Source organism: Tyto alba, unplaced genomic scaffold, assembly GCF_018691265.1.
Source record: "Tyto alba isolate M040663 unplaced genomic scaffold, T.alba_DEE_v4.0 Super-Scaffold_38, whole genome shotgun sequence".
NCBI classification, from domain to species: Eukaryota; Metazoa; Chordata; class Aves; order Strigiformes; family Tytonidae; genus Tyto; species Tyto alba.
In genome coordinates, this window is record NW_024881313.1 from 25,642,448 (window position 1) to 25,714,536 (window position 72,089).

General features: G+C 37.9%; 1 protein-coding gene across 1 annotated transcript; it reads right to left on the bottom strand.

Moving 5' to 3' along the window:
• Positions 1 to 5,712: 5,712 nt before the first annotated feature.
• On the bottom strand, positions 5,713 to 44,644 carry KIF5B (kinesin family member 5B). The gene is made up of 26 exons (XM_042801887.1): positions 44,259 to 44,644; positions 35,420 to 35,507; positions 33,710 to 33,783; positions 33,119 to 33,223; positions 32,663 to 32,711; positions 32,279 to 32,334; positions 32,092 to 32,179; positions 30,474 to 30,598; positions 28,802 to 28,906; positions 28,226 to 28,371; positions 24,432 to 24,580; positions 22,983 to 23,176; positions 22,125 to 22,193; positions 20,816 to 21,022; positions 18,740 to 18,883; positions 17,909 to 18,097; positions 16,924 to 17,041; positions 16,520 to 16,581; positions 16,300 to 16,409; positions 16,015 to 16,116; positions 13,896 to 13,956; positions 13,715 to 13,786; positions 13,436 to 13,540; positions 12,705 to 12,921; positions 10,702 to 10,834; positions 5,713 to 8,315 (listed from the first exon to the last, which is right to left on the bottom strand). The coding sequence occupies exons 1-26, from the start codon at positions 44,382 to 44,384 to the stop codon at positions 8,309 to 8,311; spliced, it is 2,901 nt and encodes a 966-aa protein (XP_042657821.1). The 5' UTR covers positions 44,385 to 44,644; the 3' UTR covers positions 5,713 to 8,308.
• Between the last annotated feature and the right edge of the window lie 27,445 nt (positions 44,645 to 72,089).

Genomic DNA, 72,089 nt, shown 5'->3' on the forward strand with positions numbered 1-72,089 from the left:
GCTGGAGCAAGCCCTGCTGCTGCCAGCAGTGTTTGAGGCCCCTGCCTGGCTGGGTAGTGGAGGCAGGACTGCTCCTCTGGGTCCATGCCCTCAGCCTGCCCATGATACCTGCAGCCCAGCAGAGAATGGGAGCAATGCATGACCAGCAAAAAGGACTCTTGAGACACCATGTGCATCCATATTATTCTCTTTCATGAGCTTCCACAGCAGATGTAGCTGTCAAAAGATTTTATTCCTATCCATTATTTACTGTATCAAATTAGAAAACTCAGAATTGGTTGCAGAAAAAAGAGTTATTAGCTGCTCAGTAATTTAAATGATCTGCTCCCCCCTACTCCACTTTTTGTGGAGTTATGTTGACATTTAAAAAAAAAAAAAGAACATTCTGTTGCTATAGCTACCAAAATGAGCTTCCAGCCATGAGATTATGATCAATAAAACATGCCAGATGTGGCTCCAAGAGCTTTCATTAATAAAAAAAACAAGCGTGATGAGAATCTTTAGAATAATTCTAGGGGCCATGAATGAGATGCTTTTAAATAACTAATCTGATGAAAAGAAAAAAGCAACTCGCACCCATAAGATTCTATCCCAAGCACTAACTGAAGCATCGCTCTCACTGAGAACACATGCAGCAAAATAGCCTTTCAGAAACATGCAGCATGTACAGCTGAGTGCAAGTGAAAGGGGAACCCTCTGTTCTAAGAAGCTGCTGCTGGTCCCTTCCCTCCTGCAGAACTGCTGATGTGCAGAACAAAACCCTGGGGCAAGTCATAATTATGTAGGCTGAATTCCCTGTCCTTGCAAAATCTCTCCTTTGCAAGTTTGTCTCAAGAGCTCAGTATCTTGTTCCCTCCAGAGTATCTACCCATATGTATTATAAATTCAAAAGAAAGATGCATTCACTGTTAGGCCCACCAGCTATGCACCCAGCCGGAGGGGACAAAAGCAGCAGAGGAGAAGCAGAGAGAGAAGCCTCAGAGCCAGGTCTTGCCTGAGGCTCAGCAGCTCCCTTCCCAGCAGTGTGGCACAGTGCTGAAGGCCTCTGGTTACCCTTCAGGCTTCAACAGCCATTACAGTTGCTCTGCTGTGGATATCTGCTCTTGTCTTATGGAGCTCTTTCATGCAACAGTTTCCAAACACCTCTGGGTCTGGTTCTTTACAGCCTTGCCTTACCCTAGGTTGCCAAACTATGACCAAAGAATATGCCCAAGCCAAACTCCACCGTTCATGAGGCTGGCAGCCCAATCTGAACCAGCTTCATCAACCAAGCATAGCAACCAAGGATCCTCTTCTTCATCTCTATGCATACAGTCTTGCACTCAGGTGTGGATACAGTTCTCTCCTGACAGCTCCTGCACAAATTCCAGTTAGAGCTGGTTGAAGAGCAGAAGGAAAATTTTTATTAAAATTTGACTCATGTTTTTATGCTTATTTTAATACACTTTGGCTATTTTTTTTTACACATATTCTCTCCTTTCCTGGTTTCCAGCTAATTTTCACCATTGTGTCTCCAAGTTAATAAACTCACTCCAAGCTACGTGAATTCTTTGAGTCCAATTTGAACACTGCATCTCTGATTAGCCCATAGCAGGCAAGGTACTTGTTTGCTGCCATATTGTCATTGAATTATCCTGTGCTGGAACTGGATGCCACTGTTTGTCACCATGGGAATGAAACATTAATTTAATGCTATCTGCATTTATTAGAGAGCAAGCCCATTGTACAGCCTGCCAAGAGAAACTGACAGTCCTCTACAATAATGAGCGTGGGGGGAAAAAATCCATTTCTCATCAGGAATGACTCTTCCTGCCTCTCTCGTGCTGCTCATGTGTCTGTGGATCAATACAGAGAAGTCAGCTGAAAATGAGAGAAAAATACAAAAATGTCTCAACACCTCACCTATGAGTGGGTTTGATAATGATTCACCCACTGCACAGGTCTGACTTTCTGCATCTTATATTATTATTTTGCAGTTCAAATTTTGTGACATTTCGAAGTATCTTCCCCCCCCCAAAATAAAATGGTTTAGAGTGGAAAATGCCTAAGAGAATATTCTGGTACTTATTCAGAAACATAATATGCAGCTTTTCACAATATTTTAATGTCAAGATTCAAATCTATGCAGCTCTGTGGGGTAGAAGAGTTTTACAGTCACCACTTTACATACCATGAGACAGAAAGCCACACAGAGGATCTGCTCCAGGTTCATTTCTTTGTGATGAATGGCACTTGTTCTGCATCATAGCAGTAGAGCTAGTTGGGTATTTAGCATAAGTGTGAACTCTACAGGTTTTATTTATGTGACTTTATAAAGGTCACCCACCAGGGGAACCCGCAGTGATACTACACCTGAGCAAAGTCCGTGGGGTTTCTCCCCACAGGTGGGTGGGTGCGTCCGGACAGGCTGGGAAGCGAGGTGCTGAGCAGCAGCCCTGCAGCAAAGGGTGCCGGGGTTCAGGGGGGACGTGAGGCTCCCTATGAGCCAACAACACACGGAAAAGGGCAGAGGCCAGCTGCCTGCTGGGCTACCTCAGCAAAGCGGGGGCCAGCAGGCCCTGAGGCGTCAGTATTCTTACACACCGAGCGCCGAGGAGGCCAAACTCACTTTTTCTGTTACCTGGCGAAGCGTCCCCTCCAAAATCAGGGATGAGGGAGAGGTCTGTGGGATGCGATGGTCCTGTACAAAAGCTAAACACGTTTAAAGGAAGAAAAACACCAAGTAACTCCAAGAAAGCTAATAAAGCTTCAGCCCTCTGCCAAGTCGGCTGCACTGTGGCCGGGCTGCGGCCTGCCCGCTGGCCGGTGAATGGGAGAAAACGCAGCTTTTTCGGCGGGGGGAGAGGGGCACAGCAATACAGGCGGGCAGGCCGCAAGGCCCACGAGCCCCAGGCTGCTGAACGCAACCGGGCGGCGCGGTGAGCACGGCCTGGGCCGCCCCCACCAGCCCCCCGCCAGGGCGGCACCCCGCGCCCGGCCCCATGGCGCCCCCTAGCGGAGCCGCCGGCGCCACGGGCGGCGCAGGGCCCAGCGCCAGTCGCCGCTTCCAGGCGGGCGCGGGGCCTGGCCGCCCGGTTAGGGTTTCAGGGGAAAGGCAGAAAAGAGGCACAAACCAGGCGAGCAGGGATTTGATAATCAGTCAGCGTCAGCAACTGGATCCCTGGACCAGCGGTTCCCAGTGCACAAGATCCCATCTCCCCTGGGGCAGCCCTCTCCTTTCTCTCTCACATCCCTGAGGTCTCCGGTTCATGAAGCACCCACAGAAGGGGCTCGCATGGGGTAGGTTAGTTTCTGGTTGTTAATAACTAGCTCTGCATGGCTGAAATTTTAACCCCAGATGGGAAATTCTGTTTTTACTGCCTCAGGTAGTAACATGACAAGAGTGGCTCGCACTTCATCATGACCTTGTAGGCTCATCAACAAAATAGACCTTTCCCAGGCAGTAGAAAGACCTCAGCAATGACAGAGGAAGAATTCTTCATATTTTATTGCAAGATGATCTTCAGACCTAGCAATTGTCTCACACCAAACTTGAAACTTTTATTACTCCACAGCCTGGCCTGTATTTCTTCCACTCGAGGACCTGCATTTCAGCTCCTCTTTTGAGCATCCCTTATTCTCTATCTGCAATTATAAGGGTTTGAGTTGGTTGCCCCCTAGTAGAGACACAGATCTATTCAAAAGCAAGCACTTCACTGGTTTGACGCAGCCATCCTCCAATAATAGATACACTCTGAAATATCTTACAGTATTGGATTAGCTCAAGACTGAGCAGTTTCACAGATGCAATTTTTTCTTCCTGAGATCTTTTATTTTACATAACTGTACCGGCAGACTTAAATGTAGACCTCCTTTATGCTTTTAGATATATATATATATGAATATATATTTATATATCAAAGCTCTATAAATTCAGCTACATCTTTTTCTGAGAAAATTACCCAGAAGATGTTTGCAGCCTCACATAACTAGATTGCTCCATAAAAACCATCAGTTCAATAGTACTCAGAAAAATTAGAATCAACTGTTACAGATTACTGGGAAAGGAAATAAGTCATGAGAAAGAAAAAGAGAGAGTAGAGGCCTACAAAAGTCTAGGTGGCACAGAAATGTTGGAAAGGGATTAATCTCTCTCAAACAAGAATGAGGGGGTCACCAAATAAGCAGAATCCAAGTTCAAAAGGAGAGGTTCATGAAGCAAGTGGTAACTCAAGGGAATTCCTTTCCAACCAAAACCAAGAGTTTACATGCATTCCAAAGACTGTCCAAGCATGTGGATAAAAGGAGAATTTTGAGCATTATACTCAGGAAAGCCCTTGAAGTGACACATCTAGAGAAAACTACTAAGAGGAATCACGTTTGACTGATTTTCTGGGCAATCCACAGACCTGGCACCTCTAGAGACAGGTTTAGCTAGACGAGCTCATGGTCTGAACCAAACCAGCCATTTGTTCTGTCAGACCGGCAGAACAGATCTCCGTTCCACTTCCCTCCTTCACTGGCTAACTGGGAGCGAAGCACAGGCAGCTACAGCTCAAGCTGAAAATGCAGTAGGCATCAGGTGTTAGACAAATTGGCAGTTTTCAGAATTTGTAACCTGCAGGCTACACCGCTGCAAGCAGGCACCCATTCTTCATGCGTTCCAAAACAGATAAATGCATTGTCAACTTCTAAGGTCTTTATAATTGGACTTTTAAAGTTGCTCAGGAACTAAATCAAATACACATCACGTGCCCAAATCCTTCATCAACTTTTATGCCATTTCATCTCAAAGTTTCATTTCAAAGAACAAGTGCGGAATATAAGTGGATCTATGATTCCTCAATTGCCAGTAGACCTGAATTAAGGCAATCTCCTCTAGTTCTTAAATTTCCTTATGTTCTTGGAAAGAAGAAAGTAGAGCTGTCTTTAATCTGTCTTCAGCTCATTCTAGAATACAACCATTTAAAAAAAATACATACTTTGGTGAATGGGATGTAGCAATAACCTCATATCTCTAACTCCCAATTACAGCTAAGAAATAACTCCATGTAGATACATCTTAAGGAGAAGAGGGTTGGGTTCATTGGGAAGGGTTACTGGGTTTGTTTTTCAGGACCTTTTTTTGAAAAGCAGCAGAATAATAAAAGAGAGATCAGTGGTCTGGAAACAAAACAGCTGCTTTGAGCAGAATAGGAAATCTCTCCTTTAAGAGAAAGAATGCCTGTGTCTACAGCTTACCCCAAGGGAGAACTTTTTCAAGTGTCACTTGTATCCAAGAGATAGGGTGGAAGTTGATGTTTAAAAAAAAAACAAACCAAAACATACCTAACCAAGAAAAGCCATTAAAAATGGCTATTAAGTTGGAATATTTATGAACTACATAGAGTGTATGCCTCTGGGAGAGGTCAAAGTAATCCCCCATTGACAGGGTTTGAATTTTGATATACTATGGCTGTAATCAATTTCTGAACATTTCCACAGTCATCAACTGTTGCTTTTTTTTGTTTGTGTGTGGGGGGTTTTAGTTGGTTTTTTTGTTGGTTTGTTTTGGGGTTTTTTTGGGGAATCTTTTGAAGACTAAGACTTAAATATTCATATTTGTGTGTGGGAAAGCTTACTAGTATTAACAAACACTGGAATATTTACAGAGATAACTGGTGATGAAACCTATCAAGTAAAAAGTGATATATGGAGACAACAAACATGTAGAGACTGAATAAATGCACAAAGTTCAAAGATTTTTCTTCTCTTTATTTAAACACAAATACATTTACAGCATGCAGGTAAGTTAAAACTACATGGCGTCTTCCCCAAACCAATTGTTTTAATGCATCTTAAGTGTACTGAAGTTAAATCATATTCCACAGGTAGACTTGTCCTCATGTCAAATTTAGAGTTACACACAGTAGTGAGTCAGCATTTAAGTTATGTAAATAATTTAGTTGTTCACCAGAAATAAATATTTCACCAAGTTCCTATCCTAAACCATCTTTTAAAAAATATGATCTAGAGGAACATAAAAATAAGAACCATTCAAAGACTGCAAGTTGAAACAGCAGTGTTGAACATTCCCCATATAGACTGAGTATTTTAATTTACAAAACCCAGTAATTATCCTGTCTGGCTGACCTATGACAGCCAAACAAAAAAAAAAAAAGTTGGTTGTGTTGTTTGTTTTTTGTGTTTTTTTTTTTTTTTCTCTTTTTTTTTTTTTCTTTTTTACTTTTTAAGAGGCAGTTCTTGGTAAACTTCATAGGTTTAAAATAAAAAAAAAGTTTAAATATAAAAAGGTGATGTACACTAAGCTATAGGCTACTTTTTTTTTTTTTTTAAACACAGCAATTTTCAGCACCAAACCTCATGATAATTACCTACAGGAATGAAACCCTCATTCACAGGCATGAGAAAAAAAAATCCTGCTTCATTTGCACGTATTTTAAAGAAAGGGTTTTTTTTTGTTTTTATGATTACATATCAATAAATGAAGGTCCAAAAACCTGTAGTTAATGTTGAAAAAGATAACAGGACAGTGCCATTTCCATTATGAGAAATTTTATTCAAAATAGTTTGCTATTCCTTTATTTTTCTTTCCTCAGTATGCTGTCTTTAATCGTGCTCTAAAACAACTGTAAGTTTGGAGTGTTTGGCAGCCTTAGTTAACAAACCAGTTTTAACAACTGAAAACTCCAAAATAGTGAGATTTCCGGCCGATACATTCAACCTTTAAAAATCAAACTATTAAAAATTCAGACTACTGTAGATATAGAAAAAAGTGGTTCAAGGCCTAAAATCTGACTACACTCCATCATAATATAAATATTTTCTCTATTTATAATATAAAAGTTGAAAGTGATTTGCTGTCTGAACAGTCATAGGGTCTCTACTGTTTCCACAATAATCGATGAATACCCAGCAAAAAATTCAAGCCAGCACATGAAGTGGTACCGAGTCTGGAAAGTTCACCAAATTCTTTCAGTAATATTAAGTTCCTTCTTTCTCAAAGACCTGGTAACTAACTTCTATCCAGAAGGAGGCTGTTGTAAAAATTATAGTGGCTAAACCCTATGAATAAGTTAGGAAAATTATGCTATAAAATTTTAAAAACCAGATTCAGCTCAGTGAGATTATTGGAGCTCAAAACAAAACAAAAAAAAACCCATGTTTCATTTCGTTAGCCACTTTACAGGACTTTATTGAAAAGAGAAGAAAAATATTCAACAACTACTACTTTGGACATTTCATATACCTACTTACAAATGGATTACAAATACAATTCAGGGTAGCACTTTATTTGTTTTATTATTTTTTTAAACATGTCTCTGGGATTTCCAGATACATCAGTTTTTAAAAGTTGTATCCTTTATTAGTGTATCTGAATTCATCAGCCAATTGCTGAAAAGTTTTTTAAATGGAAAATTAAAATTTTAGCCAAAAATTCCAGTACTGTATATGTAGTGGCATAGCAAGTTGATTTTTAGATTGCGCTCATTTCACTATTATAAAATAGCAAGAGTGAACCATCACAGATACAGACAAATGGATAGACAGGCTCATCACAATGAAGCAGAATGTTTTCACTCCACCAGACTGTACTGTGTGTAGCATCAGGAACAGAACAGATGGGATAATCCATTGCCAAAGTCTTTTTTTTTGTAAACTTAGGTTTACTCTTATTACTGTACAATATTTAATTCTAAATTACCCAATAAATGGGCATTTAATCAGATAACAGTTAAACAGCCTTGTTCATATTGAACTCTTTAGTTCTGTGGTGTAGCGATCGCAGTGCCTTACAGCAGTTTTCATAAGCACACTTCAGTATTCTTACACTGTACAAATAAATTTAGTTCCAATGCTCTATGTAGCATTCCAAAAGGAAACTGTATCGTAGAGTGCCATTCTAATTCAGTGGGACATGTAGTGTTACGCAAAGTGATAAAAATGAAAGTATACTTCAACACTGTTGCACATTCCCTAAGACAGTAAGATGTACACAAATTAAGCTAGAAAAATTTGAACTAAGATTTTCTCAATGTACATTCAGCTTGGCACAGTGCAGACTAAATTTAAGACATGAAAGACAAACTGTGTAATGAGCAGAGCTACACTTTAAGTAACATGTCATTTTTCAAGACGCCAAGATTGCACTCTAGTTTTTTTTTTGGGAATCAGTTAGCAGAATTTGTAGAAGGGGGAAGAGCTGTACAGGCCAGGTATAATTTATACATTTCAAAAAATAATCCTACAGTCCCCAAAGGGAAAGATTATTGTCGTGGAATGACTCCCTCTACATCATATTCAATCCTCCTCACACTGCATTTACTTTTCAGCAACTGTAAATGAGAAAAATAACAGTTAGGTGCTTGTACCTCATAAGCCAATAAAGCCAAATTATTTACATTTACAGTAGACTACTCACTATTTACTTAACCTTTAAGAGCTCAATTCTTAGACCACTCAGATAAGTGCTAGTAAAGCATCTACTTCAGAATAAGAAATTACACAACACAAAGCATTTAAGCTGTCTGTTAACAAATTTACAGCCTGATAAACTGACTGGGTATTCAATCTTGATTGCCTTAACAGGGTAAACATTACAAACAAAAACCAATTATAACCCAGCTCCATTTCCTATGACTGCTGCTACTTTTTCAGGCCAGTGAAAACTGTCTGGATACCACCTACCAGCTGCTGCAAAGTTCTGACTTTGCTATTTCGGGAAGACAAAATGGGAATGAAGAGATCATCTGGCATTAATCATTCTTAAAAGGTTTGAGTTGCATAGGGAAATAACAATTTACCATCTCTGTATTTCTTTAATGTTTCCAGAATAATTTATTAAATGGTGGTCTCCAAATGTAAACCAGTATGTCATATTCCTACTGTACCAAAAAGATCTTCTCCAACCAGAAATTCAGATGTTTAGTATCTGTACTAATCCTCAAAAAAAAAGTATAACAGACATTACTACATTGAAGAATTATACTGGCTACCTGAGTATTCACAAGCTCAGAACAAATTTCTACTTAACAGTAAAATAAAGTTGAAAAAATTTTTGTTCCTTTACTTCCATAAGGGACAGGTTCTTCCAAAAATATAATAGGGAAGCTGGAATAAATTATGACCAATCTCCTGAATTTAAGTGCTTAGCTCAGCTTGGTTCTACAGAAATAGATAACATGTTGACATGAGAAGAATTATACAAAATCTTTACAACTTAATGGGTTCGGTAAGCAGACTAGGTGGGAATTTTTCAGTTTGTTTGTTAAAAAGGTATTCTAGCCAATACTTCACAAATTTCCACTTGTTCCTGATTTCACATATTACTAATACCACTATATTACACATAGTCCAAAAGTCAAAGTGCTAAGTCTCCTATTTAAATTCTGCAGAACCAACAGTGAAAGCTCTCCTCCAAAGCAAGATGCAACTCAAACCTTATTTATTGCTGATTATATGAAACTCTTAAAGAACTAGTAGACCAAATAAGCTCTCTTCATTTAGAATTCTAGGCAACATCAGAGCATGTGCAAACTCATGCTAGTAGGCATCTAAATCGGGTCAATCATCACACCTTGAAATGTCTCTACATTTGACAGCTGAGCTAGATTGCCTTTGTAGTCCAAGTAGCTATCTGAAGATTAATTTCACCATATCAACATATTCAAGACTCCATGGACTGCCAGCTCCTTCGTCATTAAAGGTTAAAATACTATCACTTCAACCTCTTATTTACTAAGAGACACTACTGAACAGAACCAGGTACCCCCTAACTAGTGTTACAGCCCGATTTTCTGTAAATTGGAGAGAAAGCTTAAAAAAAAAGTCAGTCAGCTAATAAAAAGAAATAAATGGAAACAAGATTAATGTAAACTGCTCTGAAACCTTTCAGAAGAGAAGCACCAAACAGTTATATCAGGAATATTTCCAAACTGAAGATGCAGATAATCTTAACTAAGGAAATGCCTACAAGACCTTTATACAAATGCTCAAAAGTTAGAGATGATGACAGAGAATGCAGCAAAGTCAGTCGCTGTTAGGTGACCAACAGACCATATATAATGCAGACATAAATTAAAGAGACATGATTCTGTGAGCAATTTAAGCATATTAAGCACCAGACTAAAGGTAATTATTTAGGAGGATCAGAGACATTTTCAAGCAAATGCACATACTATTTTCAGTTGCTTTACTTGCATTTTAGCTAGGCTAGCATTTCAAATTCACTGAAGACATTAATTTTTCTGTTAAATAATTCCAAATTACTGACACATGAAGCAGTGTGCAAACATAGTAAGAATGGTAAATAAACAACATGTAAGAATAGGGTAATTTTTTATTTAATTGCTGAATGTTTTCTGAAGAAAAACATATTTTAAAAGATACTGGAAAGCCAAAAGAATTTAAACTGTCCACTCCCTTCCCAAACAGTAGCTATTGGCTGTGACTGGTACCTATCTTCAGCTGACTATTTTCATATTTTGTTCTACTCCAGCAGAACTCCATAACTACCATTTTACAACAAACACCAGTTTTATAACATAAGCACCAGCAGCATTAGTCCGGTGTACATGTATACTGTTCCTCTAGCTATAAAATTCTGTTAAAAAAAAAGGTTATTCTGATTATTCAAGTGATTTTATGCCACAAAATGAACTGTAATAAAACTAATACAAGCGGTTTAATCGCACGTTAAGAAATCCTACTAGACAAACTTACACTTTGTCTTGCCGACCTCCACCTCCACGCAGTGCAACTGGCTGGCTGTTTTGAATGAACATACCTCCACCACGAATTGCACTTGGATGAGTTGGAGAAGCTGCTGGATGCTGGCCAGGACGGATAGGCTTAGCTGCATGAAAAGAAGCACGACTTACAAATATATACGTCACAATTTTACCATCGATTACTCCAATTTACTAACGCTTTAATTTTATAGTATCCCAAGTGTGGTAATAAAAATTGAACGCACTTTGACTAAGAAAACAAGTTTAGGAGATGGCATTCTGAGAACCTAATGGGTGTCAACTATAACAAGCCCTCAAAAATAGACCAGGTTTTGCTTTTATTGCCCCTATTAGAATTAAAGCTAGCAAAGCTTTTGATAACTTATCTTCACATGTATTATCTGCCCACCTAGTGTATTTCCTTGTGAGAGTCCTATTTCTTGGCAATAAGAACTCAAATATTTGAGTCACATTCATGAGGGTTATGTTCCTGTAAGGAATCATTACATCCTGCTGTATTTCCCATACTTACTTGATTGATAAGCCAGTAGTTACTCGGCTCTGCAAGTGGTTCTGCATACCCATTACTCTACAGACAACACTGCTTCACCAGCTTCTTACCACCACATAGAAATAAAACTTGCTCTATTGCTGAAGTCAAAACCAGTAGCTTTGACAGGTAATTCACAAGCTGCATACACTTCAATAAGGAAGCTATATTTTCAATTAGTTTTGCACTAACCCTTAACAGGACATGCACAACAGTATGACTTTACAAAGTTCTGTAATATTAAACAGAAGCATTTAAAGTTTCAGCAGGTAAGAGTGGATATAAAGTACCTACAGGTAGCAACTGCATCAAACACTTCTCAGTTTCTGCCTTAGAGGAAGCTGATCTCCAGTGAGACATGACTAGTTCATCTGGACATTTAAGTACAAGAGGCTTTATACCCATGGTAAGCTCACTAGAGAATTCTGTTTGTCTTGGAGATCACTCGAGAGAAAGATAAGACAGAAAAGCACCTGTCTTCAAGCTGCCACTCGAAACAACCAAGAAAGAAATTATAACTTTATTCTGCAACAGCTTTTTGCAGACCTACAGAATATGAGCGAAGTTTATCTGCAATGCTCATTTCAGTTGCATTAGCATTTAAGAGAAGTGTACTGATTACTGAAGTCCTGACACAGGACAACAAAAAGGCTGAAACACATAGTTCCTTCTACAACAATAATGTAGCAAGCACAGTTAAATCCTCCAGGGGTCAAACACTCTCTTGGCCCCCAGCACTTGCCAGCATAACAGCAGGTGGGGGGACAAGGGAATATGACTGTCTTCCCACCACACAGTAAGAAACACAACTAGCTACTACAAATTTCTGCTTTTTCCATTCTTTTTCCCTAGGGAGGGCTACAGAGTACTGTGTGCTTTGAAATTAAGAATCAAAAAGGCAATTAGGGATCTTAGGATGTTAGTTGTGGCTTTCTGCCTGCCCCTCTCCCCCACAAGATCAAGAAACAGCAAGACAATTTGTTGTTGTTGAAGGTGATGGCTTAATCTCTCTCTTCGCTTTGGGATACCTACATAGTCTTAGAAATTGGAATGGAATTGGAATGATGTTACAGACTTAAAACTCACATTCAGTATATTGTTTCATTCTAGGAAATGGAATACACGTTCAGGCTATAATTCTACATTGGTGAGCCTTCCCCATCATGTACAAAAGCACAGCTACTGGGAAGACACCCATTTAAAATAAAATAAAATAAAATAAAATAAAAAAACAAACCAAAACAAAACAACCACCAACCATACACCACCACCCACATAAATGTACAGTCTATTAACCAAAATATAACTCATGGTAGAAAACACATCATGTTCACGCACGCAGTTCCAACTAGGGTTCAAACATGCACACATGCACAAAGATTAAAAAAAAATAATAATAATCAGTAGACAGATGAAGCTTTAGGGGCAAGGGATTCTCTACTAACCAATTTGTGCAGAATGTCCTCTTCTGGCCATATTCTTGGATCTTACAGCTTCCTTTATACGATCTACCTCCTGCTGATACCGCTTGCGATCACGAGAAGCATTCTCTTTAGCTTCCTTCAGTGCAGACTCCAAAGCTTTAACTCTTTCAGCTGTAGCTCTAAGTCGCTTCTCCAGTTTAGGAAGTTCACAGCGCAGATCTGCATTATCACGTACCAGCTACAAAACCAGAATTGGTTATTTTCTTGGTTTCTCTCCTCATAGGGAGAGCCAGCCAAACACCCTCCCACCCCTAAACAGGCAAAGCAGTAGGGCTACTATATTATCTTTGCTTAAGCTTTTAGTAAGTCTAGTAGTTCATCAGTAAGATTGTAATTTGAAAATCCGTTACTGTGGAAGAACGTGCTACCCAACGTTGGCACTTGAAGTCTACATTCTTCTTCAGAGACAGGCAACCAACCTCTAGACTGATATACTAACTCTAAACACTAACTTGGATCTTCTTCAATTTAAATGTAGCTATTTTGTTACATACTCACATGTACTTAAAATAGCTGTTAATTTACAGGAAAACTTTAGTCTATTGTTTTATATCAAGAGACACACTCAGGATATATAAGTATTTAATTATAAAACAGTTACTTTATGACCAATATGCATTCAATCACTTCTATAATAATGCACCTTAAGTAGTTTGGTTTTATTTGTAACTTGAAATTAAGCCTCATTGTACCTGCTTGTGAACCTTTGTAAGTTGTTCAAGATTATTCTCAAGGAAGGAAATCTTCTGTTTTTGTGCAGCACTGCCTCCTGTATCATCCGAGTCAATCTCAGCACTCTGCAGTAACAAAGGTTTGGGGAGGGAGAAAGGAAGCCAAGTACAAATCTGAACTTGCATATTAAGATCCAGTCAGAAAAATTACACTGTATAAAGGTCAATTCCTAATTTAGTTCTAAACTGAAATTTATGTAGTATTCTCAGAAACACAGTTTCACTATAGCACCACATTACCTTTTTCACTCTAGTAGCTAGATCTTGAACAAACAACTTCCGAAGATTGTGGAGAGTCTGAAGTTCTTTTGCCTACAGTGAAGAAATTAAAAAAAAAAAAAAAAATTAAAAAAATAACTCTGAAGGGAACAATAAAAGCAAGTACTAACATTTGTTTTGGAATAGATTCTGACTATCTTACCACAGTCTCTTCCAAACCCTTTAAATCTTGCCTTGCTTGTTCCCTTCTGTCCTGCATGACCCTAAAAAGAGAATAAATTCAACCTGAAACATCTGAGCAAAACTGGAAATATTAATGATTTAGGAGACCAGAGTGATAAATACTATATGGTAAAAATGAAAAATGTCTTTCAGTTGAAGTCCTCAGTTAAGGATGTAACCAACAGATGACACCATACTCAGAAATCCATATGGAGTGGGGTGAGAGTGGGTGAGTTGCAGGAGGAAAAGAAGGAAGTATTTTTAATACTGAAGGAATATAGGAATACAGACAAGTACATTCAGATGCATAAATTATAAGTTTCTAGAATAGGTAATGAAAATCTCCCAGAGTCAGGTTCACGATGAATACCTGGGGAGAACTTATCCTACAATGTTCTTAGCTCTGGCCAGCTGAGATGTTACGTATCATACCACAGATTAAGGATTTTTTTCTTTGTTTTGTTCTACCACCCTCAATACATTTGCCAAAACTAGTGACATAAACAACAATCTCAGTTTACATGAATATAACCTGTCTTCCTATTTAACATGAAAGCATCTACTGCACTGCTAATGTTCTCTCTCAGAATTATAAAGCAGTGCAATTACTAAAATGACAGGATACAGGAAAAGTATGTAGACTTTTATTTTTATGACTTAAGGTTGGAATAGAAAGGCCAGGGACAGCATGAAAATGAAGTGTTCCTATTAAGTAGCCAAAAAGCTTCTTTTCCTCTGGAAATTTCTCCTCACTTGGCCAGTTCCACTACTAGTTCCCAGATAAATGATTAAATATTTGAGATAATAAAATATTCTAAAGAGTATCTCAGCATCCTATTCCATTTTCCATACCTCACTGGGAAAGTAGTTCCAGACATCTTATACAACTCTAAGAAAAATTAATAAAATGTGAAGTCTGCATTGTTTCTGGCCTGTCATTTGCCATGCACATTTATGACATACAATGGAAAATAATTTGCTTCAAAAAGGCTGGGGGAGGACACATAATACCAAACTAATTTTTACTGCTTCTTTGCAAGTCTTTTGAACAGGGAAGTTTCTAATGCAGCAAGTCCCTTTAAGGGATCAGGGCTTTATATAGTTTAACCTGCAAACTGAAATAAGAAGCAATATGGTACATATATAAAGTCTTGCAAGACAAGAAACCTACTCTAACTAACGTAACTTTTGTAATCATTGTGAGATATAAATAAATCACAGTAAGATGGATTCACAAGACCAGAGTACTGTTAGAATTTTAGTCAGTTAAGCCAATATTGTATTTCACAGTAAGGCTTAAAGAAAAAGAAAGAGGCAAAAAAGAAATTAAGCGTTGCTTACTGGTTACCGGTACAGACCAATCAGGTCCCTCTGATTATTTCAAGTGCTATGATAACAACCTGAAAGCCACTGCGTGCTTTTAAACATGGTCAAAAAACATGCATTTTTGAAAAACTTCTGTAAAAATAAATTCATATATGCAAGAAAGGGCTTGCTACTGATACTCTAGAAAGTACCAGGAGATAATCAGGAGATTATGGTCAGATTTCTAGAAGTTGAGAACTGTTTTGCAGCTTGACCCTTGGATACTTATCTGCAAGCAGAATTCAGTTCTAATTTTTGCATTAACTTTTCAGTCTCTAATTCACTAATACACTGTATTTAGTTACTCAGTGAAGTATGCAGCCATTTCATCTCAAGAATAAGCCAGTTAGAACCACCTAACTAGTTAAAACCGCACCAGAACCAAAAAGAGTAAGAGAACACAAGAACCAATAAAAACAGCAAGGGAACTGTTACAAGCCTCTTCCAGTCTTAGAGCATGTAATACTTTACTGCAAATTGGAAAGTTAATTACTCCAACCCATAGCATATCAACAAAAAAAGTTGCGGCCTTTGTATCTTTCATCATTTTACTTCTAATTTTAAATATTAAGGCAGTGCGAAGGTTTTAAAAAAGTTAAGCTCAAGAAGGCTCTGGAGCCTCTCTCTTTAATAGGCATATCACACAGTGAGAGCCACTTCATCATATTAGGTCACTAGTCTTTAAAATGTAAGTGTTCCCACACACATTTGGTTTATGCACCATTATCACTTACGTAAGTTCATGCAGTTTTCTGCTTTTTTCCTGATCAGTCGCTTTCAACTTCTCATGCTCAACTCTAAGACGTTCCTGTTCAAGCATCATCTTCTGGTTTTGGCTGAACACAGAAAGCAAATATTTTATCAACTGAACCTGTCAGATACAACATTTAGTAAAGCAACACAAGTTAGAAAGACACTGCTGGAGGAAATCCTTGCCACTTCTTTCCAACCATACTGTGTTTCTGTACTCACACAGTCCAGCAATACTTTGCACTACTAAAATAATGACAATTACTTACTCTTGAAGTTCAGTGATAAGTTTCTCCTTTGCATCAACTTCATCTCTTAGGCTACTGATTTGTTTCTGATGAGTCTCACGATGGCTCTGGATTTGCTGCTCAACAGCTTGCTATTAGAAAAAACAGTATGCATTATATGCTTTAAGAAGTTGCCATACTTCAATTTGTTGTGTTGTTTTGTTTGTTTGTTTGTTTTTTTAAAAAAATTGAATTAACTTACCTTGACTTCATTTGCCGTTTGAACCTTATTTAAGTGCTCTTTCTCCATCTCATGGACTTTTTCTAGCAGGTATAGAGAAAACACATGTCAGCTAGGTAACTTGGTGATCACAGGGAACATGGAATTAATACCCCCTTTCCTTCCCAACACCTTAAATTTGAAAAAAGTCCTCTCCCACCACAAAGATCAATTAAATCAGTAACAGCTTTAATTTAATCCTATCCATAGAAGTTCTTTCAAAAAGCAAACATGCTTTCCTGTTGATTAATTCCGCATGTTCAGAAGCAAAAAGACATTGTATAGCTCTGCCCTTCAATCTAAATAGAACAGAACAATTCCCTATTTGTCACTTTATACTTAAAATGGTGGTGGTGGTGGGTCAGATGCAGGGAGGCAATTCCTACCCTGTGCTCGGAGTTGAACTAATTCTTCATTAAGGGAATCCACAGACTCTTCCAGTTGTCTCTTTTTCTGTTCCACGTTCTGAAGATATTCAGTCAAGGACTTGATCTTGGCTTCATGCTTGCAGAATGGAAAGACTCATTTACTTTGGAACAAGGTATCATGGAATTACATCTGCATAAACAGTTTATACTTATTTTTAAACAAGTAACCTGATCTGAAAACAAAAGTAGTGCCCACTAAACTCTAAGAATACAGCTACTCAAGTAGATCTGTAACGTAGCCTCTAAGACAATGGCTTTATTCTGGGTTGGAATGAAATACATTTTTGGCCAGGAGAAAAGATATTCTGAATGTTATACACTATCAGAGGCAAGAGAGGACCACTGTATTTGGAAGACTGCACTGAAATATGCATCTCCTGATTTAAAAAAAGATAACCATCTGTATGTAAAACAAAAGATAGAAAAATTAAATTGCATATGTACACCACAATTTTCAGAAGTGTTAGGAGTCACATTACTGATCTTTTCCAACAATCACATTAAAATGGCCTTTTTCACATTAGAAGGAAATGTAACCTGCTATGCAAGCCTACTGTACTTTTACTGGGCTATTGCTACCTCTCCCCTCTTCAGCTTGCTGCATTAGCAGGCAGAGTGCTCACTAGCCACCACTGCTGTAAGACTTTTATTTTTAAAGGATCCTGTGATGTTGAATATAAGGACCCTAGTATTAAACACTAAGTGGTACAAAAGCATTAACAGGCTACAGACATATTGCAGAAATCGACACCTTGTCACACAATTACTCAGAAGCTTTCAAACTGAAAAGAGTATTGAGAACACAGCTGAGTCTTGTGGCTGTTTACTCACAACGTACTTTGTTAGGTGTCAAAGAGAAATTGCAACCATTTCCCCACCTCCCCCCAGCATGTTAACAAATTCAAAGGAACATTTAGGAAGTATACTGTAAAGAAACATTTACCTGTGAAATACGGAGCTGGCAGGCAGCCAACTCCTTTTCGTTTTCTTCCATTTTCTTATTGCTTTCAGCTTGTGTGCCTTCTAACTGTTTGCAACGTTTTACCATTGTTTTTACTTCTGATTTCATTTTACTAATGTACAGTCTCGCAACCGTGAATTCTTCATCTATCATGCCAGTTCCCTCAGGCTGCTGAAAAGTGTGGAATGACACATTTAGAAACCTCAGGTGATGAAACAGAATTAAAGATGTGCTGCAGCAACTTACTGCCCAGCACACATCCCCCACCTCAACTGATAATCAGAGCATTTAAACACCAAAATGTAACTTTTTTGTTTTTTAAGTTTACTGATTATTTAGAAGTTTGCACAAAAGGTAATGAATTACTTGAAGAGGGAAATACAGTTCACTATAGATTACTAACACTGCTTATATTCTTGTCCTACAGCGATCTTCTAGATTTATCTTTTATTTTAGTTCCTCATGCCATTTTTAATATAAGTATCATCCTGATGGCCACTGTACATCAGCGTTAGATTTCCAAGATGATGATGCCGATTATGACCGCTTCATAAAGCGGTTTAACAGTATGAATGAAAACACTATTTAAAAAAAAAAAAAAAATCATACCTGCTCTTCCTTGTCTTTTCATCATCAAATTCTGTTTGGGACCTGATTAAGTCACAGTATAAGCAATGGATAAGCTTATGGCCAAATTTTTAATATACATGTGGCTTCCTATGGTGGTTATTTTTGCCATACTAAGAAAACTGACTCCACCTATCCACAATATATGTAATACATGGCATTACAATTGCACTGACTAATCCTTACCTTGACATCATTATTTCCTACTGCAATTCCAATCTCTGCAAGATCTTTTAGTAAGGAGGCCATCATTTCTGTTGCTCGTTTTTTCTGATGGTTGGTCATTTCTTTAAGTTTCTGAAGCTCTGCATCTATACTGGCTAGAGTGACCTATAGTAAAAGAAGTTACACTTCAATAAACAAAACACACTCTTGTTTCTAGAACTAGTTTCACACTATTTATTTAAATACAGCAACACGTGGTTGCCTACTGAAATGTCCCATTTTTTTGTCTAAAACCAGATTGTTATCAACTGATGGAAATAAACCACATAGTAAAAATTTAGAAGTCCTAGAGTGACAGTATTTCTTCTGAAAGAACTATAAAGTACTGGGGAGAGAGGCCTTTGGCTCACAAAATATAAACTTGCAACTCTACAACAAAATTCACATCAACATCGTTAAACAACAGAGTTATATACAGGTAAATGTTGCAGAAAATTGCTTTTACAGAAAAAGGTACATGGACAGCAAGTCCAATACTTTTCACCATATTTTGGTGAAGGAAAATAATTTCTGCTTTACCTGCAGAGCTCTTAACTCTTTCCTACTTGCAAATCAAAAAATGGCACGCATCTCTGAGTTCATAAGCACTATACGTACTCGAGCAGCTTTTCAGCTAGCTTGAGCTGCTGTGGTTGTAATGGCTGCAGCTCAGCAGCTTGCATACTCAAAAGTTGTCTGCTCTTTGTTCTCCATTTCTAAAAACATATCAGAAGTTTTATAGCAGGATTTACAGCCCATGATGCTGAAGGACAGTTACTGCATGGGTTAGCTGTGACAGACTGAGAACACTGAAATGTCTTAATTTTACTTCATTTTAGAACAGTTGTTGCTTTCTTGTGGATTGAGTTATTCATGACACTCAATAGACATGTTATTATATCTAGAATCACTTGACTATCTATAAACTAATTAAAACCAACAACACTGCAAACAAAAAAAAAAATCTCAGAAAAAAAAAAATCACACACTTCAGAATCATATACACATACAGCTAGCCTATTCCACCAAATTGTAAATGCTGCTCATAATAGGAAGACCACAGATCATGTGACTTTCAGCCGACCTTCAAGGGCTGTAAATTATCAATAAAGATTACTCAGCTCAGAATACTTAGAAGTTTGAAGTTAAGTTTCATGATCTTCTGAACATCAATTTTAACGCTAGTGTTCTGTCTAGTCAAATCTTACTAACTGAAAATTGAAAGCTACATTCAATAGAAGACGCAGACCCACTCAATTTTGATCTTCAAGAACACAGAAGAATGAGACTTGTGCTGTAACATATTCTGTCTGCAACGCCAGCAAACATGCTGACCCCTTCCACTACTTAGAATTTCAGATAGTGGGTAGAGTATTAACTATTTAAAACTGATTGAAGTTTGTCAAATAATTGTCTACCAAAACTATCAGTCAATTCAGAAACTATGCAGGTATACAAGGTGGTGTATGGTATTCATCCTATTGGACTGACGCTGCATCTGTATTTTATAACCAGAGTGATCTTTTGGAATAGGTCCTCAATGTTCAGAACTACTGCTTTCAGAAAACAAACTAAACTGCTGATTTTTGAAGGCATCAAGAGAAGTTAGTTTACATGCCATAAATACAGCATTCAAATACACAAGCCTTTCAAGAAAAGCTGTAGCACGCTCACTGCGATTTCAAGATTGGAAAGAGCAAATTTTCAAGTGAGGATTACCCCAACTGCACCAGAAAAACAAACAAAACTGAAGCAGATCACCAGCATGTAATGAAAGTGTTAGCTCCTGACATCTAGGATTTTTCTGAATACTCTTCAGGTAGTAAAATGCCATAGATACTCAAAAGATGAGAGTTATCAAGGTCAGTATTCACTGTGCAACTTTCTGAAGCTTATTGGTTTTAGAAAACCACCTTTTGCTAAAAATAAATAAGTCTCAGACTTAGGCTCCCATTTTCCCTTGTGAAAAACTTTTAAATGACTTTAAGCAAGAAATACAGGTAAGGCAAGAAAAGTTACACTGAAGACTATCAGTAATTTCTTGTCCCAATTTCATACCGATTTTTGATTGAGTTCATCACTAAGCAGTTCATATTCCTTTGCTTTATCTTCTACTTCCTGAGACTTCTGATCATAATTGACAGCTAATTCTTCAAGGGCTTGTAACACCTCTTTCACCTCCTCTTTAGAGGCATCATTTTCAGCCTGAAGGCGGTTCAACTCTGCTTGCAAGTTGTCTTGGTCCCGTCTGGTTGATGCTAGAAGCTGCAACATTGATAGAGATTTATTTAAAATTAAACCAACAAATAATTAAATTTATACATGGAATTTTCTTGATAATCTTATTAATGCTTTTAGCTACTACAATACTTTATATATCTACACTTTTAGTGTCTAGCATCCTGCAATAAGGATGTCAAGGACAGGTACAGTAAGAGTATAATGCACAATTAAATTTATCATCTATAACCATAGGTTTTTTCGCTTTTAAAGTATTTTCAAAATGGAAGTGACTACAAGTCAAGGCACATAAGGATAGCAAGTGGATATGCGCATGGAATATTGCAAGTTCTCAAGAAGGTGACTGAACACTACTTATGAGTCTGAAGTTGTCAACAAGCTAGGGACTAAGCTTCCAGCATTTTAACAGTTAGCTGCTGAAGAATAACTAGACGAAAGTAAACAGTTGCTAAAGAGGCAGATTTATTTATTTAGATAAGACTAAACAGTAACTCCAACTTCCTGAGTCCCTGACCCACTTCCTTCTTGTCATGTACATAAATATTTCTTTTTTTAATCTTTGTGCTATACAGAATTATTTTTTCTAATATCTTGGCTAAATTATTAATTTCATTATTCATAGGCATTTTCCCCATTTAACGAAGTTACATCATTCTCAACACTTGAACACAAATCATTTGAATATTCTAGCAAGTATGGTCTGAAGTAACACATAGATACTTCATTTTTCATTATGGGCCATTACATTTCCCTCCTCCCCTTTCTCCTTCTGTACAGCAACTGACCAAAAGTAAACCTTATCGTAAATCAAGGTATCTTCAGTTTTGACAAACTGCTAACTTTGCATGGGGAAAACAACTGCTGATGTCTTTGCACAAGATATTTAAATTACTTCAACCTTCATGGACACTTAAGGTTCAAGTAAACTGGTTTAAGTTTAGCCATCAGCACAGTGTGGGGGGAACGAGTAGGCAGAGCATTTAGATAAGGAATAAGACAACTACTGTACAGTAGTAATCCATCATTCTACTTCCCGGTCATAAACTGTGACCTATTCAGAACATCTCCAATTTCTTTAAAGCAAAGACAAAGAATAATAGAATAAAGATGCAAGAGCAAAACTCACCTCTTCCTGATCCAACATTTGTGTCTTCAGTTTTTCTACTAGCTGGCTCTGCTGATTAATTTCTTCATCCTGCAGTTGAAGTAAGACTGTTCAGTAAACTGACACATACCACTCAGGAAAAATAATCTAAGAGACAGTAGATGTTAGACATCTAACTTGTACATATTCTGAGACAATAGAAAGCAATAAAAGTAAAAAAGCTATCCTTTTGATTTCACTGGCTGATCTATTAGGCTCTTAACCTGGCATACATGTGTAAAATACCATGCTTCAAAGACAAAACTCTTATGCCTGTGCTTTTGCAAGTCTTCTCCAAGTTGTTCTAACTTCCAAAAAACAATTAACATATTTTTCCCTCTCCAAATTCAGTACTACTGCTTAAATTTAATACCATCTTCAAATAAAAATAGGTATAACATGGAAGCAAAAAACTGATGTCTTCAAATTACTAATTTTCCTGCTTTCCCATTATTTGCCTTTTTTCTGGCACGGTATTATGTCAAACAATCAGCTATGAATGTTCCACACACAGAAAGTAGAAATACTGTTCAAGATTCTCATTAACTTTTCCTTCCTATCTCCCATTTTTATCTTTTTTCTTCTATGTACCAATACTATAGTTTTCAGGACATTTTTAAGTAGTTTCAGCAAAGGAGTGGGAGCCACTAAGAAAGGATACTCAGCACCAAATAAGGCAATTCTGGATTCTCCTAATCAGAGCTTCAGAATTAGGGTTGGCACTCCTGGCAAATACTTAAGCAAGCTATACTAACAAATGAAGACTGGCAAATTAAATATTACATAATATAGTTCAAGATATATTTCTCTGAGGTCTTACATTAAATAAGACTGGCATACCTTGTCATCCAGCTGCTTGTATAGCTTGGCAATTTCTTCCTCACATTTCCTTCTCTCAGCATCAGTGAAATTGCCAGTTACTCCAATTGTGGTAGCTGGTTTATCATTAATAACAGTAATATCCTTGTCCACTGCAAAAGCTTCTAAGTTGGCCTTCTCCTTGTCAAACTGTTCATCAGCTGGTACAGTCTCCCCTTAAAGGAAAGGATATACTTAGTTTTCGTAGAGTCAGCCATGAAGTATCTTCCACAAAGTTAGCCTTGAGAACTATTACACTCTCCTTACTAGCAGTACTGCTCCCCAATTAATAAGCAATCAACTTCACATGATTACATGGTAAAAAAAATTACCACTAGGTCATCCAAACTATCTCCTGCTTACCACAGAACATGATATTTTACCCAGTTTTTCTGCTATGAGCTCCCAATCTCATATGAAACTATCTTTAGAACGGCACCTAATCTGCCCTGAAGACAGAAAATCCTTTCTTTACCCTTAGCAGTCTGATTTGCTAGGTAGCCGTATTTAAATTGCTTTGCTCCTAATTTAAAGTATCTTTTCAGTCACACTTTTATCTTTTTATGTTCATTAAGCCTTTTCTGATGAGAACACTTTAACTTCACATAGAAAACATACCACACACTAATCAAGGCACTTCTCTGGTAAACTAAACTAAATTTCTTAGCGTTGTATTACAAAAGATTTTATGCAGTCCTTGGAAGGTATGGGCTCTTTCTAACACTCCAGTACCTTGTGTCAATATTCTGGAAGAACTATAATTAACATTTCAGGTGTGGCCCCATACCATCTCTATAAAAGATTAAAAAAAAAAAAAAAAAAAAAACCACAACCACATCCTACTAAATTTATTTAAGTGACCCCATTTTTCTTAGATTTACATCAGGATGTAATGCAGTTGTCTACAAGATTGCAAAATCATCTTCTATAGCTGCCAAACTCCAGAATACCTCTGTAAGTATGACTTATGTTCCTCCTTTCCTGAATTTAAGGCTTCATATATAAATTGCATTTGGCCAGACACTTCAATTAGTAAGAATTATTCAGGAAGAAAAAATGGGCACACATTCTGTACTGTCAGCAATTTTGGGGTTTGGGTGATTTTGCTGTGATTTTATTCAGTTTCTGCATTTACCATTAATATATTTTTTTTTCTCCCCCAAAATAAAATTTTACAATGTATGCAACTTTAGCTCTGCTAGTAAACCAACTGTTGAAGAACCTAACTTTCAGACATCTTTGCCATTATGTGATTAATAGAAGTTGTTCCAGTGCAAAATATTAAGGTGTAACGTCAACTCATATCTTAGCTTTAATATTCTTACTACTGTCCTCAATAGTGCTCTTAGTCATTTTTGGTAACCTGAAAACTACTTTAGTGTCTGTTGTCTTGCCTAAAGTTTGCAGAACAAAAATATAATTGCTTCTCACCATTCCGCCATCTGTTAAGTTCATTTTCTAGCCACTGTATGGTGTTACGCAGAGTCTTGTTTTTCTCTTTTTCCTTCTCATACTTTTTCTTCCACTGTTCTGCAGTGAGCTCCACATTGACACATACTGTGTTCTTAATGGTCTTTGCTCTACATAGAAAGACCAAAAAGATCTGAAACTCCATTTTAAAGAAAGAAGTTAAAGGCTATTAAATAAAATTTCTACATATCACTGGTGAAAGTGTAAACATTCCCCACTCTTCCAAAAGCTTATTTCTACTCCCTGTCAACTTACTATTTTTTTTCCATTAGATTGATACAGCTGCTAACAGACAAAGCAATAAAACAGACTTTGGGAAGGCTCAAAAATCTTGAGCTGGTTGAGTTGGAAAAATTCATTTGCATACTTTCACCTGAAAGAATCTGAGTCAGTACAGTAGTTCACAGCTTTAAACAAAGGGTAGTATACACCACACCTAGCAAACATTTCTCCAATGGAGAGCATAATTCTTTTAGCATGTAAACCAACTAGTTTATTTAAGAAACAGTTCATTTCAACCTAAAAATCCAGTTACTAGATCTCCATTAACCAAAAAGGTGTACAAGCTATAAAGGTCAGTTACGATTGTTCACATTCAGTCAGGCAAATCTCACATTAAAACATTAACTTTGGAGATGAAACTACCGGCACTAATAATATGTCTTCATTATGTTAACATATAGTTTTTACTTTACTGCTATACCTCACCTCAGTAATTTTTCTACATAGTCTTCTAGTACCAAATACTCACCCCTCAAAGATCAAATCAGGAAAAAAGCTTAATGGTAGTTAGAAGTTCCACACCTCCCCATATTATGACTCTTGTAAGTGTCTTTCTCCAAAATCTTATTGGGACTGATTACTACCAAGAGACACATGATTTCCTACTGAGTTACATGATATTTATCTAGCCTCCAGCTACTACACCTGAGGGTCTCAGCATGAATTTAACATCCCTAGAAGGTTGAATTAATATACCAGACTAACTATAGTGACTGAGATGGAAGCATACTCTATTAACTCCCGAAGCAGTCAAGAGCACGAAGCAGTGAAACTACAGAGCTACAGCTGAAAAACGTTTCCCAACAGTTCATTCAAGAAATACTAAAAGGAAAGAAAAAGACCTCTTGGATTCTAAAAGGAGACAAAAACTCCACTGTTGTGAAATGCAGTCATTACTCCACACCTACTAGCTACCCATATTCTACCAGATTTTTAGGAAGTTCTGAAGTCATCTAGTGTACTTTCCATAATAAAAAACTTCTCTGAAAAGGCCAGTAGAAAATTATCTTGTTGAACTGAAGTGGAAGAGGTATGCTAACATAGAAGACCAGATGAACCAAGTAAAACGCTGACAGCTTTCATAATGTGCTCCAGTAAATGAAGTGATTAAATCTAGTGGTCAGGAACTGGAGTATTATGATGAAGCATTAACAACAAAGTGGCAAAGAAGAGATACTTAACAAAATACCAAATTCTAAATGGGTACTTAAAAATTCAATTACAAATGACACAGGCATTTAGAAGCATTAACTCCAAACAGATGAATAACCACTGAGAACAAGGGCATTGCCAGGGTGCGTAGAGATGCAGCTAGAAAAGCAAAACCTTGGCTTGAATTGAAATTAGCCAGAGATGTCAAAAACTGCAAGAAAGGGTTCTTTCGGTACATAAACAGAAGAAAAATACTGGCCCACTGTTAAACAGGAGAGGTGAATTAGTCACCAACAATGCTGAAAAGGCAGAGGTTCTCAACAATTTCTTCAGCTCTGTCTTTACCAGCATTGTGGGGTCCCAGGCCCTGGTAACAAAAATCCATGTCGACGCAAACACAGACCCAACATCAATGAAGGAAGAGTTAGTATGTGAACTGTTACAGGAGCTTGACCCCTACAGATTGATGGGCCCTGACATTATCCACCTGAGTCTTATGAGAGCTGGCTGACATCATTGCAAGGCCACTCTCCATAATCTCTGAGAAGTTGTGCAGATCAGGGGACATCCCAGAAGACTGGAAGAAGGCTAATGTCACCCCCATCTACAAGAAGGCCTCAAGAAGGGTCCAGGAAATTACAGGCCCATCAGTCTTACTTCAATCCCTGGGAAAGTTATGGAATGAATCCACGTGGTGGGTTATCCCAAGTCAAATGAAGCATGTGATTGGGAAAAGCCAGCAAATCATGCTTGACAAACCTGAGCACCTTCTACAACAAAGTAACCTGCTCAGTTGATGTGCAGTGAACATTGTCTACCCAGATTTCTCCACAGCTTTTGATATGGTTCCCCACAGCCTTCTCCAAGAAACTGATGTGTTATGGTCTAGACGAGTGGTCTGTGCAAAGGGTAGAGAACTGGCTGCCAGACCACACCCAGAGAGTGGTAGGAAAATAGCTCCTTTTCAAACTGCCAACCAGTCACAGGTGGGGTCCCCCAGGGATCTATATTGAGCCCAATGTTGTTTAGTATCTTCATAAGTGATCTGGATGATGGGATCAAGTGTATCTGATGAAGTTTGCTGAGGATACCAAATTGAGTGGGGCAATGGACACTTCAGAAGGGAGTGCCACCCTGCAGGAAGACCTGGATAGGCTGGAAGAGTAGGCTAACAAGAACAGGTGTAAGGTCTTGCACCTGGGAAAACATAATCCAGGAGTGCAGCACAAACTGGGATCTACCTGGCTGGAGAGCAGGCCTCTGGAAAGAGATCTGGGGTTCCTGGTGGACAACAAGCCCAATGTCAGTGAACACTGTGCTGCTGTGGCAAAGCAAACCAACAGGATGTTGGGTTGCATCAACAAGAGCGTCACCAGCAGAGATAAAGACAACATTGTTCCACTCAGTGCTTGTCAGGCCACACCTGGAATATTGCGTTCAGTTTCAGTCCCTGCTATACAAAAAAAATGTGGACAGGCTGGAAAGGGTCCAGAGAAGGGCCACAAAGATGATCAAGGGACTGGAAAGCCTACCACGTGAGGAAAGGCTGAGAGAACCACATTTGTTCAGCCTTGAGAAGTCTTAGGGGAGACCTTCTCACCATGTTTCAGTATTTGAAGGGTGGCTACAAAGAAAACGGATAGTTCTTTTTACAAGGAGTCACATGGAAAAGGCAAGGGCTAATGGGTACAAGTTACTCCTGGGGAGATTCCAATTGGACACAAGAGGAAAATTTTTTACAACGAGAACAATCAGCCACTAGAATAATCTCCTTAGAGTGGTGGATTCTCCAACATTGACACTTAAGATTCAGCTGAACAGGGCCATCTTGTCTAGACCATGCTTTTGCCAAGAAAGGTTGGACCAAAAGACCCTTGAGGTCTCTTCCAACCCGGTATTCTATGATTGAAATGTTACTGTAATGCTAAAAACAGACCAGATGATGTAATTTAGCATGCTATCAAAGAAGGGGTGGCAGAGGACAGGCTCTCCCAGCAAATAAAGGATCCAACTTAACAGGGGAGAACTTTCTCCCTCCTCGCATTTTAGGAAAAAAAAGTGTTACTTACCCTCCAAGACAATACATTAAACCATATTTTGAACCAAACTATATGCTGTTCTCCTAGAAATACAGTCTTCAGGATCCTGCTCAGTTTAAAAATTTTTATATTATATAAATTAGACCACAACACATAACCACATGTGCACTGAAGAATAACAGAAAGAAAGTAAATGTTCTAATCATTTGGGTTCAGGAATCTTAAGAGTAACTTAGCTATTTCTGAGCAAAGTAAGAGCAAAATATTAAATCATTTACTCACCTTTGGCCAAACAGAAGAGTAGATTTAGTTTCAGATTCATTGTATGAAGATGGAGAACAGCAAATAACAATAGTGGTTCTGCAATTACCCCCTAGTGAATCTTGAAGAATTCTGGTCATTTTGCTATCACGATACGGAACATAAGTCTACCAAGAAAATGGTTAAATGAGTCCGTCACAGATTTTCAGATACATTATTTAATTTGTTGAAACAAGAGCTATGCTTTTGCTAGGTATAATTTCATTAGAAAGACATTAAATTTTACTTAAATTCATAAATCGTAAGACTGAACACACATGGTGTGATGTAAAATTGTACTTCTATGTTTGGTAACTTCTAGAATACAGGAAAACTTTCACTATGATGCTTAGGTGCTTCAACATTAAATATAACTTTATTAACCATCAGTGTCACCATAGTACAAGAATAAGAACCATCTGCATGCATTGATGCAACTGGATTAGTTTAAAAGACTCCATGCATATCACTGAGATCAGTAAATAATTTCTGCATAATACCATGTTCAGGGATGCAAGCCTTTAACCTTGAAGTATAAAAATACAAAAGAACACTTACACTACTTTCAGCCAGAGCTGAGATTACATTTCCAAGCGCAGACAAAGACTTGTTGATGTTCTTGGCCTCATCCAGCACAGCACCTTCTGCTCCAGTTTTACTAACCTATACAGTATTTCAGTAAATTACTAAACACGTCTTCAAAAAACACCTTCCACATTTAATATAAGACTTGAGTAATTTTTCCACTTTTAAGTCAGTCTCCCCTAATCTATGAGGTACTCGTAAGAAAGCTGGATTAGAATAAGCAAAATCCTCCTCTTTCCCTAATTCAGCATCAATTTTTCACTCAGAATTCAGTGTTTGAAGACATTTCGGATTTTTTAAACTGAAGTATTTTCCCTGCAAAGTACGCATTTCCATAGAAGATACATGTATAGTTAATAACTATTGTATAGTTAATATACATTGGTCAAAAAGTTTTAATTCCTTAAAGTAAAAGGAAATAAGCGTTAGGAATACTTTGTCCAGAGGTCATCCATAACAAAACAAACAAAACCCAAATGAATCAACCTAAACCACACACCACCAACAACCCTTCCCACCCGCCTCTGGAAGATATAGCAGAGTCTATATTAGCAAGAATTTGTGAGAACAGATTTTAGAGGCTGTATCTGACCTACATGAGTGCTCTAGGAACTTAAATAGGTATCAGTAGAAATGTGAAAAAAAAAATCTACCGTCATCATTCTATTTACCTTTGCTCTTCTGCCTTAAGGGCAAAATTTGACTTCTAGTTCTAAAAACACTCCCTTTACTGTTCTTCTCACCAAGTTGTGATCACGACTACAGCTAAGCAATTCTATTTGCCTATGTTTAAACCAATACAAGACAAGGCATCAGAAAAACCTCATGTATTTCAAAAAGACTGGGAGAAGCATGAAAGCAAAGTTTGAAATAAACAGTGAAAAGAATAAAATAAACAGTGAAAAGAATAAAACTACAGAGAAGAGACCTGCACCACAGTCCTTTATTTTTGTTCTCACTTTAATGAGAATGAAACTGGAAGCATTAAAAAAGAAAAAAAGACCATTAACAAGAAACAATTTCAGAATAAACACAGGATCAGAGACAACAATAGGGTCACAGAACAATGACATGGGAAAGACAAGTAGAAAGGACTGAAAAAAAGCTGGAGACAAAGATGGGGATAAACCCAGAAGCAAAGACAAAAAGCACATCAAAAACCCAGTTCTTAATTACAGTCTATATGGAGTGATATAGAATATGCAAAACGGTACATATTTCCTTCCCTGCTTTAAGCCACTGATGCAGGAAAGCAAGCTGTCATTTTAAATAATGTCAATCCATATTTCAAATTAAGAAGCTTGGTATCACTACATAAGAAAATTCAGATATTCCAAATCCATAGAACTTTTTATTCCAGTACCTGGCTAGTCAACACCCCTGTAAACTTTTTTGCTCTCACAGATGCCCAGACTGAACTCTAGCCTATTTCCCCACCCTGTTCCATATTTACAAACCCTCCCTGCAGAAAAGCAGATCAGCTTAAAGAATATATCTAACAGCCAACACTGAGTAGGAGGATTCAGAAACCACCTTTTAAAGTCAAAAGTAAAACACTACAGAGATAACAACAGATCAATATTAATGTAAAATATTTTATTATAAAGAATAACTGGAGTTTTTCAGAGCAGTAATTTAGAATTACCTTTTCACTACCTGCCAAGTCCACAAGGTAAAGTTTTCCACTTAGTTTCTGTTCTGTTTGAGTATTCTCTTGTTTTACATTAATAAGAAAAATACTATGACTTCGGGAGCTGTGTTCATTCATATCTATAATCCAAAATACATAAATTGTCAAAAATACTTGTACAACAAAATTAACAAAACAATATCTTCCCACAGCAAAGCAACACATCTAAAGCTAATGAAACTGTATAGAGTAGTCTCTCAGTGACAATAAAATTAATAGTATCATCTAATTGATTAATGAAGATCCAGTCTCTCTTGACCTTCTATTAGTAAGACAAGCTCACTGACAAGATTTGATAGCCTGTCAACTATGGATTTCACATATTTAATTTACTCTATTAGAACAGAAAACACATTTACATATTTGCTTTCTAATATCAGAGCTTTTTTTTTTTTTTTGGTAGATTTACAATGTATCACATTTTATCCTTTTGTGAAAGTTTGAACTAGATGGCCATATAACCTCTCACCCCTTTCTGGTTTAAATACCTACTGCCTCCTCTGCTGTGAAACACACAGTAAAAAAGACTGACTTTAAAGAATTATTTTAATTCATTAACGAAATTTAAGCTGACTGCAATACGAATGAGAATATCTGCCTATTTCTTCTTCCTTTTAACCTCAAACCCCTCACATGCCTAAAAGGACCTGCTTATTGATGACACCGAAGCAGCTCAACATAGAGTAATATCCTTCCATCCAAATTTCTGTTACTTCTCTGTTACTTATTCCAGTCCCCAATTCAGAACCTTACTACCCAGGAACAAAGTGGAAGTGCAGGACTGATTCATTCCTTAAAAGGAACATAATATTTTTAATTTTTTGATCCTTAACCAAAGAAATGAGAAGTAAAATATTTTATTTTCTTAATGACTGTATATTCTTTCTTGTCCTAAATAAAGAACTAGACACAGGAAGATTGTGAAACTCGCCCTCAAACTGGCTCTTCAAAGATATCTGACAGTCACTTCAGTTGCTAAGAACTGAAGTACTGTTTTGCATGCACCTCATCTTTCCTTGTCTTTTTATTTTATTTTTAAAAAAAACCTATGTCACTTCCTAATCGTACTTCTTGCAGGAATTTGGAGACCTGTGACATGGCTCCTTGCAACTCAAGTTGCATGCCATGGGCCAAAAAGCTTGGGATACTGGGATGCTGCTTAAATTTACAGCATGTCTGAATATATATTCTGACCAGCTTTTCTTAGAAAATTAAATAGAATGGGCCAAACTGTAGACGAGTCACAACGCCTTGCTTACAGATTCATAGGTTAATTGAAACAAATTCCACAAACTGGGATTTTTACTATTCCTAGTGCAGAACTACACCTTTTACTCCAATGATTCAGAGCTCCTCACTGATCACTTTCTCCCTTCAATCCAAGCCCAAGTAACAACATCTACCAAGAAAGGAATTGAAATACTTGTTTCTGAAAGACATGCTGAAACTGCTTATGCTAGACCCTTTCAAAAACTTGAATTATTTAGCTCACTATTTTTGCCATCGCTACTTTTTAAAGCATACCAGAAGCAAAGCGAGAAAGCACTAAAAGGAGACAAAGGACAATACTTACTTGTAACTGCTACATGTCGGTTTGATTTCCCTTCATCTATTGTATCCATAACTTCTTCTGGACTACATACAAAACGCTCTGTGCAACCCTTAAAAAAAAAGGCAAAAAAGCACAACACCAACAAGCCTGAAGTAAATGATGTACACTAGAGGAATGAAAGATGAAAACATACCAGACTGATACTCACCTTTACATAGGGAACTCTATTTTTGTCCTCATGAACAGAAAGATTGGTCTTTGAAACTGGAAGAGAAGTTCTAAAGCTAAAGTATATACAATTTCTTTGCAAAATTAATGAACTGTGTATAACATGTTTGAGTCATAGGTGTTATTTCTCAGCAACACTTTATAAAAACTTAATATACATGAAACAACCACTACTGCAGCTGTAGTAACATTATATAGATTAGCTCCATGCTTTCTCATTTTGATGTACCCTTATCATATATAAGCATGCATTATGCTCATAGCCTATCTTAGTATCATGACAAGGTTTCTGGGTTTGGTTTTTTTTTTGTATCTCTCTCCAGAACAATTTATTTTCTATGTTCAATATAAATAAAAGGCTTACCATCCAAAAGGTCCCTTATTTTATCCAAGTATATTTCAAAATATGACACCTAGAAGTGGGAAGGGAAATAAAGATACAGCATCAGAAAGCAAAAATGCTTTACTTATTAGAAGGATCCAGCACGATCATCATGACCTTCTACATAATACCACATCTAGCTCAAGTCCTTAAGGTTGAACTAAAATACACCTTTAAGAAGAAACTATTTTGATCAAAAGCTTCAAGCACTATCAGCACTGCCATAGGTTATCAGGATAGCTACCATTAATGTTTGATGGAAACAAGATTCAAGTATTAATGTAATTCTTCTTTAACAAGAGTCAGTTACTTCAGAAGTAACTCACATTTAGATTTCCCAAGTTACAGGCATTTGAAACAGATACAGAACATTCATTTATCCATAGATACTTCTAGTTTTAATACAGATAAAATAAGTAACAATGAAGAAAAGTTTACCTTAATATGAAACTCAAGATTCTCATCCATAGAGTAAATATAATTAAAAATATCTTGCACTATTCTTGGAATAATACCCATTCCATCCGGGTCATGAAGCTTCCCCTTATTATAAGAAAAAAAAAAAAACAAACAAACCAAAACCAATAAATTGAAACATTCATACTGAATCCAACATCACAGACAGTATCCAGAGGCAAAACAGTTAAAAGACAAATTAGTTTTAAAATGCTGACAGTTATGAGGCACTTATTTTAGCTATAAAGGAATGTCTTAGCCATTCAGTTAGGCCCAGTATTTGTGAGCAGTGAAAAGAATGGCCTCAGAAATCTCCCAAACTAATAAAAGTGAAAATGTACCATTAACATTATTCTTGTGTTTCTCATCCTGCTACTGAGGGCTGAAAAAAAATACAATAATTGCCATTTTCAGTCCTAAAAAAACATTTCAGGTATCAAAATGTTGCAATGGAAAGAAAATTAAAATTGCAAGATGAAAACAAACAGATACCTTATTTCTAGAAACATAAGACTACTGTGATGAAGGAAATGACAGGGACATTTAGAGGAAAATAATTTTAAGATTTCTTACTTCCATTGTGTGTGTCTTTCCAGATGATGTTTGCCCATAAGCAAATATTGTACCATTGTATCCCTCAAGTACATCTAAAGGGAAAGAGTATTTTCATTAGGATTCAATTCCTTCTTCTAAAGGAAAGTCAAATGAAATAGAATGTAAGCAGGCAATTCTTGAAATGTTCAGCAAGTTAAATCAGTGCTTGAGAAATCTGTGCTAGAGTTGGGGGGAAAGAGTGTGTTCCTCCTCATCCTTTTTAATGGATTAAGACATCATCAACTGTGTTTCAGAACTTTACTGTATTAGAAGCATCTGTTCCTTCAACGTGAAAAATCAGGACTTCAGTCAGGAACAAGAAGGAAATCCATGCAACTGGCTAGGTTGAACAGATAGTTTTCAGTAACTCAGAAAAAAAAACATACACAAGAAAGCTATATTTTCTTACTTCAGGAAGGTTTAGTTGTCCAGTTGTGAAAAGAAGGGGCTATGGCGTAAGTTTCAAGCATCTTACTCTTTGGTGATAAGCTTCTATTTCAAATTACAATTAAACCAACCCAAAGCTTTAAATTGAGGGGTAAGGGGCCAGCAGGTTGAACTGTTTACAAATCAGTTAGAATGACATCCTGCAAGCAAACTTTTATTTTCCAAAAACAAGCATGGGATGCTCCAAGTGGGGAAATCTTTGCCACCCCATCATACTCATAATACATTTGTACAACCACTAGAGCTCCTTTGCAACCTAATATAGCACAGCCTAGAAATGCCACACAGAGATCACAGTTTTAGAGGGAGGAAGTGGGCAGCATTACAATTCTTACTTAATTCAATTTTTTAAGGAGAAAACTTCTGATCTAATCCCGATTACTATTTAAATCATTAAAAAGATAAATATCTGTGGCAGCATTGATTTTCCACACCAATTCACTTTTCTAATGATCAAAAAAATCCTGTGATTACCCAACCTTCTCGTCACTAATAGTTGATATTTCAGGGGTTTCTGACAAGTATTTGTTAAAGTTGTTTCAATTAGAACTTAATACTAAAATTAATCAATTAGGAAACTAGCTAATTGCTTACTATAACAACATACTGTGGTATAACCTTTGTGATAAGACTTGATCTTCTGAAGTTATTAGGACGATTCTGACAATTTCAAGTTTGGAGAAAGTGTACACCCTGATATGCACAGTGGTAACTCACATTTAATCTTTTAATTGTGAAGCTAAAAATCACATTCAAAAAACAGACTCCTTAAACTTTGTATTAAATAGTCAAGCCTCAAAAAGATCTATAGCATACACATGATTTCACAAGCTTCCTTTCTTCTTATATTCCTCCAAACAAACTAACGTAGGATGTTTTCACCAATAAATTGGGGGAGGGGTATGTGTGTGTGTGTGGTGTTGAACCCAAACCAAATAATAAGAGTTATTTTGATTGATTTCTGAAAAATTCCTTTAAATAATCTTTTGCAAAGAACTGCAAGAAAACCAAAACGTGACAGGCAAATGTTTTCAAATGTTGCAGTCGACTGAAACAGCAGGTTAAACATGGACATAATTTATCAGCTCAACTACAGGATGACTTTATACTGCTATAATCTATGCTGGCTCTTATTAAACATTCAGAAGGTAAAAGGGAGCAATAGAAGTATCAGTTTTCCAGACTAAAACCCACAAAAATATGAGACATTTCCTTATGGTTAAAGTTGCTGTTCCACCTTACCTTTGACAATCTTCTTAGCACAGTCATTGTATACTTGTTCCTGTGATGTGTTTGACTGGAATACACGGTCAAATATATACGGCTTGGACTAGAGAAAAAAAAAAAAAAAGACACAGAAGAGCTAATAAGAAACCGGATACTGGAAGTAGATCTGGAAGGTGTTTGTTCATGTAGTTTAGGAGCAGTCTATACTGTCTCAGCCCAATCTTCTGGAGTTTTTTAAGACTGTAATGAAGCAACCAGCTTATATAGTGTCGCCTGAATCTTCACATGCTTGCCAATAAGTAAGGCCTTGAACTAAACATATTTGGCTTCAAAGTGCAATCTAAATAATTCTCCAAAACTACTCTGCCACATGACCTAAATATACATGATTTACAAGGCAAGCCAATGCCTAGTCTGTACACCTGAAAACCCCTTTTTCTCTTCTACTCTGGTTGTGGGTTTACTCTGGTAAACCCAAATTATTACAGACAGCTTATACCATATCACACAGAATATATATATCTTTGTAATATTTGCTGAAAACCTTAAACCAAAAAAAAACAATCAGATCACCTACAGTCAGAACAATAACTATTTCCCTATACATTATATCCTTAAAATAAGGCTCCATAAGCAGAAGGAAAAGGCCACTTTGAAGGAAGGGAACCTTTTGCAGAAGACTCATTTTGGAAGACACAAGATGAGGCTCCAACAAAGCTTTTTGAAAGGAATGTTGGATTTTTGTTTTGTTTTAAATGAGAGATTTTCATAATGCAGCTCTAAGCAGCTGACAATTCATCGGTGCATGAACTGTTATGCTCATCTTGGGAAGTTCAAATTTTTGTAGCATTTTCAGAGCTTGATTTAGTAGGTAGCCAAGTAGGTAGGCAATGTTTACAAGGGAACCTAGGCCAGTTACTATTGCTAAACTCACTGCAACTGTCAAGTGCTCCATTTTGCCTAAATTTAATTCATTAGCATCCTCCCCTGAGGATATTCTGGAACTGCCTCCCTGGCAAACAAACAAGTATAGCTTCCAACCTTCACCCACCCACCACATTCCCTTCCCCAGGCTGACCTTCCCTTTGTCTTTTAATAACATCTACCGTAACACCAAACAAAGCTTTTTAGATTCAACACATCTCTATCTGCTGAGAGGGCTTGAATTCAGGTGGATAGGCTTCCTCTTGGAAAAAATAATTACAGCATTCTCTGTGTAAATACACTCAAGAAACCACAAGACTCAGTAGTCAGAAACTATCCCTAAGGTGCTGAAGTTTGTCAGAATGCTTGTTTCACAGCAGGAAAATCGCAAGCCTTGATTACTCATTTTAGCTTCAAATACACCTCAAATTCCTATGTTCTATGGCTACAATTGAGGCCATTACATACACCAGAAGACAAACAACCAACAAGTTCAAGTAACCCGGAGGGAAGAAAATTAAGACTGAGAATACATTACACAAAAAGGTAAGTCACTGTAGAAAACGTAACACTAGCTACACATTTTCTCACTAGTAGTTTCAAGAAAACTCTGACTTCACAAATATCAAATCTGCTACACTACACACTGCAAGTCATCTACATGACAAAACATTAATCAAATAATGCATAGTTATATACACATGTATTTATATATGTATTTTTCATATATATATACAAATAATGCATCTTCATATGCACTGAAATAATACCATCTTGGAGGATATTTACCACTACAAAATATAGTGACAAAAGCAATAGTGTCAGACGTCACTGTAAGCAATCTGTGCAGCATTAGCAATTTGTGTGTTTCTACTTGTAAGATTTAAACAATCCTCCAAATTATTGCTCCAGCAGATATATAGATGACAATTATTCCAATTACATTGATTTTAGAAAGATTAGGGAAAGTCCAATCTTCTGACAGTCTATGCAGCAACTGTTAACAATACTCTTTCTCACAGATCCCAACTTATCTGATCTTTGCTGTTCCCAATAGAGCATGACAACTATGAGAACAGAAAGTGCATTAAAAATGCAAACATTATTTTGCATAGTATTAATATGTTTGAATGTATACACATACATTATTGTATATTTATATATAACTACAGACATACATATATATAACACTACAAAATATACTACAGAACACTGTTCTGCATCACATCCTATTCTCAAAGAGACATGAATCTGATGGATGGACCACTCGGTTGACAAGGGATTGGCTGGACAGTTGCACTCAAAGAGTTGTGGTCAACGGCTCAGTGTCCAAGTGGAGAGCAGTGATGAATGGCGTTCCTCAGCGGTTGGTGTTAGGACAGCAGTGTTGTTTAACAACTTTGTTGGTGACATGGACAGTGGGACTGAGTGCACCCTCAGCAAGTTTGCCAACAGCACTGCACTAGTTTGCAGTCATCCTGCAATCTACAGATATTTGCAGCAGATTGTGAAAAAGCTTCCCTTCTCTAAATTTTTAAACAGCATTTAGAGGGGTTTGGTTTTTTTTTTAATTCTTCTGCCAAACAGAGGTTGACTCAATTGAACTGTATCTGTGCTAAAGGAAAATTATGTTTATTAATTTGAGAGTAATCCATAGACACAGAATACTTTTAGACTATCTACACTCCAATTGTCATTTAAATGCCTTCATAAGAGAACTGAGCCAAATTAGAGTCTCTTTTGTTTTACAAAATGTTAATATAAAGAATAGCGTATATGATGAGTGTCATGGCCTAATAAGAACAGAAAGCCAAGCTGCAAGGACATCACTCAGGCAGTAATGCCTTTAATTGATCTTGTTTATTTATACAGTGAAGACTGCTAGACACATGACAAATTCCAATTTCACTCAAGTTAACAACTGGTACTAACATACCCACAAAATTTAATAATTCTGGACAAAAGAATGCTCACCAGAGGTCCTGTTTACACCACTTGTCACTTCCCCATACCTTGCAGGTGGAAAGCGGAATATTTGTTTACATGTCTTCAGTATTATATCTTCCTAGATGAAGCCACAATATAACTTCAAAGCACTCAAAAATCCAGTTACATATTGCCCTCCCCTCTCAGTTCACAGTATCTTTATCACACCTATGAAAACCCACATTATAAGCATGTCTCTGCTCCATCATCACTGATTAAATATCTAATCAAGCAGATTTAGCCAAGCAGATTCCAGTATAATTATGTTTTAAGAATACAAGTTACTCCCACTCAGTATGATTTCACATCTTCGACAAGTGCAATGCTATGTCTTATCACTTCTCTTTACAGTCTACTTTGTGCTGTAAACAAAGCTAAAACAGTATTACACAGATTACTCTGCCCTAGAAAGCCTCCTCATTACCTTTAAGAGATTAATCAAGAAAGATTAAAGTGTCAGATATTTTTTCTATACCAGATGCCTTTTCTTCCCCAAGTAGTAAACAATCAGATATTAGGATGAACTGAAAACACAAAAGGTCCAAGCAACTTTACCATATGGTGTCCATAACAGTGGTAGTAGCAGTGTCACTACCATGATGCTGTTTTGACATACTCCAGAAATTTTCAGAAAGTGTTGCTCAAATCCTAATAAAAATTTACACATATGACCTATAAGCAACACATAAAATATCAAGCAAACAAGCATACCTTCTGATTTGCTCTCTCCAAATACAGAGATTTCAACATTTACATTCACTCCTTGCCTAGCATTTGTTCTGTCAGTAGTCAACTACAAGAAAATTTCAGATCCCGTAGTTGCTTGTACTGAAGGGATGTGGTCCCACAGCAACAACTTTACAAGCACTCTCACAGCCCTCAAAAAACTACATCTGTCAACATCATTTGGCAGTAGTTAAACTGAATATTAATAAAGGGTTCTCATTCAAGTACACAGTTCTTCAGTTAACTTGAAGACTAGTTACCTGTTATCCTTATATAAATGGATGCTCAACCCATCTAAATTATACAAGATTTGGAGCATGCATAAGTTTCTTCAGAAAAGTTAGTTTTTCTCAGTACCTTCACTGAGGACTACTCAAAAATCCGTGATCACAACTAGACTGAAATCGTACCCCAAAAGTCTGCAAAATACTTAAGGTTATCTCCATAGAAATAATTATTTTAAAGTTTTTACCATTGTAACTTCCCATAAACTACAGAATTAGTTATTTTTACCTGACTTCACCTTATTTTTTATGCAATAGTATCAAAAGCAAAGTCAGCGGTGAAAATTTTCTTGAAAAATCAGTAGTAGATTTATCTACCACAACATACACAGATGCTCTTTACTGTTTTTTGCTGGAATGGACTGTTAAAACAATGTTATACCCAGCTATGGTTAGCTTATTCTTGGTGTGAGATTGAAGCAATGGGCTTACTTTCCCTTTAAGTTCTACATCTTTATTAAAGAACCCTCTTCCCATCAGCACAAAATATGTTAAAAGAAAAATCCTACAGTGAAAAAATTCTAAGTATGATGTAAAATCCCTGACTCAGTTCTTCCTATTACTAAGCTAAGGTATTGCTCCTTTGACACACCTAACGGAGTCCAACATTGTGAATGAGTGAAAAGGCACTGTTTCAAATTCGTATTTTATTTTAGAAGGAAAAATGATTTTCTTTTTGTCTCAGCAATATGCATACAAAACCGTAGCTGATGCAGAACAGTTAGTGGATCTCAGCCCTTTCTGTCCTATTTTTCTTATTTCTGTGCAAATGCTGCAACTCAAGTGTCAACTTATACAGCAGTTATTTACTGCTACAGAAGGACTAAAACATGTAATTATTTTAAAATATTGTGACTAGAAACTCAATTTTGAGCATAAAAAGAAAGGAATTTAGGAACAAGAGTTTCAGCCAAGCTATGCTTTGGTAAAAAGTTTCTTCTAAAGAAAAAAGCAAGCACTACTGGCATAAAAATTGTCATTGAATTTCAGAACAAAAACCAAGTATCAGTGAGGTGTTTCTAAGTGGTACAACAGCTAGAGTATAGCTCTCCCTTTACATATTCTGCAAGCTAGAATATTTGTTTTCTGTTAAATCATACCAGTATCATCTGAAAAACATCTCTATTATCCACCATTTCATGGAACTAAGTAAAAAAAAAATAGCATCACTGAAAGATTACTATTGTTTCAGCTACAGATTGCAATTTCTAATTAATGTTTAAAGTTGCACAGTAGACATGAAGAATTTTTATTCATGTGCTCATAATTAAATAGTGCTTTCCTTTACATTGGCAAATAATACAAAGAAAAAAGTCATTTTAAAAATGCACCTTGCTTCTTGCATTTATGCAGTCTAGTACAGCCTTTCTTTCAGCAATAAACATGAATTACATTTTACTTTTGAATATTCTGCTGCCAAAAGCTGCAGTAATAGCAAGTGATCTTCATTAACCTGGTTCTAATGTAACTTAAACCTAGCCTTGCTCTCATTTACTATCCAATACTAGTTTAAAAGGTAATTAAAAACAAAGCTAATGTCTCAAGCTCTTTCCAGAATCACAGGGGTTACACCCTACTTACAAAAAAATAGTACTCTAAACAAATATGAAAATACAGACAGGTAGCCATGATTCTTTCTCAAAACCCACAGAAATAAGGAATATGCTATTACCATTACTAGAAACATTTGGACAACAGAGGGATACTGCCCATTTGTGTGATTGCCCATAATCCCTCACCACTTCAGTCATTTGATATGGTGTTTTCAGTTTAGGCTTCTCTCCAATACACTCGAGTGTCACTGAATCCTGTAATCTATCTTATCTTTTGGACAATTTTAAGATGAGCAAGACTAGGCATAGAAATGTTTTTTAAAAAGAAGTACAGGTATGTAGAACTATAAAGCTACTCAGTTGCAAGCAGTTTTCCATTTGCAAAAGAAAGGACAATCATACATATTACAAGCTTGCTATTCCTCCTTGCTTCAATCTTACTCAAAAGCCTGAAATCCATCAGCAAACTGCTATCAATTTTTGTATAGAGGTATATTTATGATGTTTAACATAAAAGCCATATGTTCATAACAAGTCAACCTACTATGTGTTTTAACAAATTCCTTACATTTAAGTAAAAGGAAGAGTCATTAGAAAAAAAGGTGTTTAATAAAATATTAAAAATATAAAGAAGCCACATTTAATAATTTGAAAGCTCTTTACTAGTTGAAGTTTCATCCTTTGGACAGACAATACTTTTTCTAAGTCTGCTCTTCAAAACAGACCAACACCGTATGTCCCCTCAAACTGCTGTTACACACTAGCTGCAACCAGAACAAGTATTTTATCTAACTCAAATCAAAACAACTCACTTGTCCAGAAAGACAACCATGTCAGTAATTACATAGAGGCTAGGAAGAGAAGGGAGGATAGATAGCTCCGAGATGACAGGGGTGTCAAGGAGGAGGGTTTGGTTATAGTCACCGATTTCCCTCCCCACCCTCCTCCACAGAGGAGTCAAGTCTGCAGCCTGGTATAAGCTCTGCTTCCACCGTTCCCTAGTTTTCACCTCCTATCTACCATTACAGGCAACTCCCAAGTATTATTAAAGAAGCCTTCACAGTTTCAGCACAGACCCAGGCACACACAGAAGGTGCAAGTCCTTCAGGCAGCCAAGGAAAGCAGCTATATATATATAATAAATAAAAAAAAAAAAAGTGGCTCAGTTACTGTTCAACAGGCAGTTGGTATGAGGTAGCAATAAAGAAAGAAATCAAACTGCTGAAAGTAACCAAACATACAGCTTAGCTAGGATGTTTTTAGAAACTGTTTCATAAAACCTTTTTCTGTTACTATCCTCCCCAGGGCAGTTCTACAACACAAACACAAAAGGTGACTGGCCACAGCCTCAAGTTGGAAGGTTCATAACTTTGTAAAAACTCAGTCAGCTTGTTTAAAAAAACAAACAAACAAACAAACAAAAACACACAAAAAAAACCCCACACAGTTTTAGAGAACCAAGCCATAAGTTTGAGAACATCTATCGTGTCATACATCCATCATTATAAAAACAAAAATCACAGAATAATAATCCTTTATTAAGATTTTGTGAAACAGAACTCAAATACTATCACTGCTACTCAATCTAATAATTTTGGGGGGCATTTTTCCAAAAGTCAGATACAGCAAATCCTGGACCTAGGACCACTGAAGGATTTTCTTTGTTGTAATTTTTATCAACGTAGAAAACAAAGTGAAGTTGTAACACTAAATATTAACCCTGAACAGAAAGCCCACATGATCCCTCAGGAGCATGCCATCAGACTGTTGTACTCAGATACAGTACCACTTCAGCCTGATTTCCAATTTAGGTATTTTTAAAGCATACTTAAAAGAGTACTTAAACTGTGTAAGTTTTCTGTTCTCTTTGAGACTACTGAAAGAATATGTGGAAAATTTATTTATAAGTCAGAAATCATCAAGGTTTCTAAACATAATTGTAGATTTTAAACAGAATACAGTGTCACAATGAATGGGTGTTCACTGATGGAAATGAGATAATTTGTTCTAGTTCAATTTTCCAGGCTTGGTTCCTTACTCTGAGGAATTTACCTGTACAACCTCAGGAAGAAGAGATGTACTCCAAGATACTAACGTGCCAGCTGAAATAAAACCAAATTACCTCATTTCACAAGCATGCTACCGTTCTTGCACCTCCAGACTCATGAAATTCCGTATCTTATTGACAAATTCAGTTCAATATTAACATAGAGCACCAGTAAGTCATACTTTTAAAAGTTATTTTATTAAATCACCTCCTTTAACTTCAGATACTGTGTGAAAAGCTATTATTGGTGACCTCAAGAAACAGAATAGAAGAAAAAAAATTTGAAGACAGGTAACAAGTTACATCTAAGTTACTTTCAGCAATGGAGGACCAGCACTGTCTCTAGAGAGATAAGTATTTATATGAAAACACAAATCAAAAGTTAGAAAAATTAAGTAAACATTGGCAATGAAATGTGTTTGTACAATACCAGCCAATAAACTACTGCATGTTAATTTTATATTCCAGTTCTACTTTGTAGCTAAATATGACACACTGAGCAAAAAAGAAAATATTATCTTTTCCCCTGTAACATCCAGGTTGTTTTACAACAGGCCTTGTACTTTGCAAGGTGACGTCAGTTAAAATTAATTTCCAAACATGTAATAAGCCAAATGGTCTGTTTATGCTGATTTTAAAAGTTATTAGGCGAAGATTGATTTACAGATCACAAGCACCAATGAACTGAAGCCTGAACTGCTGTTCTGCATTTTCATCCCAAAAAACTCTCTACAGACAATTACTTCGACGGTAGCTCCAATGCATGCATTTTTAGCACGTACTTAGCGGTCAAACTCATCACGGTCGCCCAAAACAAGGACAGCCTAGCCGGGAGACACAGTGCAGGACTCGCCAGCTATTCTCCACCTCGTCATTCACGCGTTTTCCGTGGACACACTGAAGCGTGCCCTGTGGCTCGGGCTCGTCCAGGAAACCTCACGCTACGCCCGAAGTCGCAAGCCTTTCGCTAAAGCCTTTGTCAGAGGTTTCCTGACCCGCTACCACCGACGTGTCCCTACAACCCAACGCCCAATGCTCGGGGTCCTCTGTTCCCACCAGCTCCCTGCTCTCTGCCCGACCATGCCCACATTCAAACTAGCCGGCCCCGTCCACAGCAGCCCTGCCTGCCCTCCTCCCCTTCCCCCCTCCATCCCAAAAACGCCACCCCCTTTCCCGAGGCGTCCCTACCCGTGGGCGCTCCCGAGCGCCTCAGCCCTACCCTCTCCCCTCACACCGCGCCCATCCCCGCGGTATTTGACCCCGCCGACCCCTGATACCCCCCCCCCCCCCCCCCGGCGCTTCCCACGCCTTCCCCGTCCGGGGCGGCCCCTCACCGCGATGACGACAGTGTCTTCGCCCTGAAACTTGGCGATGTACTTGTCGCCGCGGGTCACTTCGGACTCGTTGAGGGGCCTGAAGCGACACATCACTTTGATGTTACACTCCGCCGGGTCCGCCATCTTAGGCCAACGCCACCTCCGGAGCGCTCAGCTCCGCCGCCACCCGCTGTTGCCTCTACACCGCCCGCTCCGGGGGTCCCGCAAGCCGCCGTCGCCGCCGCTGCCGGGAAGCCTGCGTCCGCCCAAGCAGAAGAGAAAAGGGAAGGGCTCCTTCCTGGCCGCCGCCGCCGCCTCCCGCTCTCACTTCCTCCCCAATATGGCAGCCATGGCGGCGCCTGCAGCCGGCGAGTCCCGGCCCCCCCCCTCGCCGGGCAGAGGCGGCAACGGCCGGCAGGGCGGGGAGGGTGACGTCACCCTCCGCAGCGCCCAGCCCCGCCCCCTCGCCTGGGACCTGCTGCGCAGGCGCGCAGAGGCAAGAGCGGCCCGGACCGGCTCCACGGGGGATTTACGGCGCAGGCGCGAAGCTGTGGCTGGAGGGGAGAGACAGCTGCCACTCCCGCGTTCGGTGCCCGAGGGGGCGGGGCCGGGACTCCCGGGGGGCGGGATGAAGGCGTGGCAGGGAGCTGCTGGCGGGCGCCTCCCGCCTGCCCGTCGCGTCTGGCGCAGCCCCCCCGGCTCCCCCACGCGTGGAGCCGAGCGGTTCGGCGGCCCCACGGCCGGCGTTGCTGCGGGGAGGGGTGAGCCGTCTCCCGGCTGCCCTGGCGGGGAGCGGCCGAGCAGCGCTCTAGCGGGGCGGGGGCCTCCCGTCTCAGGCCGGCGGCAGCGACACGGCCCACAGGGGCGCCGCGACACGGCCCACGGCAGTCGCACGCCCGAGCAGGGCGGCAACGGTTAGAGCCGAGTTTTGTAAGTGCGCCTGAAAACCGAGAGGCGGGTGGGAAGCAAAGGCATAAAGCAGACGGTTGAGATAAAAAGCTCCGCTATTTCTTTTTGGTTGGTTGGATTTTTTCCTTGCTCGGAGAGCTAACAGGAAAAGAAAAAACACTTCCATGAGGTTTTCGCAGATATCGGGGAACTGTCAGTATTTTCGCAAGTGCCCGTGAGCCTTGTTGCCTGCGTGTCTCCCGGAGCGGGGGAGCAGGTAGTAGTCCGTGGGCGAGTGACGGTCAGGGCACGCTGCCACGCACAATTTCTGGTGTCACTCCCAGTGACAGAATCTCTTCTCACCTTTTCATCCCAATTTTTTTTAAAAAAAAAAGAATCTACACACTAATTTTTCTTTTTTTTTTTTTTTTTTTATCTTGATTGATTGCAATATTTACTTATTACAAGGGTCTTTAATTCTAGTCAAAATTTATGGACTGTATCTAGACAAAAATATCGGGTAAACCATTCTGATCAGATATTCTCAAGAGTCTCATGAGTTTACAACTGTACCTCTTAGATCCAGGTATGAACTTTCAAGCTGGGACAAAGTACAAAATCGCAGCTTGGCTAAGTTAAGTCTGCTTCCTGGCAGAAATCGTGATCTGTACTGGAAATTTTTCAAATAGCCTTGAAGTTAATAATAAAAAAAAAAAGAGGGAACCTTTCTCTTAAATTAGTAAATTTTAGTAGGCCAGAATGACTCAGAATAGCAATGTCCTTCCCTTAAAAGCATTCTCTTTTTAGTTAAAAAAGGGAAAAGATTGTGAATTTTAACAAGCACCATCTGAAATCAGGCATCCCCTATTTTCAAGACCCTTTTCAGCTTAGGGATTTCAGTGGTGTTTTCACTTAGGATAGGTGCACAAGGTTAACACTGCTTCAAAACTATTCCACACTACAGAAGAATTACCTTATAATCTAGTTTCATCTACAGCTTCTTTTCACACAGTAATACAAAAAATATTTTTGGGCCTAGTTTATCTTATGAGGTAAGCTAAATCTTCTAAATTGACTTCATGTTGTAACAAGTTTATTTTTCCGCTGTGATTAAGAATTCCGCAGGACTGTGCTGTCTTATCCAGGGAAGCAACAATTACACCTCTCCACCTATCAGTACATGTGGAAATAGCTGTCTGGTAGAGCCAAGATACGCATTCAGTGCTTAGAAGGTGCAGTGCTGCTCCACAACATCCACTACATAATATACATAGACATGTGTCTACAGTTCTGCTTGTCTGTTTTCAATAAACTGCTTTAAACGTAATTGTTACTAGCTTTTAAGTGTCAGAAATCCTATTTTTGTTCATTGCTATTTTAGAAACTATTAATTTGTATCACAGTCAGCAAGATATATTAATGCATCTAACTCAACTATTTCTGGAATTATTCACGTGTTTATGGCTAGGAATGTTTTTATACAGCTGCTAGATTTGTTTCCTCCAATTTCCCATGATGGGTTGTTATTGCTTTTATGAGAGGTGTGTAAATTATTTACTACTCTTTCAATTTGTTTTCATACATGAGGAAAGAAGAAAGAAATGTTAGCTGCAAATGAACAACTTCATGATTATTACTCCCAGAAGTACACGTTTCAGCTGCTGAGACATCCTTTACCCCAATCTATTTAAGAAACCTCTAGTTCTCATTATCCATAAGCAAAGGGGATATGTCATTAGTTACATTTGCTGACATGTAGTAAGATCATCTCAGTAAAGGAAGGAACCTCATAATTACACGTTTCTCAAGAAAATAGATGCTTGGGCTTGCTTACCTTTTCAATGTTTCAAACTGCAGACACTCCACAAAGACAACATAGGCACATGCATATGTGATGACTCATTTTAACTATGTTGAAACAAAAAATGTCAGCATGTGTGAACTATGCAGAAGAAACTGCCCACTTCGAAGCCGTTGGTTCTGTGCAGACTTGAACTGACTGGTGGTATCTCCTGTCCTGGCTGTGGGAGTCCTTACTCAATGAGCTCTGCTGGACTGAACACGTGTGCTCTCACATCTGCTTCAGGGACTCTGTCATGAAGTTTCTCTTCTCTGAGCTGCTGTTCAAAATACTGAGAAACCGTTCTTTCACATGACCTACTTAAAGTCTGACACAGTGATGCAGTGTGCTCAGAGGGCAGTGTGTTATCTCTGTTGATGCTAACATATGTCAAAACAGCAGTCTTGAAGACTTGTGTTTACAGATGTGGTGTCACTATCTTGAAAACAGGGCAGAGACCAAACATCCCAGTAAGTTTCCTATTTTGTTGCAGTTACAGACTACTCCTTCTTTGCCAGTTGGAAATGTATTTACTGTCTTCTATATTGTTATGCAATGTCTGCAGCATACATTTTTTGACATTTAGGATAAAAGATTTTAAAAGTAATCTATTGTAATGAGACAAAATGATATATCAATTGTCATAAAAAATGAATCTTTCTGTTTGATATTTAAGCCTAGTATGACCATATAAATCAGATACTTTTTTTTTATCTGACAAATAAGTTTGTTAAAGTTTCACAGTAAAGACCAATGTGTTTTATTAAAAGTAATTTATCTAACAAATCCGTGTTTGTTAGCTCACTAACCATGTTTCTTCCCATTTATGATCTGGGCAATAAGCCTCTAAGCATTCTTTTATGATTTACAGCTCCTTTAGATCTCCAGTCTTTCCCAGCAATAAAAGTATGTTAAGTGAAGGGAATTGGCAAACCTGAGCCTTACAGTGAAGCTATATCTGGATAATGATGTAATTAACCATCAAAATTGTTCCAGCAGAGTAAAAGTGATCATGATTTTGTCTTAAAATAATATTGCATATTTGAATAAATCTTTAAACCAGGTGCTTTAAACTAGACACAAATTAAAGCTGCTTCCTCCTGCCCTTTAAAGAATTAAATTCTGAGATTCATCAGTTGACAGTACTTATTGACATTCAGTGTTCCTAATTCAAACACAAGTGCTCTTCTCATTTTAATTTGCAATATGCTGGGAAAATATAGCACACCACTTCTGAGAATTTAAGGTGCATACCAGGTCAAATTTATTCCAAATTTACAAGTCAATTTGTAGGACAAAAGAGTGATTAATCTACCAGATACAGAGTGCCTCAAACAAAATTCTTTGTTGCTTGTAACACACTCTGTAAATAAAAGCTATTAAGATGATTTATGAAGTCTAGCATCATTGCCTGACACAAGAAAAGCATAATTAAAAGAAATAAAAATTTATTGTTCAGACAGCTTATTCAAGTACATTTTAATGTCTCTTTACAAACAGACTGTGAATGGTCAACTCAACTTGCGGAACTCAAAAACTAGGTAAATTATTGAGATTAGCAGGTTGGTGGGTAGAGGTTAGTGGCCTAAAATACTATTGGAGTCCAACTAGATTATCTGAAGCTCTCGTTCAGTTATGAAATTTAAAGCTTCTTTTCACTCCATCAAACAATATAATTTGGAACGTATCTCTTGTCCCAATCAAGGTTAGGCTTTTATGTGAACTACAAGGATGAAACGTACTTTGAGGATGCATCTGCTGATACACATTAGCTTCTTCTTGACAACAATATGAGTAATTCTAAAAATCAATTTTATTTTTACCTTTTAACTGGAAAAGCATAAAACCCAGAAAAACCTCTAGTATGTTCCCAGTCACCAGGATCACATTTAATTATTTCTAATAGTGTTAGACTAATTAAATGGAAACTCTGGGAATAATTTCACAATTTAGATGTTTCTTTCAGATAATTTGTGCAAATTCATGCAAATATTTTGTCAGCTCACTACCTAAAGCATTGACTCTGAATTCTCTTTGAAGAAGGAATACACTTTTGGGCCTTGTTTATATTTTTAACCATTAAAAACCTCCAGCACCTGTTGTCTGAAACATCCCTTCATAAATCCCTATTCTCAGTTGCTTTTCATTGTTTATAGCCCTTACTAAACTCACCACTGGATTGTATATTAGCTTGCTGGGTCCCTGTCTGAAACAATTTTTTTTATAGTTGTAGCACAAAGGGTTTAACAATTTTGAAGAGTGAGATTAGAAATGCATTGTTTGCCACTGCTGCTAACATAACCGTTTCATGTGGGAGTTGTAGTAGAGAACCTAAGGATCAAAATTTGATGGGGAAAACCATGTCAAGGCTCTGCTTTTATTACCTATTGACCTTGTGGGGGAAAAAAACCTCATACGAACATACTCGTTAGAGTCCTGCTGAAGCTTTTACTAAAGGTAAAATCTCCATTCCATCACAGCTACTGTCTGGGACTAATGTATATATATAAATCACTGAACAAATTAACTTGGTCCACGTCTAGGCAACAGGGGTTTAGGAGGCTTTCCTTTTGCATTCTCTCTGTTTGACAGAATCTGGGAGCTGGAGCTGAAGGTAAGGAACATGAATTTCTTGAATTCAAGAAGAAGGAAGATGCTTTATTCACAGGAGGAATCAAAAAATGTAGTTGGAATAGAAGAGGCAAAGTGGAAGAGCCACGTTGGGGGACGTAAAAGAACCAGGCAGAAAAGTCTGTGATTGCTGCAGGAGCTCCTTCAGAATCAAGAATGAGATCTCAGATCCCTTAATTTATACTGTCAGCAAACAGCTGTGCAACCCTTCAGAAAAGCAGGCGAAGCTTTGCACATGCAGAGGAACACCACCCTGTAGCTACCATGTGCTTTGGTAGTGAAAGGGTCAGGAGCAATGGACCTAAAGTGCAATCATGAGAGTATCTGTGTAGTAGCTGAGGTACTCCAGGAAAGAGTTGGCTCGGGTGCTGCAGACCAAAATGAATGCCAATATGGTGTAATATAGAGAAATTTCCAGGCTTTTTAAGAGACAAAGAAATTATGCACTGGATAAGCTTTGCAAAAGTTTGCATTCAAATGTTTAAAAAGGACACAAAACTGTTCTTGGCTGATCCAATCATAAAGATACGGTATTGGTAGGAGTGGTGGTCTCAATAGCCTGATTTCAAACCACTGACAGCTATGAACATCATTACTTTGCATCTCAGTGGCAAGAAATCCCACTGAGCTGATCATTCTGCCACATACTTTGCTGGTGGTGAAGCTAGCATTTCATAGGAGGCAGAGATTAGATTGTTACCTGAAATGTAGAATGGAAGTCAGCCTTAACTGTGTAACACCAGTGTATTCAGAATACAACTTTTTTCTTTGTCTCCATTTTAGAGTTGCTTTATTTTTTTTTCTGTTTGGTTTCAGTTTTGTTTTCTCTTCCTCTTCACTGCATGTTTGCTCTTCTGAAGGAGCATATCCCTGAAACCTTGCCTGGAAGTAGAAGTGTGGATAAGATTTACATTTGAAAATACAGCCCTGCTTACCTTTTCACTTGTAAATGGCAAAAAAAAATTGTTCACAAGTTACATTGTGAACTTTACAATCAACAACAGATCTAAAGATTGTGCATCCTTCAAAGTGTCAGTCATAGTTCCTCATTGATATGATGTATAGATCACCTTTCTTTATTAACCTAAGTGCTTTTAGGTGCCAGAAAACACCACTCAAATATAATCCAGGTTAGGTCATAGCTAATCTGTCTTCCTTCAGATACCAGACTCAGAGAAAGGAGAGAATGGAAAGTAGGTTGAATGATAAGGAAATGTCAAGCTATGTATTCTGATCATATATCTGTATGATATGTATTATCTATCAAAATACTTTAGTGTCATCTATCTTGTGTACTTTAAAGCCCATCACAATATCTCCAGTGGTCTCACATAGCTGGCTGTAAGGGTGTCAGAGATCATATGAAATGTCCCATCTTGAGTGTGGAGGAACAAATCCCTGGGTCTTTTTTTTTTAAGAGTTTATGTCTTGAGATTGTGCAGATAACTCAGCAATATCTTATTTTCAGTGATTCAGAAAACTTTTGATGGATCTTATGGAGTCTTCTCGGATCCTTTTGTTTCCACTGTGATCAAGAATAATTCATCAGGCACTTGCAAAAAAAAAAAAAAAAAAGAAAAAAAAAGTCTAAATTCATGTGGTTTTCTGAATTTGAATTTTCAGGTATCAAATGAATAAAAATACCCTAAATGTAGCAGTTCAAACTCCATCTTTTCATATGTTTCTCCAATATTTAAAGCTCAAAAGATTAGTATTTGGGAAGGCCTAGTTGATTTCTTAGGGAAGGACCTAAAAAACTTGCTTGAGCAGAGCTAGCACCTTGCCTTCCAACTTGATTATTAATTCTTGCAGCTTACTGGAGAAGCTTGCCATGCTTCTATCAGCCAATGAAAATTCAAGACAGAATCAGTTTAAGATGTATAGGGTTTGCCTCCAACTGGTGTTGTTCAAAAAATTTATACCTGGGTAGATCTTTTTTGTCCAGTTCATGCATTAAAAAACATCAGGGTCTATGACTGTTGAAAGAAACGGTGGTTTTCACAGTTACTACACAGTCACAAGGAGATTGTAAAATCCACATTTCTTTTTAAGTGTCATTCTCTTTAGAAAGATAACCATAGACAGCTTTTTACTCAGCAAATGTGAAACATCCTTATACTCAAAATCATGTCTGAAATATATTGGCAAAAATATATTTAATTAATCTCTACTTTATAAACTGTGCAGAAATTATGCTGGAGGTGAGGAATCCAAACATTTTTCTAGTTCTTTTATCAACAGAGTTATCTCAGTCCTGAAATTTATTGTTGGTGACAGCACCTGAGACCTGCAGAACAGAGCTGACCTCCAGAGTCAGTTTGAAATTGCTAGGTTGAAAGTGCTTTTTCAAGTTGTGTGCTGAAGAAATTTCTCTGGAAATGGTAAACAAACTATTCACAGGGGGTGAGAGGGTGGGACAACTGTGCTTCAAAACCAACCTTTTACATTAAGTTCCTGCTGACCTCACTCAGACTCACCATCCTGACTTCTAATCTTCCCATAAGTGGATGTGTGCCTTGCATGTAGAGAAGTTCAAGTCTTCATTAGCTGGAGAGCTGCCCTGAGTGCCGGGAGTGGGGGGGAGGAGTGTGTGCATGCATGCACATGTATTTGTCACAGTGCAATTCATATCATTTTCTCCATCTCCTTAGAGTCATATTTCCATCAAGCTCATTTACCATGCTGTCCACAGGATACAGCAGAGAGGTTTCATCAGCTTTTCAAGATGTTTTTTTGATCTGGATACTTGCCAGATCTTACAACATGGAGTTACTATGTGGGAAAGCAGCAGTTCTTGGTGGTTATTCAGGAGCTTTGGTGTTAAAGTGCTGATTTAGCACACTAAGGAGTGGCTGAGTAAAGAAAAGAAAATCTGGTAAGGGATGAGACAGGTACTAATCACTTTCTGGCAACATCTAAAGAGCTTTTGTCATCCTAAGTAAACTTCCATCCATCCATATTTCGTTCATATAGATGGTCAATTTTCAGCTTTTATATAGCTCTACCCTGTCTATCCAGCCCTGTAACAGTTTTCCCTGACATATTTTATGCTTTCCCAATGTCCAGCAAGCATCTCAAGCAGTTCAAAAAAGTATAGCTACTAATTTAACCTTTCTTGATCTTTGTTTTAATTATATTTAATTCTCTCTTCCTTAAGTACCTTCACATCATTAAAGATCATTGGTTTTGCATTCCATGATTTATATGACTTTGTTTATATTGTATGACTGAATTCAAAGATTTTAATCCTTTTGACCATGGTACGTCTAAGTTGTTCTTCTTTGTCACTAGACATTAGTGACCTTGTTGTTTTCCTACCTGTTTGGAGAACATTATACAGCATTGCCAGAAATAAAGAAAAATTAAATAGTAGGACTGAAACTGTCTTTGTTATTTCCATGCCTCTTAAATAATTGTATTCTGATTTGTCCATATGCACCTCTTTCAGAAACAATAGTATCATCATTCCTGACAAAGAATGCTTCCTTCCTTGGTTACAGCTGTGAAGACAAGGTTTGTACTTAGATGGAGAAATAAGGAAATGGATTCCTCAGTTGGTATAATCTCAATTTTTGGAATCCCCCAAAAGCACTAGACTTGTCAGGAACTAAAAAGGAAGGAAACATAATAAATTTTCAATAAGGTTTATGTTCTCTAAAATGGGAAACAATGCCCCTTGCAGTATCTGGAACTTACATATCATTATGTGAGGAAAATTGGAATTTTCTACGTGCCTTTTGTGCTAGTCAAGCATTTAACAGGCAGCACACATGGGTGATAGATCGATCCCCTGAATACAGTTCGGTGATGTGGGATTAAAGGTTTATCTTGAAAAGTATGTGAGGGTTAGAAGAAGAAGGTTGGGAGCTGAGAGGGAGGAAGCTGAAGCAGATGGTTCGTTGGCCATAGCAACTTGGCAGATCAGCCTGTAAAAGGTTATTAAAGCCACTGTAGATTTGAAACCTTGTGTGGCCTTTAGTTCCTCTTATCCACCAGACCTCTACCCAGTCATGGCTCAGCAGGGTAGTCTGCCCTGACCTTGCGCTGTCACACTGAGATCACTAGCAGTATCTAAGTTAGCTACTCTTCACACACTTACTGTATGTATATGCATACTCAAAGTATGCAGTGTAGCACAGATGAGCACTTGTTTTGTAGCCTGTTCAGAAATTAAATTATTACAGTGAGAATTTAATTTGAGTAAAGTGTATCATGTTTTTCCCCTTCCAGTACTGATATTTTACATTGATATTAGCTCCCACAGGGGTGGAGGATTGTCTTGATACAGCAAATTTATAATGTTCGAAAAAAACTTAAATGAAACTTTGATGGGAAATACTTTCACTCATCATAATCAGTGAATTACTTTTAGAATAACTTGTAAAAGTTTTATAGGTAGACTTTAAAGTTCTTCAGAATATTTTCTAAAGTGAAGATGTATTTGAAATTAATTGCATTGATGTCAAACTTCTAGTATGAGACATCAACAGTCCTTGTATGCTGTAGGCCCAGTTTACATTGTTCTTAATGGTGGTCAGAGTTAGCATCCTTGTAAAAAGTATCTGTATGGCTATCAGGGTGCTTTTTCAAGTGTTTTCCCTCGAACAGACCCTTTTATGTTTTGGTTATAAAATTCCATCTCTGTTTACCTGTTTTACAGCATTAAAATTCGCTGAAGTATTTTTAGTACATAAAATTTCTACTTCTATTGCTATGTGCATTTGTCATTATTAAAAAATAAATAATTTGTATTTATCTACTTTGCAAATATACTATCAGTACTTTTATGTGTGATATTCAAATCATATATATATTTCTCACTGTTAATAAAATTAAGTATTGACGATTGAGTATATATAGCAGATATAATTCCCAAAATTTATTGAAAAATGAGAGAGGAAAGAATACTTCTTTAATCCCTTCATAATTTCTGGAAACCTTTCCTCTCTAACATTATCAGCATCTCATGGTTCACAGTGGCATAGGTGAGAACTAGACCTAGTATGCTTTGAAAATAATAATGTGTGTATATGTTTTGCATTTAATCTAGGATTTGCAGCATTAATTGTATCAGTCTTTTAAGCATTAATTGACTATCTGGTGCAGCTGTCTTTTCTGTGTAAGTATTACAGATTACACTGATTACAGATGCATCAGTCCTGCTTCCATTGCTGGAAGGTACAGAGCCAGGTCTACAGGAAGCAGCACTGGTTGCTATTATTTTGGACATATAATATTTAGCAGAATAATGTAAGGGTTAACACACAAGTTCATGCTGTTTTAACAGAAAAAATGCATTGCTGTTGTATTCCCCAAGGCTAGGTTTCCCTGGGAAAAGATAGACAACAATGGTACATTGTTATAAGAAACTCAAGTGTTTTAAGATGGAGGTTGATAAGTTTATGGATGGGGATCACAAAACAAGATAAGAATGACTCTGAAGATAGAAATAAAGCTTGAGATAAGTGTTCTTTTGTATCCAATTTATTAGTAGGGTACTCAAATGTATGTTAGAGAGGAGATTCTGTGTGTTTTCAGTGTTTTAGCCTCCCCATTTACAGGACTTCTGTTCCTTAGATATGGGAGTCAGGTAGCAGTGGTGGGCTTTGTGCTTGGCAAGATGCACTGCTGTTGCTTTTGGTGTTAGAAGTTCTCAGAACACCTTAGGATCTCTTGTTCAATTTAATTCCAATTCTTACTCTTGTAAGGTTGTTGGGAAATGTTCACTCCTACTTTCTTCTTATGCTACACCAGAGGTACAGCTCTTGTGTCCTTTTTCTCTGTGTCTCAGATCTAAAGGCAATCAGGAATGGTGTGCACTCTGATTGTTCATGGAGTAGTTGTATGACTCTTTTAAGACTAAGTATCTGTTGCAGTGGTTCTTGGATTGCCTGGGACTCAATGAGTGGCCTAAGTAGTGTTTTTCAGTCCTCTGTTGCTATGTTCTAGACCGAATCCAGATAATGAGAAGCAGTGCTAGTAAACTTGGAAGGCTGGCCATTTGTAAATCTGAACTAGGACTCTTCTTTCTTGGCCAAATAAAAGATTTCTTGAGAAATCCCCACTGAGCATTTTGTGGATGTTGAATGTGTAAAAAAAGCTGTTGGTTTTTTTTTTTTCAGCTATTTTCATGTAGATGTGGAAGGTGGCACAGCTCTTTCCCTGGGAGGCAGGCATTCCCTTTCTCTCTTGTACTTCAGAGCTCAACAGCATGACTTGGTCTTTAAAAAGACAAGTGCTAGCAGGCTGGTTGCCTCACTTTAAAATTAACTACAAAAAAGCAACATGGTATAAATCTTTATTTAGATCACTGAAGGCTTTATGAGATACACAAGACTGTAGAGGAGTCCCCTTCAGAAAATCTCATATGTATTAATGAAAGTATAACAGAGTCCTCACACCAGTGTGTTCTGATGCACAGAAGTTTTTCACTTTAAATAGCATTTCTGTTCTGATAGAAAAAAGTATATGAACATGACAGATTTTTACTTAGCAAATCCACTTCTCTGTCTGTAAGGATTTAATCTACACACGCAAGTGCCAGATGTAATTTTGCTTTGGTTTTTTTATTCCTGTTGACATGGTAATTATGTATTAGGTAATAAGCTGAATTCTGTTCCTTTGTATACATCGCCAACAGAATTTACTGCATTGTTAGCAAGTATATTTAGGTAACTTAATGAAACCACTGAAAAGGGGTTTGCACTGAAGAAGGTTTGGTTTGCTTGTCAGTCAGTCTTCCCATGAGATTACCACTGTTCATGGCTTTGATCTCTCCTCAAGGTTCAACACTAAACCAAACAAAATCATATAAACAAAACTTTAAAGTTGCTGTCAGCTGGTTAATTGATTATTTTTTTTTTTTCATTACTTTGCTCCCACAAAGAAAAAGCATCCAAAATAGTCATCTTTTATCTGTGGGAACACTGTTCGTCTGCTAATAACTTTTTATTGAGAAATATCAAGAGAAAACAGATTGTCTAAGGAAACATCATATACCAAAGCACACAGGAACCTTGATATTCATGGCTTGTAGTCTGGCTGGTGTCCAGAAGAGTCTCTTCAGTATTTTGACTGCGGAAAGCTGAAGTCTGGTCTGCCAGAGAGGTGTTATGTTCTTTTTTTGACCTTCTCTGGGACAAGGGGCTTCTTAGCGTGTTAAACAACCAAGCAGTTACAACGTAGAGCAGATTTCAGTTATCCTTCTATCAGCATCTAGAATCTAGTCCAACATCTAGTCTAGTATTCCTAGCCTCCTCTTATAGTCTACGGACAAACTTAAACACCCCAGAATGTGATTTATGTCATCGTAAAATAGGTCGGATTGATTAAGTTAGAGAGGCCCATGTACCTTCTGTTGACTCTAAAGGAGCCTAAAAGTAAACTGACTTAGTTTTGGACAGCCAAATCCTAAATGTTTAAAGCTTAAGTAGGTTGAATACTGAGTTGGCATCCTAAATAGGGGAATTTTATTCAGATACTAAATAGGGAAATTTTATTCAGATACTTAATTTTACTCATGGAGCTCTTAAATGTAAATTTGAATCCACTTTAAAGAGATATCCAGAAAATTGCCTATAGCAGCAATGCATCAGTCTCAGAACATGTTTTTTAATTACATGATAGTCTCAGATATGCTGCACATCTAGTATACTTTTTAGAACGGTTCTTCCAAAGCAGAGACTGTATTTGGCACTCATTTGAAGGGAAGTGTTCAAATGACATAAAATCAGATTGGTTCTATGTATTTTGCAAAGATCAAATAGAATCCATTAAAATGTCACTGATTCAAACTTTGTGCTGAAGTACTCTTTATAAGAGCCCTGTCATTAGACCTCTGAAAGGGCTGATTAGACTCTGACATGAGTTGTGAGTGTATAAAAGCTACCAAATGATATTTGTGCACATAGTGAAAGGCATAGGACATTAGCAGGAGGGTAGGACTAGATGAACTCCAGAGCTCGCTCCCAGCCTCAGCTATTCTGTGATAACTGCACTTCTGGCACACATGTACGTACATACTCTCCCCTCACCCTCCTCCGTGCCATCCTTTCTCTATTGTTCTGTCAGCCCTATTATTGCTCTTCATTAAAAAAAAAAAAAAAGACAAAACAAACAAGCAAACAAAAAAAATCAAACAAAACCAAAACAAAACTAAAACTGGATTTTAAAATGTTTTAAAGAAATGTTTTACTTTTATGTCAAAGAGACAAATTTGACAAGTGGTATATTTGAAAGAAAAGTAAGGAACAATCAGCTTCAAAATGGAATCCTTTACAGATTGACTAAACAGCCTGCCAGTAATGGACTACTATGCACTTTTGCCACCAGGTGGGAACAGAAAGATCATTATTATTGAATGCACGTCAAATTAAATGAAAAAAACCTCTAAGTACAGAATTGTGCACTAAAGTTATCTACCCATACAAGGTTCAAAAATTTGATCTACTGGTGTATTATATGTATTTAACTTTCACTTTGCAATGATTGAAATCAGACATTCCACTGGCAGAGCACAGCATACAATTTTCCTTTTAATTTATATATTGTTTAATGTGGATATCAGAGTGATCATCTGTTTTGGAAGGGACAATAAAAACATGAAAAATAAGCTACCGTATGCTATGTTAGGGGATACTTTTGCTATTTTATTTTTGTCTCTAAATAAATGGTTTGTTTTCATAAGCTCCAGCTTATGAAAGCTTATGAAATGGTCCTTATTATCATTTAATGTATTTCAATAATTTAGAATCAAATCATAAAACTCTCAGCAAGTGCAATCAAATTAAATTTAAATATAAGAGCAGTAACAATATTTTGAAAATTTCTGCAATATTTTCAAGTTCATTTTTCCATGTCAGAGAATGTCTTCACTGTTGCAGTTGAGATACAAGTGACATTAATGAATTCCACATCATTCAAGATGTATGATTTCAATATAGGAAATGGTTTAGTATTCTGATACCAGACTCCAGAAGCAAGGGCTCACAAACTGATTCATCTATATGCAATACTCCTCATTCAAATGGTCTCTATGATTTTTTTTTGTCCAGTTTTAACCTTGCAGCAATGCTCATGATTTCATAAAGAATCAAAGATGATGGATAAGACTATGGAAGTTCCATTTGCTGAAATCAAAATATGAAAGAATTATTTTGATTGAGTGAATTCCCTTTTGATTTTTTCTGCTTTGCCATGCTGTGTTTTTAGATGTATCAAATTGATGACTGAAGAATAAGTATCATCTCTTAACACTACATACATATGATGACACACTGCCAAAATTCAAACTCTTTGCATTACATTTGCTTATATTTTCAAATACTGTTAATGGAGCTTCAGGGCTGTCACAGAGGTAATCAATCAGATGATAGATGATTTTCCTTTCAACTGTGCGAATGAATGCAATGAATGTCTACCATATATGTTTTATATTTCTGAGGTTGCCACAATAAAATACCATTTTCAACAGAATGCTTAATTATTTTGTCAGAGGAACAAATATTTCATTGACAAAACTTGAAACATTTGCCCTAGCAAGCTATATCATTTTGACTCACAAACATTAGGTCGGTACAATTGACTGTATTATATTGGTTTTACAATTTGCTGATTGCCTGATGCCTGACAATCTACCATGAGCAATTCTGCACAAGCTACTGTGAGTCTGTGCAGAAACCTTTTCATTCATTTTGAAAATTACAATCTGTTTCATTTTCTTTGAGCATATATTTTTGCTTCTCAATGTGAAATTATTATTGTCATCTATGATCCTTCAATTCAGGTTGGGAATGTAACCTGGTAAAATTGCAGAAAGTATATGTAGACTCAGCCAATCCCATAAATGTTGTCTGCTCTGCATCCACTGTATTTGTAACAGCAGACTCCAAGTATTGGCTTTTTACAGCTCAAGTGCTGTCTTTTTACAGCTAACAGTTAGCTTGGGAGGCACGTAAAAAAACCCTTTCAATTAGAAAATGTTGATTAATAGGGTAATTATAGCTGCAGATCAGTCTGAGCTATTTTGCAGATGCAGTTTAATCTTACCTTGTCTGTCTGTATAAAGTTTGCAAAGCAATATAGGGTCTTTCAGTGTTGAGGCTGCTTAGGTATTCACCAAATCTTTGTAAAAAAAGCATTCCCAGTGCCCATACAAGGCAAGAACTGCTATTTACATAGGCATTAATGAGTCTTTCCAGCACTTTTCTCCCTTGCATGCCATTTCTCTGCCTGGGTTACAAGTGCAAAGACAAAGTCCCAGTGGCACAACTAGCGAAGTATCAAACCCAGAGTCATACGCCTGAGCTCTGGTTCAAGACACAGATCATCTTATTTTAATCCATATATTGAGGTCTCATACTTTTACAAATGAAGTTATTCTTCATTTTTCCGTATCTCAGTGATTTTCTGCTCAGTGAGATAACATCTAAACATAAGCTTTTCAGAAAGAGCTGCAAACAATTCTGCTTTATTCGAACTGCAAATAGAAGCCATTAGGCATGGAGTTGGTTAGAGTTTTTTTACATTTTGTTTTACTTTATCTTTTCTGTCTTTTACTTTGGAGAGAAAACCATCTATATCACCTAAACAAGTGATGAATTGAAAGAAGATCACATAATGTATGTATTTAGAGGCCACAGCAGTTCAGCTGCATGTGAAATACGCATGTAAATTCCTTATTCTGATTTATTTATTTTGATTTACATTATTTCAAGGTTTTTATCAGAGGAGAGGTGTTGAACAGGAACCAGCTTTTGTTTTTACATTGCAAGGCCAGGATTAAGTTCCCCATTCAGTAACTGGAACAAAAATAGACAGAGGTTTGAGCAGTTTCCTTTAATGCTTAAACAGTACAAAAAAAAACCCGTTCCAAATTTCTAAAATGCCTAGGTGCTTTGCAATGGGAGGCATAGTCTTATGTTTCTAACAAACATTCCTGATCAACTCTCCCAACATCAGCAACGTATTACCGCCAGGTATTTGCTTGGTGCTCTGCAAGGAGCAATAGCCCAGTTCCCAGCCCAGAGGTGTCCTCAGCACCCAAACTACCATTTTTGTCACACATGTAAGCAGTGTGGGCAGCAGCAAGTGATGGGTGAACAGAAGAGTGACATAACTTTCTCATCCTACCAGTGGTCTTCTCAAGTTAGGACTGAGATGCGTTAGCAGTGGGAGAAAACTGCTTCTGCTCCCTTCAGTCGCAGAATTGCATCTATAATTGCAGTGAGTGCAGGAGGCCCACACAGACTGTTGTTAAATTTCCCTTAAGTCTCAGTCTGGGCATAGTGTGACTGAAAATTATGTATTTTAACTATATGCCTCAGAGCACAGTACAGTGCCAGTCTAAGAAATGGTGCTTTGCAATTGTCTTCTGAAAACAATGTTCTCCTGACCACAGCCCATGGTAAAGAGCATTATCATCTTGGGTGGGATTTTTCAGCTGAGAAGCAGAATGAAACATTAGAAATTCTCATGGTATTTTGGTTTTCTTTTTTTTTTTTTTTTTTTCTCCCTGCCCTGTCTTCATCCAAATTATATCCAGAGATTTCACTAGCATAGACAAAAAAAGTTACTATCCTGCTCTCTGAAAAGAACTCAGCATTGCTACCCTGAACTAGACCAAATTAATTTGGGGAACTAGTCAAAGCTAGAATTAATTTTTAATTGAAAGAAGACAACAATTACTTCTTCCTTGGTGATAGGATTATTCCTCCCTTATAATGCTGAAATGGATTTCAAGGAAAAAGCATATTCAGGTTGACTGTGGAAGCTGTAAAGATGTTTAACCTTGCTGACAACAGAGCCACAAGAAGAAATTAAGTAAAAATATCCTGAGCAGCCTGTGTGGTAATTATAAATACACACAGAGTAGGCTTCTCATCGCTATCAGTCCTCCTCTTGCCAGCTGACCTATCCGGTCACTATGAAGGTCCTCTCATGTGATTTCTATATGAAGTGTTGAGGTGTTTTCTGAATATTGACAACAGTCTCTTTGTATGCTGAGCAGAGCAGGGTATACTCTCAGTCAGTCAGCTGATAGGGGTAACCAAGAGAAAATTTTTAAGTTTCTTCTGGGTTGAAAGTTGGAGGAAAAGTTATTGTGAGAATTTTTTAAATATTTTTTTTTCTGTTCAATATAAAAAAGGAAAGAAAATGAAAATTAATCATAAAATCAGTAAGTGACATTTGAAGTTAATTACATATAATCTAATCCCTGCAAAATTTCCTGAAGTATGGTTTGATACATGAAAATAAAGATAATTCTTCTAGCAGTATCGTGTACTTTTCCTTTTTCCAGAAACAGAAACTTCATTTGCTTTCTCTAGTGAACTCAATCTAATTTTTCTCTAGGATTATGCAGAGGCTATGAATTTAAATGGACCAAGGAGGCCAAACAGTGTTTTGGTATCCTTTATCTCTCAGAGGATTGAAGAAATGAGTGACACTGCCAAATAGAAAAGGGTATAAGAACTCTCTCTGACCGGTACAAGTGTCTTTTCACGGGGTCCAAAAGATACTTAGTAATGAAGACTGGGTACCGCAATAATCCTGCATCTGCCATCGCCAGGGAGAGAGCACAATCAGCAGGGTGAGGGTAGGGACACATGCCAAGCCTTCCCACTGGACCTGCATCTATCCCAAGACTATTTAGCAAACAGCCAGAGTTAGCTGGAGACAAATGCTGCTCTTGCCCACAGCGTGTTTCTTATCCCCACCCGCTGAAAGGAATCCTGTGCTTGGCACCAGATTGTCGGGAGCACAGGATCGCTCCCCTCTGCGTGTTCCTCAGCCCATTGCAGTGCCAGCCAGAGCAGAAGTCAGCCTATGGAATTGGGATTTGGGAAACTGAGCAGCAGTAATTCAGCATTTTGCCTCCACCCTCCAGCAAATAGATCTTTCTAAAGCATGGGTTGTTTTGTTTTGTTTTGTTTTGTTTTGTTTTGTTTTGTTTTGTTTTGTTTGTTTTTAAATTTTGCCTTACTGTCTGGTTAGCAGAAGATTTCATCTGTTCAGGATCTCAGGAACTCTTTTTGACCTCAGTGAACGCTTTGAGGAACTAAGCTAATAAGTGTTTTAGACATTACTTTACCATCACAGGAATATATGTATATATTAGAAACATGTGCTTTGCTAAAATGGTCTTGGAACAGTTTCTGCATGCCTCTGTGTCCCCTTGGATCATTACTACCATTCTTTCTGTGCTGGCATTCCAGAGCTGCTGATTCACAGCCTACATCTGGTTCTGTAGCATTCATGCCAACTTGAAGCCTGATGCATTATTTGGACGCTTAACTTTATCGAGTCATTCTCCCTCTATCACTGATTTTTTGTTTTAACATCCTGTGTGTTATAAATACATTTCTGCCTTTCCTCACTATATTTGATTAGACTATTTGATTTATCAGAAACAAAGTGTTTTCTTTCCTTATTTCTTCCTTTGGGCTCAGTTCTGCAGTTGAGTCTAAGAAGACGGTTGCTGATATACATACGGAGGCCTGCTGACTTCAGAAAGTCATGGGGTAGGTAGGGAAATCTGCACAGGAAAAGTGACCAGGCCAGGATCGGGATCCAGATCTGTAAGCTGTCACTGGTGAGAGCAAAAATTGAGTTTCCCAGAAATGTCACTGTGGACAGTCAGTTGGGATTTTTGAAATTTATCATTAAGATGTTTGTAGATTGACATATACCCAATTGTTTTACCCTGATTTGTATCTGTGTTAATTCATTTATAATTGCTAATGAGTTTGAATCCTTCAGTCATGTAATACAAACTTGAGCATCAAAGACGTGTGAGATCAGATAGCAGCTGAGATTTCAACCTAATTTGTAAGATGTAAAGAGGCCAGAAACAGTACAACAGTGACTACATGTCACTACATGCATGCCTGGAAGGGTGCCCTTCAAATTCCTGCACTAAACCATATGAAAAGTTAGATGACTTCACATCCTATGTAGCTCAGCTCTATCAGAAGTGGTCAAGATCCCATTCTATTGAAATCAATGAAAATTTGCAAGTAATTTCAGTGGATCTAGGATTACTTCCAATAAACACATATCCCTTGCCTTAAGCAAGGCTGTTTTTTCCTCTCTAACAATTTCAGCCACAGTTTCTCATTTAAAAAGTTGCTTAGGCCATGAATGACTTACAGAGTGAGGTTTCCTCCAATGAAATGTTTAATATGGGTAGCAGCTGTGCAGCCCTCTTCATCAATGCACTTCACAACCCTTATTTCCATCTCTACTAGGCAGAAATCATTTCCAATGGTGGGATGTGAATTTGGTGTCCATAGCCCTTCAGTTTTTTTCTGTTGAAACTCAGTTAAACTGCCACTGTGGTCATGCATTTGGTGATAAGGGCAATGTGAACTGAAAACAGAATGGGCAACCTCCCAAGCCATTTCACTAAGAAAGTGTTTCAGTGCTTTCAGTGAGTGCTGGCTGTTGTCCAGGAGCCAAAACCAGCTGTCTTTCAAGAGACTATAAACTGACACAGAAACCCACCATTACTGACTTAACACAGCAGCCATGTTCTATTTTGAATGGATGGAGATGGGTTAGACATTGGCTGTAGTGGTCGTTGTCCACAGCACGAATCCAGGCTCAAGAGGGTCCTGGGTTCCTGCAATTTGACTGTTATCAGCTGCCCCCAGTTTACAGCAGGCTTTGCAACACCAGTTTTCTTTCTCCAACCCATGAATCCTGGAGTCTGACATGGGAATTTTCACTTTCAGGGATTTTCTTGCTAACAAGCATACCTCAAGTCTTTGAAAACTGCTGAGTGTACGTAACTTTACTGGCACAGAGCCAAAGGGCACAATCTGTGGTGTTTTTATTTGTTTTCAGTCTGTCGTGATTTTTTTGACCACTTGAGTTCAGCCTAAGGACTGAATCAATAGAAGTATATGGTAAGATCTATTCTTCAAATGCAAGGTGTTAATTGCAAATTAATTAAAGCAGGAAGCAGTTTTAAAGATCCCTGGTCTGGTTCCTGTAAACCTTGCATCTCTACGCTGTCCTTCCTCCTTTTTCTGCTTTTCTCTCCCCTGAACATGTGTCCTCAGTTGCTTGAAAACACTTTATGTCTCACATCAGAATAGCTGCTGGGACAGGACAAGCCTACCTACAGAGACCCATGCACCAAAGCTTGGTTTCTAGTGGGCTCTAGTTAGCTCAGAAACCTGTACTGCATTTCAGACTGTAGCTGAGATTCTCAAGAAGCCGTGCACAGCCTTTCCTTACATGCAGGAGGGAGAGCTGAGCTCAGGTTTTCATCTTCCTTCTAGATATTGTCCCAGAGCAGGATGCTACAGGAAACATCATGATTTCTGATGCAGGCATTTCTTTGTGAAATTCATCTTGAAGGTTTTCAGTCTAAATTATTTAAAGCAGTAGTGACATTGCAGCCAAAAATAATGTCGTTATCAGCAGATGGAGCTGAGCTGAGCTGAGCTGAGGTCACCACCACCCCATTTGCCATATCCTGAATAAGTCTTCAAGCTGGGAAAAAAAAAAAAAAAAAAAAAAAGAAGTGCTTGAGATAATTCTCCAGTGCTGAAAACAGCCTAGTTTAGTGCTGGCTATTACTAGTAAGACCGCTGCGCTTTCTAAACAAGTACTGAGTTACAGTGCTCAATGCTGCTACCCGACGCAATAGCTCTTCTATTGAAGTGTCCTGATATCCATTGTGTCTACACAGGGAATGAGAACCCATGAAGGCTGCTACACATCCCTGCTGCTGAGCAATCCTTTTCTTTCCGTGGAGCGATAGCTGCTATCAAACAGTGGAGCTCCATTACTGACCAGTATAAAGTCAATCTTGTGGCAAAAGGTCAGAATTCTGTTCTGAATATTTTTTCTCATAATCTTTGTACCTTTCTGAATAAAATTCACTTTCCCATATTTTCATTGAAGTCTTCTCAAGTCCAAGAGCTGGCCAAACAGCCACATTCACAGTGAACTGATAGAAAATTGTACCAGGAAATGGGGTGGAAAGGACAAAGACAGGAAAATTAATCCAAAGTAACTAGCAAAGAGAGGCACAGAAGCCAAACTAAGTTAGAGAGGTGAGGCTTCTGGGTGTCAAACCAGAAGACATTTGAGGAAAAAAGTAAATAAATGGGGTTAGATACCATGTCAGTGTAGGAATATATAGTAAGAGCCATATGAGAAAGGCCACTAAGTCCAGTGGCATGGATGTAATTCACTCCCAGGCACTGTGCCAACTCAGTGCCTACTCTCTGTTGAATTATTTCTGGGTCTGGTCTCTGTGGTTGATGATGAATCTGTTGTTTTCCATCTTACTGTAACAGGATGTTTAGCCCCAGCAGACATATGAAACTGAACAAGCAATTTATTTCAGGGAATGGGATTAATGTTTCTGACAAGATAGAACATTACCAGCTGGGTTACCTCCTGCATCTAATCCAAGTCAAATATTTTCATCCTAATGTCTGTTAGACCAAGCATAGATGAAAGGTAAATTTTCACAGTATCCACAAAACTCTAGCAATTGAGAAAGAGGCCATATACTCCATCATATTTTATATTGAAACAGTCTGTTTCTAATAAGGCACGAAATCTTGTCAGGTTTCTATACACTACTGAATGCAATTTTAATGTAGTTTTTATAGCAATAATCTTATCATTGAGGGCTGGTTGTTCAGCTGATCTGACACATCTGGCACATCTGGATATATTACAGAAAGATAGATTATGGGAAGTCTCTCTGCAACTTCCAGGTTAAATGTAGAAGTCTTGTTAGAAAAGGCAGGATCTAAAGATGTTCAACATCCGAGTTCTTTCAGGACGGTCTACACTGGGATCATCATCGGTAGCAGTATAAAGTGCCCAAGTGTTAGCAAGACTTCTCCTATTCTTGTTAAAAATTCAGCATGGAGGATAATATGTGAAAAGAGTCCCAATCCCAACTGGATTATTTGTTTTCTGGTACTTCAATATTAGGTAGAGGTTTTGTGCATGTTATTTCCCTTACTGCTTAGTCTCGTCTCTTGCCTCTTTCAGTGGATCTCTTTTGAGACCACAACTTCTCCATGGAGAATTCCATGGGCTTCTCTTACCACTGTGATTTACAAGGAATGAAAGCAGGCGTTATATCCCTGATAAATCTTCTTTTTCATCACTTGACTTACTCTGTGGGAAGTTTTTTTTTTGAGGCTGCCAGCAAGGAGGTAATAACATAGATAGATTCAGTGCATCATCTAACCCATTTTTTTGATGCCTTTACTTATGTGAAACACTTATTTTTTTCCCCTATTTGCTTGATTCAAAGATGCAGGATCACTTTAATACCACTAAATCTGAGGTGGGAAATGAAAACTCAAATTCCATTGAAAGGAAGCTGTAACCATCCTGTGTTGGCACTGTTAAAAACCTAATCTTCAATGCAGAGCATTGAAACATATTTTTGTCAGTTTTTTCAGGGCTGAGATTGTATCACTTACCAAACCTCATATGTCTGCTTACAGACATCCAAATTAATTGCAGTTGTGGTGATTGGTTTCATGATAATGATGATGCATGTCTGTCAGGACAGTTGGCTTGAGATCAGCTGTGCACTTCTATGCTATCAAACAGCTGAAAGATGTCCTTTGTTAAACTCTGGCCTGCACTGCAAGCAGACGTATGTCCTCAAGGCAAGTCTCTGTACCCTATTACAATGCTTTTGAGCCTTCAGAAGACACCTTAACTATACCAGTTTTGTCTATGTCAAGCGAAACAACAAAATAAAGCAGAAAGACAGTAGGCAACCTGGAACACTGAACAAATCTAGAGGAACTTCAGGAAAAGAGTCAATGACTGGTAAGCAGCTTGGGAGGACAGAACTATTAAATATGCACCAGGAGAGAAACAAGGATGAGAATTTGATATACGAGACATAAAAATGTCTGAAAGTGGGTTTGGCTGATGGCAGCTGATTGCTGTCACCAGCCACAGTCAGGCATTGCTCCAGAGCACCAAGTCTGGCCGTCTGACAAAGTGCTTGTCCCAGAGGCTTGCCAAAGGCTGTGCTCCAGCAGAACGACCATTGGCTCCAAGGAAACTGCAATAGAGGCTGTTAATTTTCATTCTCAAGGTTTGTTCAGTATTTACCCACATCCATCTCCTCATCCTGGGGCAATCATGTCCTCCCACCCTCCCTCCCCAACCCGCACAGAGTGACACAAGCCTTCTGCAGAAAGGACCCTGCATTCATTCCTTTGCCAGCTGTGACTCTGAGGGTCAGTGGTTATCGTGACCATCAGGGCTATGCTAGTGCTTACCCACACAAACATGCAGAAGTGTTTGCTCGTGCGTTACTCCCCTCCTGCCAGCTCATACAAATAAGGAGGCTGTTTATGGAAATAAAGAGTGGGATATATGATTTCTTGATGGGTACAACATTAATGACCTTCCTGAGCCTTTGTGTATGCTTTACTTTCTGAGATACAAATGATACTGATTATCTCTACACCATAAGCAAAATGTTAAGTCAAACAAAACTTGGGAAGTTTTTCTTTTGAAATTCTTCATTTTGACCATATTGCCAACAAAATACTAAAATACACCGCTGTTTCCAACTCTATATGGCAATCTCCTACACTAAAGCAACAGCTATACCTATAGTAAAGATCCAAAAGTTTTAAGCTTTAAATCAGGCATTTTTGAAACTGAAAGTTATGCCTGTTGTACTGATGACATCAATGGACCACAAACTAAATACTCTAAAGAATAAAACAAGTTCTCAACTCATAAAAGATGCCAAACTTCAAATTTAGCTATGCTATATTATCTCTATTTTGATTTTTGATGTGGCTGATTTACTTTACCTGTTTATATGCATACTTTAAGAGAGAGGATTATCACACCAAAATGCATAATTATAAGCAGAATGCAAACTTTCAAGCTTTATGAAATACACATCTCTAAAACTAACATTGTTCCTAAGGTGATGCCATCTTTATCCTTAGACACTATTATTGAACATAGAAGTACATTTTCTTAGGTGATTTGATCCCATTTTATCCATAGTCTCAATTATATAAACACATTAAACCAATTGTTTATTTTTTCAACTTAAAGTCTTTGATGATAAAAACTGAGTTTGTCCAAGAAATCTAGGAAAAAAGAAGGTGAATTTAGAAAGTGTGATTTCTAACACATTCTCAAGAACCACCCTCATGGGCCATGATACATTACGTTGCAATGCTGGGGAATAGTTGGCAGTATGGTGGTTGGTGTCTGCAGAGAGAGGTAACCTAGTGTACCAATTTGCACTATTGCCACAAACAAAGCCATGATCCTGCTCCGTTTGCATATATGACGTAATGTCAGATTTGTATGGAAACCAACCACTTTCTTGGACACCAAGTTTTGTTCTGACCCCTGGACCTTGTGCTCAAGCCCTGTACAGCATTAATTTTACCTAAGAAAGGTTGTCCTTTTCGATTGCATCAGTCAGGACCAGACTTTTAAGATTTTAGATAATACATTAAGTGAAACTTGCTTAAAAGTCTTACCAAGATTATTTACAACCAGCGTTTCAAAGGTCTGCTTCTCCAACGGATCGGCACTAGCACTCACATCTGAAGTTCCAGTAAAAACCACGTTGCTGTAAGCAGCGTGGGAAATTATCTTCAGTGACAGTGCCCAGAGTGGTTTTGATCCAGTGATTGAGACATTCTCTCTTGTGCCTCCAAGAAGCTTTTGACTTCTCTGCACCCACTGCACGGCCTTCCATGCCCCTAACTTAACCCTTCCCTTTCTTGTGGTACTACAGTTGTTCCCTTTGTAACAGGTACTTATCTACTGAGACTTAGTGAATGTGTTATCTCCTAAGACAATACGTTTATCTTGTGAGGACTTAAAAGGAGAAAAGAAAGGAACTTTCAGTGTGCTTTATGGTCACCCACTGAAGAGACATACTCAGCTTCCCCTAAAATTGAAGTGAACCCTGCAGTCAGGTCAGTGTTTCCTTTGCACGTTGCACTGTCAGATACATGTGACAGAGATAGTCTTCATTCAAGCAAAGCATACTCATTGTTAAAATATCTGAGAAATTATATTATCTTTATTATCGTAAACTTTTTTTTTTTTTTTTAAATCTAAACCTGTATAGAAAACTCTAGTTTCAAAGCTGATTCAACCTCACTAAATTAATTTAATAATTTTATAGATCTCTGCAAGAGCATTATCTGTCCCACTAAGCTTAAATACTAAATAATGGCTTCCTAATTGGACAACTAAAATATATCTTGTTTTCTGAATGCTTTTTCAGTTACCTTTCACTTTTGCAGTCAAAGGACTCAGTTTTTGTTCAAAGCTACAGACTCAGCTGAATAAAAAGCTGAATTTATGCCCTGTTCTTTAATGAACCTTTATGTTGCTGATTAAGGTTAGCTACAAGAACATGAGCTTCCAGTCCATTATTTCATTAGCCAACTGTACCTGCAGTAGTGGATGCATTAATTTGCTTTCCCTAGGATTCTGTTTTTCATGCTCGGTCCTGAGACCAATTATTCAACTATGATTCAAGCACAACACAGTAATGTATGAGGCCAAATTAAAAGCAGTGATGGTACAATTTCAGAACTAAGAACATCTGCAGTTACGAGGGACTGGAAGACTATGACAGCTAAATGGGTAAAGCAGGTTAGGAAACCTTTTTTCTTCCAAAGTGGGCAGCAAGTATTACTAAGTATTATAAGAAGATATTAACTTGTGAATACAAGAACAAAGAATAACCCAAATTTAAACATGATAATATTACTATTATTATATTTATATTATTTATATGTGTGCAGCTCTGAAATGTTTAAGTCATGCCTATTTTTTCCAACTACCCCCATTTATTGCACAATGCAGTTCCTTTGCTAGAGAGTCATAGTGGGCCCTGTTACATCAGTTGTTTTTCAGATATAGAAATGCAATCCTGTCTGCACCAGAAAAGGTAAAGGCCATCGTATATTTGGCCATGGAGATGCAGCAGAAGCCAGAAGACCTGTGGCAGGAAGCCCCATCCCTTGTGCCATGTTGTTTGTGTGTTGCTCCAGAGCAGGGAGAAGACCCTCAGCACCTCCCTGCACATCTGTGTAAGCTGATAGTCCCATGGTGGTGCCACCAATCAATGCTTAGCCCCTGGGCTCAGCAAGAGGGGGATATGGATGCCAACCCTTTTTTTGCCACCCTTTCCCTGCTGCTGATGTTGGGCTGGCGGAGGTGAATGCCTGTGTGACTCTCCTCAGCCCTTTGGGCTTGAAGTTCATCTTGCTTTCAGACTTTGCTCCTGCTCCCACCTTGCTTTTTGTTGTTTATTTCTTCTCATTCTGCTTTTCTTTGAATTTCTTTTTTGGAAATACTGTTTTAAGTTATAACTGGGTCTGTGCCTAGAATGGGCAGCTCTAAATAAGCAGAGATCACGATGCTTCATCCAGTATTTCTGCAACAGGGAGTCAGCAAATGTTACATTCAAGTGCTGTACTCTGCGCTTTGTTGCTTGAGAAAACACAGGGAATATTTTATTTGCACTATTACAAACCCTAGGAGATGAAGGATTTGGTAGGGTCTGTTGCGACAGGTCAAGAGGTAATGGTTTTAAACGAAAAGGGTGTGGATTTAGATTAGATACAAGGAAGAAATTTTTTACAATGAGGGTGGTGAAACACTGGAACAGGTCACCCAGAGAGGTGGTAGGTGCTTCATCCCTGTAACATTCAAGGCCAGGCTGGACAGGGCTCTGAGCAACCTGGTCTGGTTGAAGATGACCCTGCTCATTGCAGGGGGGATTGGACTAGATGACCTTTAAAGGTCCCTTCCAACCCAAACTAACTATTCTATGATTTTATTCTATTCTATGAGTATCACCTGGAGGCAGATCATGAAGAGATAAGAAGCGTCTGCTAATTTGGGGGGCACAATCTGAAACCCCATTTTCTCAGAGTTCTTGACATCAAATATTGTTTTCTGTGTGTAATATATATTATTTGCATATATTTTTGATTTTTAGACTTCATTTGAAGTGCTGCTCTTCTTAAATTGGTAGTGAATATTTAAAATCCTACAGATGATATGATGAAGTCCTAAGTCAGACACTCAGACAATAAGGAGTATACCATTACAAGGACTCACAACAGTTAATTTTATCCTAAGAGATCAGCTCCTATAGCTAATGTTTCTCACTTTAAAAAAAAAAAAAAAATGGAGGCCCCCCCCATTAGCTTTTCAGGAATATCCATGTTGTGTAGTATTGACACTGGCTGTCACTTCCAGTTAATAAAACAGGGGCCAAACTCTGAATGTCCCTCCCAGTTATTTGTTTGTGTGCTCATGCATTTGAGGATATCTGTGAATTAAAAATGGATTCAATTTATTTTGCAGACCACATTTAGATGTTGCACAGTCCACGCTGAGAAACACTGGTCAGAGCAGTGTCTAACTTGAGATTTCAGATCACCTCTGGAGGAGTCTGTCCTTCTCTGCTGACCACGGAGGCT

Bases quoted from the DNA above. Each gene is read 5' to 3' on its own strand.
- KIF5B (XM_042801887.1), bottom strand. From the start codon at position 44,384: ATGGCGGACCCGGCGGAGTGTAACATCAAAGTGATGTGTCGCTTCAGG. The intron at 24,581-28,225 runs GTGAGTAAATGA...CTTTCTATGTAG, and splicing joins ACTCTTCTGTTTGGCCAAAG to AGCAAAGACCATTAAGAACA. The intron at 21,023-22,124 runs GTGAGTTTTGCT...TCAATGTTGCAG, and splicing joins AAATGTTGGATCAGGAAGAG to CTTCTAGCATCAACCAGACG.